Source organism: Lissotriton vulgaris, unplaced genomic scaffold (assembly GCF_964263255.1).
Source record: "Lissotriton vulgaris unplaced genomic scaffold, aLisVul1.2 SCAFFOLD_2710, whole genome shotgun sequence".
NCBI lineage: Eukaryota > Metazoa > Chordata > Amphibia > Caudata > Salamandridae > Lissotriton > Lissotriton vulgaris.
The window spans coordinates 86511-158599 of NW_028250645.1; the positions used below are offsets into that span (position 1 = coordinate 86511).

Consider the following 72089-nt stretch of genomic DNA (forward strand, 5'->3'; position numbering starts at 1 on the left):
CAGGAGTCTGGGGTACAACTAATGTAGAGCAACTCCAAAAAATCGAAAACTCCTTCCTAAAGTTTTTATTGGCTGTTCCCAAAAGCACCACCACATTTGGTTGTCACCTTGAACTCGGAGTACACTATATATCGGACATCATTAAGATTCAGCCTATCATGCTATGGCGTAGAATTTGGGCCAGAGAAGAATGCCACCTTACAAGAACAATAATAGAGGACTGCATGAAACTAGACCATATGAATAAGATAAAATGGTTGGCATATGTAAAATCTTTTTTCACTGACATCGGCCGTCCGAGTTTCTTTGAAGACCCACCATCTGTAACAGACATTTCAAAAAAAGATCTAAAAACACTTTGTCTGTCACATTTATCTGAACTCCGAATGCTGTGTGAAATAGGTAAACCCTCAGTACAACAATGCTTAATGATACAGCTGGTCCCAACTATCCAACCTTATCTACAGTACCATTTGTCGCAATATGAAAAGTTACTCCTCACTCGTTTCAGGCTTAACATATATCATTTTTTGGTTCTATTTCCCATTCAGAATGTATGGACTCATAACACTGCAGTGTGTCCGTGTGACTCTATGTCCCCACAGTCTACAATACATGTCACATTTTTTTGTAAATTTTATATGGAACTACGCAGGAGGTGGATATTACCACTACTAAAAGTTATGAACATCCGTAGATGTCGCCCTGCCTATTTAGCCCTGCAACTTCTGGAAAATTCTTTGATGACAAAATCTGTGGCACAATATCTAAAATTATGCATTAGGCACCGTACGAACCTGTAATGATGTGTAATAGTTTTAATAATTTTTCTACAATGAATGAATAATGATTTTTAATATTTATTGTGTTTTTATGTACTTTTATGGTTTTCATATATGGAACCCGAATAAAGATATTTTGATTTGATTTGAAATCAGTCTGACCCTGTGCCTCATGGGAACAGTCCAGCCCGAACTGCCAAGCCATGTCTGAACTTGGGTGGCAGAGATGGCTAAAGAACGGTGATGGATTCAACCCAGATCTGTTGACTGGGTGTGAGTGTTTGATTGATTCAGATACTCCGTCCATCACCACCCCCTTTTGTACTGCTTTGTTCGCCATAAGTTGGCAGGGTATGATCAGACGTGAGTCCCTTGCTCACTTTGCCACTGGATTAGAGCAAGCCGGGCTGAAGATGACTGAAATGCCCGAAACCGGTCCTCAGAAGCTTGTTTCCGGTCCAGGGCAGGCATGTCTTGACAGTTCGGGCTGGACTGTTCCCATGAGGGACAGGGTCAGACTGATTTGCATATGGCCATGGCTGATCTGTGGTGGCAGAGTGGGCTAAAGAACGGTGATGGATTCAACCTAGATCTGTTGACAGGGTGTGAGTGTTTGATTGGTTCTGATTCTCCGTCCATCACCACCCCTTTTTGTACCACTTTGTTCGCCATAAGTTGGCAAGGAAGGCTCAGATGTGAGTCCCTTGCTCACTTTGCCACTGGATTCAAGCAAGCCGGGCTAAAGATGGCTGAAATGCCAGAAACCGGTCCTAGGAAGCTTGTTTCCGGTCCAGGGAAGGAATGTCTTGGCAGTTCGGGCTGGACTGTTCCCATGAGGCACAGGGTCAGACTGATTTACATATGGTTATGTCTGAACTGGGGTGGCAGAGAGGGCTAAAGAACTGTGATGGATTCAACCAAGAACTTTTGACCGGGTGTGAGTCTTTGATTGGTTCAGATGCTCCGTCCATCACCACCCCCTTTTGTACTGCTTTGTTCGCCATAAATTGGCAGGGTATTCTCAGACGTGAGTCCCTTGCTCACTTTGCCACTGGATTCAAGCAAGCCGGGCTGAAGACGGCTGAAATGCCAGAAACCGGTCCTCGGAAGCTTGTTTCCGGTCCAGGGAAGGCATGTCTTGGCAGTTCGTGTCCGGAGTGTTCCCATGAGGCACATGGTCAGACTGATTTGCATATGGCCATGTCTGAACTGGGGTGGCAGAGTGGGCTAAAGAACGGTGATGGATTTAACCCAGATCTGTTGACTGGGTGTGAGTGATTGGTTCAGATGCTCCATCCATCACCACCCCCTTTTGTACCGCTTTGTTCGCCATAAGTTGACAGGGTATGATTAGACGTGAGTCCCTTGCTCACTTTGCCACTGGATTCAAGCAAGCCGGGTTGAAGATGGGTGAACTGCCAGAAACCAGTCCTCAGAAGCTTGTTTACGGTCCAGGGAAGGCATGTCTTAGCAGTTCGGGCTGGACTGTTCCCATGAGGCACAGGGTCAGACTGATTTGCATATGGTCATGTCTGAACTGGGGTGGCAGAGAGGGCTAAAGAATGGTGATGGATTCAACCCAGATCTATTGACCGGGTGTGAGTCTTTGATTGGTTCAGATGCTCCGTCCATCACCACCCCCTTTTGTACCGCTTTGTTCGCGATAAATTGGCAGGGTATTCTCAGACATGAGTCCCTTGCTCACTTTACCACTGGATTCAAGCAAGCCGGGCTGAAGATGGCTGAAATGCCAGAAACCGGTCCTCGGAAGCTTGTTTCCGGTCCAGGGAAGGCATGTCTTGGCAGTTCGTGTCCGGAGTGTTCCCATGAGGCACATGGTCAGACTGATTTGCATATGGCCATGTCTGAACTGGGGTGGCAGAGTGGGCTAAAGAACGATGATGGATTTAACCCAGATATGTTGACTGGGTGTGAGTGATTGGTTCAGATGCTCCATCCATCACCACCCCCTTTTGTACCGCTTTGTTCGCCATAAGTTGACAGGGTATGATCAGACATGAGTCCCTTGCTCACTTTGCCACTGGATTCAAGCAAGCCGGGTTGAAGACGGCTGAACTGCCAGAAACCAGTCCTCAGAAGCTTGTTTACAGTCCAGGGAAGGCATGTCTTAGCAGTTCGGGCTGGACTGTTCCCATGAGGCACAGGGTCAGACTGATTTGCATATGGTCATGTCTGAACTGGGGTGGCAGAGTGGGCTAAAGAACGGTGATGGAGTCAACCCAGATCTGTTGACCAGGTGTGAGTCTTTGATTGGTTCAATTGCTCCGTCCATCACCACCCCCTTTTGTACCGCTTTGTTCGCCATAAATTGGCAGGGTATTCTCAGACGTGAGTCCCTTGCTCACTTTGCCACTGGATTCAAGCAAGCCGGGCTGAAGACGGCTGAAATGCCAGAAACCGGTCCTCGAAAGCTTGTTTCCGGTCCAGGGAAGGCATGTCTTGGCAGTTTGTATCCGGACTGTTCCCATGAGGCACAGGGTCAGACTGATTTGCATGTGGCCATGTCTGAATTGGGGTGGCAGAGTGGGCTAAAGAACGGTGATGGATTTAACCCAGATCTGTTGACTGGGTGAGAGTGTTTGATTGGTTCAGATGCTCCATCCATCACCACCCCCTTTTGTACCGCTTTGTTCGCCATTAGTTGACAGGGTATGATCAGACGTGAGTCCCTTGCTCACTTTGCCACTGGATTCAAGCAAGCCGGCTTGAAGACGGCTGAACTGCCAGAAACCAGTCCTCAGAAGCGTGTTTCCGGTCCAGGGAAGGCATGTCTTAGCAGTTCGGGCTGGACTGTTCTCATGAGGCACAGGGTCGAACTGATTTGCATATGGCCATGTCTGAACTGGAGTGGCAGAGTGGGCTAAAGAACGGTGATGGATTCAACCCAGATCTGTTGACTGGGTGTGAGTGTTTGATTGGTTCAGATGCTCCGTCCATCACCACCCCCCTTTTGTACAGCCATTTTAGTTAGCCATGTGCTCGCCATGTGCTTCTCCTGTCTTCACTTTTGCCTGCCCTTGTATCAGTTATAGTTAACTCTTTCAGGACTGAGACAGAGCCGTGTGCATGCTCAGAAAGGCCTGTTGCTGCCAGAATGCATCTGTCTTAGTGTATAACTGTCAGACTATTTCAACTGATGTAAGGGTTTTTGTTACTCCTCCCACTCTGTTGACAAAGTAGTTTCCAGGTGTCCATATATGTGAACTGCTATTCTTGTGTATACTTGTACTGCCTCTTTTGGAATCTTCATGCTCACTAAGCTATAAACTGGCCATAAAAGGCCCATGGTTTCTGTACTCCTTGGACTACCTCTTACAGTGGCCGGAGAGTACTGTATTGATGTAGTCTCCCTCATGAGAGGTTAATAAATCGATTTTCTTTGTTGTTACAGCTTCCGTGGCAATCTCTATTTTGTTGGTCTATGGACTTAAGGACAAAGAAGTGCCAACCGCTACACGAGTGGGCACCTGAAAAGGCTCACCCCCACAAATTGATGCCCGTCACGTGGGGCTCATCGGAGTTTGGAATCTTGCTGTGGATGTACACTGCATGATGATACCAATGTCTTTGCAGACCAAAGTGCTTTTCTGATTTTCCCGATTTGACCCTCCAGGTGGTGACCAGTGCCCGACTGAGATCTCTTTGGCGTTCGTCTCACAGTGACCATTAGGTCAATTCAGAACTTGGCAGGTGGAAACTGAAGACTTTTGTTTCATAAGGTCGCTAAAGCGCCACTTTTTGGATTTTCTTGGACAACATTTTGGTTTGGTTTGGTTCTTTTTATTTCAATAAAAAGGGGCAGATAATGAGGAGATTTTTCTCTATTGTTGGTATAGTTGGGTCGGTACTATATTTGGGGATAGTACTATTTAACTGATAGTAATATAATATTTTTAGCATGCCTGCTAGTAGCGCATTTTGTGGGATTTGTCGCTGTCTTGGTGGTACCACAAAGGATTTAAAAACAAAATCAGCCGGCTCCCCGGGGGGAATTCCGAACAGACATATGTATGTTATATACAGTATTTTTTCCATAATGTATAGTACACTGTGGAACACATATATAAAAAAGGATGCTTATCTATGCACTTAGAAAAATTCATAAGTGGTGGTACAGAGTGCTTTTGAGTGTTCCGCCAGCTCCATTGGAAATTTAGTGTATTTTGGAAAAGGTCTGGGGCTAGAGCCTGTCAGTGTCTCTGCTATTTTTGAGAGCTCTTTTTGTAAATGTGATTTACAATTGGTATTTGCAAATGGTTTGGTTTCAGTACAGTCTGTGGGACGCCTCTTGCTTTTGTCCTAAATGTTGATTAGTGGGTTGATTATGTGTTTGAGTGTCTATGTGGTTTGTGGACTAACACCGGTGGTGATGTGTGTGAAGTACTTGTTTGAGTGAGAAGAGACTGTGTTTTTTGTGTAAGAATGGCTTGCCTTAGCAAGCAGTGTTATGTGTTCTGAGTTTGTGGCCCCCTTCTTCAAAATATCTGGAATGAGCTCAATTTGGTTTGTTGTCGTCATTGTTTTCAGCAGATGTTATTGGAAGAATTACACTTTAAAATTCAAAGGATAAATTATGTAACATATGCTAAATTGCTGTACGCTACTATTAAAAGTAAAGCAGTAACAAAGTATTAATATCTGAAACTTTAATTATTATATCGCCCTAGTGGTAAAACATAACATTTGAATTAACATTTAATAGGGAAAAATAGGCCTCACAGAAAGAGAACAAAAACATATTTGTGTGCTTTACACAAATAGGAATTAATACAAAATGTTACAGCATTTTCATTAAATACATTATATTAAATATTAAAAGGCATTCACATTATTTGAGTAATTAGTGGCTGCTAAAATAAAAGCACCCCTTTTACCACATTGCACGACAATAGATTTTGATTGGCTTTGAATTCCTGGGTTTTAAATAGACTGAACTGTGCTCAATTCCAGGCACCAGAAAGAGACCTTTTAGCAGCTTTTCAAAGTTGTCTGTCAGAAGGAATCTGTCTGTCAGAACAGACGGAGGTAATGAATGGTTTATCAAACTTTTTGGAGTTTCTGTGAAGACTTTAGAACACAGCAAGTGTTTTTTTTCTCCTGAAAGAGTGTGGAAGCTAATGCCTACTGGTTGTATAGCACAGCAGAGTAAACAACACATGGCTATGCCTGGCCACAAGCTACAGAACAAACCCTTGGTCAGCTAGGTTTTAAATTAGTACACCATGGTATTAAGGCATGTGCATTAAAGACTACTGATTTTAAAAGTTAGAAATACAGCTTCATTATTTTGGATTGAAGAGAAAGAATTAAAAGTAAGGACTTTCGTTCTTATTGCTTTCCTAATAAAGAACATCTGTGGGTCTGATGTTAAATAATTACTGCCCGCTAAAAAGTGACACACGTTTTTATGTTTCAGTAAAGCTTCTGTGCTTAGTGTTATAAATAAATGCATTTAAAGGCAAAAGGAAAGGAATAAGTCTTGCTTTTCATATGTGGAAACATCAAAAGGGTTAGTGATCATTGGTAAAAAAATGACTACATGAAAAAAATTGGTAAAAGTCATTGTATTAAAATCATTTTTGCACTATTAGGATTTTCATAATATCTAATACCTCTATTTTGAAAATGCAATAATATTTAGCACAACAGAAAATTACCCTGTGCAAAGTATGTGTCAAGATTTCAATGTCTAAATGGTTAAAATATGCTGTGCATCAAAATTAAAAAGGTAATTATTAGTTTCTCTAGCAATGACAATATTACTGAATCTTAAGGACAAACTCAATATATGAATTCTAGTATGTCTGAAATGCACTTACAAAGTTATGCAAAGAGTAGCTGTACAGACATGAGAATTACATTTTGCGCCTTAATGCACAATAGTTCTGAGCAAATTATGGCATTATGAAAACAGAAATTTTGAGCCAAGTTTCTCATGAATAAAAACAGAAATAAGAAAGCAAAAGTGCATCTTACCTATAAATTATCAATGCACAGGCAGAAGCAGGAATGCCCTTCAACTGTGCTTCTTGAGAGTTACTTTGAATTGTGAAGACCGCATGGAAATAGCCTTTCTCATCTTAAACGGTTAACATGAGGGAAGGTCCTAGTGAATGTTTAGAGACCAAGACATAGACTTTATCCCCTTTCCAACACTCTTTTCAACAAATAAGTCTGGTGGTCTACAAGGGAAAGATAAAACTGAATTACCAAATCACACAAAGGATACTACATTGACCCTAGATGCAAAAAGCAAAGACCTTTGCGAACAATAGGATTTCCATCAATTACCAGTGTGATCAGTGTCATCATTTGGATATCCTACCTACCCACAACTACACCTCTAGATCACAGAGGAGAGTCATGTGGATCGGGTTTTGACCAGGACGCCAAGATCACAAAGGGAGGAAGTCAAGAAAAGACCACTTTCTCAGAAAGTCACCACCACCATTAACACCACCACCAGTACCCCCAACACCAACACCACCTATACCACCTTTCCCACCTTTACCACCACCAAGACTTCGTCAGTTACGGTCGCTCCGTCCTGCCCCTGCTCTCTCCTGCCTCAAGCTGGGGATCGTTTGCGCAGATCCGCTGCTAACCACAGAAATTGTCATTCGCTGCATTATTTGTGTATTTTTCACCTGTATTGTCCTGCCTTGAGATCGTGTGCCCGTGTGTGTTGTTAATTGCTGCATTATTTATCTGTTTGTTTATACCCCTGCATTAGCTGCCTTGAGATCTTGTGCCCGTTTTTGTTGTTAATTGATGCATTATTTATCTGTTTGTTTATACCCCTGCATTAGCTGCCTTGAGATCGTGTGCCCGTGTTTATTGTTAATTGCTTCATTGTCTGTTTATTTTTGCTCCCTGCATTGGCATTTGTGTGGCTGCCCCGCGTAGTTATTTGGTCGGTTTCACCCGACCCGGTCGGCGCTTCCGCCCCAGCCGCCATTGCTGTTGTTGTTGTTGTTGCCCAGAGCCCGCCCCCTCCACCATGCACCCGCCTCCCAGCTGCTCCTCCCTTGCCCCTCCCCCCTCCCACTTATGACAGATGCTCTTGCGCGCAGCATTCACGCGCAGCGGTCGAGCCCCATGCGCGCCGAAGGTGCGCCAAAGGTAAGCCCGTCTACGCCCGTCCGCGCCTGGACCACGCCCAGCGCCAGACCCCCTGGTCCTTGTACCACCTACCCCACCTGGATTACATACAACGCCACCACCCTCTTAGCCCTAAACCCCTGCCGTCTCCCCAACTGCGTCCAAGCCGCTCCTAGACACACCCATGGACCCTTCTCCTGCAACTCCTGCAAGTATGACGGCACCAAGACCAACCCCTCACCCACTAACACCAAACAGAGATCTGACACCAACCACCTAAAATGCATCCTGCTCAACACCCGCTCGGTCCACAGACACGCCATCAACCTTTGGAATCTACTAGACACCATCGCTCCGGACGTCGCCTTCCTAACAGAAACATGGATGAACGCCTCTTCTGCCCCAGACATCACCATTGCCATCCCGGAAGGCTACAAGATCATCCGTAAGGACCGCACCGACCAAACAGGAGGAGGCATCGCTATCGTCCATAAGAACTCCATCCGCATCTCAACCAGCTCAGACGTCAACCTTACCAGCGCCGAACATCTTCACTTCCAGATCCACACCGATCCCAAGACCACACTCAGAGGCACCCTCCTCTACCGACCACCAGGATCCCGTGCACAATTCACTGAAGACATCACTGATTTTATCACCCCACACGCCCTCCCCTCCGAGGAATACATTCTACTGGGAGATCACAACTTTCACCTGGAAAAGAGCAATGACAGCAACGCCACCACCCTTCTGGATAATCTCGCCAACCTCGGACTCAAACAACTTGTCACTACCCCCACCCACATCGCAGGTCACATACTCGACCCTATCCTCACCTCCAGCAAACATGTCTCCTTCAGTCACACCACAACTCTACATTGGACGGACCACAGCTGCGTTCACTTTAGCTACAATAAGACCACAACTCACAACCATCCTCAACTTACTCTGCGAAGAAACTGGAACAAAATCACCATCGACCAGATCTCCTCATCGCTTCTTCAAAACCCCCCTGTCCACTCCTCAAACCCCGACCAAGCAGCCATTAACCTCACCCAATGGCTATCCAACAGCGCTGACATCCTTGCACCGTTGAAAAAACGCCAAATCAAGCTAGGCAGCAAGAACGCCTCCTGGTTCAACGACGATCTTAAGAAATCTAAGAAACTCTGTCGCTCCCTCGAAAAGGCCTGGAAAAAAGACCCAAACACCAGCACCAGGGACGCCTTCAAAAACGCCACCCGCACACACCACCCACTATTTCGGTCTGACAAGAAAGCCGCACTCAAAGACCGACTAGATAACTACGCCCACAACAGCAAGGAATTATTCAACATCGTCAAAGAGTTTACCAACCTCTCAGCCAACTCCAACGACATCACCCCCTCTCAAGCCCTCTGCAACTCCCTAGCTTCATTTTTCCACAACAAAATGCAGACATCCACAACAGCTTCAACAACCAACCCGGAGACCAACCCACCCAACCCTCTGCAGGACCTTCACCCCCCTTGAATATCCTTAATGACTGGAACCCAATCTCCACTGAGGACACCATTCGCCTGATGAACTCCATCCACTCAGGATCCCCCTCAGACCCATGCCCTCACCACATCTTCAACAAAGCAGACTCCATCATAGCACCACAGCTCCGAGACGTCATCAACTGCTCCTTCAACTCCGCCACCTTCCCGGAAAGCTGGAAACATGCCGAACTCAGCGCCCTTCTGAAAAAACTCACAGCTGACCCCACCGAACTCAAAAACTACTGCCCCATCTCGCTCCTTCCATTCCCGGCCAAAGTCATCGAGAAAGCTGTCAACAACCAGCTCGCCGCATTCCTCGAAACCAACAAATCCCTCGACTCCTCACAGTCCGGCTTCCGAGCCAAACACAGCACTGAGACCGCCCTCATCGCAGCCACAGACGACATTCGAACTCTACTGGACAATGGAGACACAGTCGCCCTCATCCTCCTCGACCTCTCCGCAGCCTTCGACACAGTCTGTCATAGCACCCTATTACAGCGCCTTAGAAACATCGGAATCCAAGGATCACCTCGTTCCTCACCGGAAGAACCCAAAGAGTCCGCCTCCCACCATTCAAGTCTGAAGCCACTGAAGTCATCTGCGGCGTGCCACAAGGATCTTCACTCAGCCCCACCCTCTTCAACGTATACATGAGCCCCCTCGCTGTCATCGCACGCCAACACAACCTCAACATCATCTCATACCCTGATGACACTCAACTGATCCTATCACTCACCAAAGACCCGAACACAGCCAAAACCAACCTACATGAAGGAATGAAATAAGTAGCCGAGTGGATGAAGCACAGCCGACTAAAACTGAACTCAGACAAAACAGAAGTCCTTATCCTAGGTACCTCCCCCTCCGCCTGGGATGACTCTTGGTGGCCAGAGGCCCTTGGAAAAGCACCCATCCCGACGGACCACGCACGGAACCTGGGCGTCATCCTGGATTCTTCACTCTCCATGTACAGACAAGTCAAGGCCGTTTCATCATCCTGCTTCAATATTCTTCGCATGCTCAAAAAAACATTTAGCTGGATCCCCACCGAAACTAGAAAAACTGTCACCCACGCTCTGGTCACGAGCCGCCTGGACTACGGAAACACCCGATACGCCGGTACCACCGCAAAACTCCAGAAAAAACTCCAACGCATTCAGAACGCTTCAGCCAGACTCATACTCGACATCCCGTGTAAAGACCACATCTCTGGTCACCTGAAAAACCTCCACTGGCTCCTCGTCAATAAAAGGATTACTTTCCGCCTCCTAACTCACGCTCACAAAGCACTCTACGAACTTGGACCCGATTGCCTTAACATACGACTCTCCTTCTACACCCCCTCCCGCCAGCTACGATCCTCCAACCAAGCCCTTGCTACTGTACCTCGCATCAACAAAACCACCATGGGAGGTAGATCCTTCTCCTACCTCGCAGCTAAAACCTGGAACTCACTTCCCACTCACATTCGCCTCACTCAGAACCACCTAGCATTCAGAAAGCAACTTAAAACTTGGATATTCGACAAGTAATTCCCCCACCCTTCTTCAAGAGCCTTGAGACCCTCTGGGTATGTAGTGCGCTATATAAATCATTTGACTTGACTTGACTTGACCCCCAATACCACCACTCCAAAACAACAAATATCATCACCAACAAAACCACCACCACAAATGCCACCAATACCACCACCGCCAATACCAATAACACCATTACAATACCGCCAATACCTATACCACCAACAACAATACCAATTCCACTACCAAGACCACCACCATCACCAATACATACAAGAGCAATACCATCATCAATACCTCTACCACCACCACAAGTACCACCTCCGATAAACCACTAATACCACTACCACCAATACCACATGCACCAATATCATCACTACCACCAATACAACCACCACCAATATCACCACCACGAATACCACCACCACGAATACCTCCACCACCAATATCACCACCACCAATACCACCACTAATACCACCACCACCAACAATAACACCACCACCACCACCAATAACACCACCACCAATACCATCACACCCACTAATATCACCACTACCACCACCACCAATACCACTACCTTCAATCCCACAATACCACCACTTCCAAAACCACCACCACCAATACCATCACCAATACCACCATCTCCAATAATACCACCACCACTGCCATCAATATCACCACCACCTATCCCACCAATACCACAACCAATACCACTATTACCACCAATACCGCCACCACCAATACCACCACCGGCAATACCAATACCACCACTACCATTAATACCACCACCAATACCAATTTACCACCAATATCACCACCACCAATAAAACCAAAATACCAACACTGATACCACCAATACCTACACTGACTGAATGAATACCCCAATACCACCACCACCAATATCATCACCACCAATACCACCACAACCAATACCACCACTGCCACCACCAATACCCCGATCACAAATACCACCATCAACAATACCACCACCAATACCATCACAATACCATCACCACCAATACCACCACCATTACCACTACCAATACCACTACCTCCATCACCACCAACACCACCCCAATAACACTACCAATTGCACAACCACCATTACCCCGACCACTGCCACCACCACAACCACAATCACAACCACCTATATGACCACCACCACCCCCAATACCCCCACTTCCAATAGAACCAGTACCACCACCAGCAATACCACCACCACCAATATAAATAACACCAATACCACCAAAACCCATACCACCACCAACAATACCAATACCAATTCCACTACCAATATGCCCACCATCACCAATATCATCACCACCAATACCACTAACAACACCACCACTGCCCATATCACCACCAATACCACCACTAATATCCCCACCAACACCACTACCACCAATACCATCACCATCACCACCACAACCACCACCAATACCACCGCCATCAATACCACCACAAAAACCAATACCACCACCAATGCCAGCACAAAACCAGTACCACCGCCAGTACCACCACTTTCACCAATACTACCAATTAAAATACCACCACCACCAATACCACTCCCACCACTACAAATACTACCACCACCAAAACAACCACCAAACACACCACCACCAATACCACCACAAACATCACCACTACTACTAATAACATAACTGCAACCAATACCACCACTACCAATAGTAATACCACCATCAATACCACTGCCACCACCATCAATATCACCTCCACCAATATCAACCCCACCACCAATACCACCACCACCACTAATATCACCACCACCAATACCATCACCAATGCCACCACCAATACCACCACCACCAATATCACCACCACCACCACCAATAACACCATCACCAATACAATTCCACCACCAATAAAACAACTACCACCACCACCAATACAACTACATCCAATTCCCCAATACCACCACTTCCAAAACCACCACCACCAATACCACCACCACCACCAAAAGCACCACCAATACCACCACCTCAAATAATACCACCAATACCACCACTACCATGACCAATATCACAACCACCCGAACCACCACCACCTCAAATACCACCACCTTCAATAAACCAATACTACTACCAGCAATACCACCACCACAACCACCACTAATAGCAATAGCACCACCACAAATACCACCATCCCCATACCATCATCAAACAAACTAATTCCACTACCAATACTAAAACCATCATTAAAACAACCACCACCATACCACCACCAATATGAGCAGCAATATCACCACTAATACCACCACCACCAATACACACCAATACCACCACCTCCAATATTAACGCCACTACCACCAATACCACAACCATCACCAATGCCACCACCACCACCAATATAACCACCACCAATCCTAACACCTTAATACCAACAGCACCACCAGTACCAACACCACCACTAATACCAACACCACAACCAATACCACCACCAGCATTAATGCCACCACCAATACCAGCACCACTACTAATACCAATCCCACCACTACCAATAGTATCACCAATAACTATACCACCACCCCCAATGCCACCAATACCATCCCCCCATACCAATACCATCACCAGAAATACAACCAAAACAACCACCAATAGCACCACCACCAATCCCACCACCAACAACACCAACACCACTAATAACATAACTGCCACCAATGCCATCACTACCAGCATTAATACCACCACCAATACCACTGCCACTACCACCAATACCACTTCCACCAATATCACCACCACCACTAATATCACCGCCACCAAAACCAACACCACCACCATCAACAAAAAAACATCAATACCACCACCTCCAATATCACCACCACCTATATCACCACTACCACCACCACCATCAATATCACTACCTCCAATTCCCCAATACCACCACTTCCAAAACCACCACTAAAATCACCACCAAATACCACCACCATTACCACCAATACCAGCAACACCACAACCAGTACCACCACCACCACAAATACCACCACCACCAATAACAATAACACCATCAATACCAACACCACCAATACCAAGTCCACCACCAATACCTCCACCACAATACACCACTAATAACAGCACTAACATCACTACCACCCCAACACCACCTATACAACCACCACCAATACCACTACCACCAATACCACCACCGCCAACACCAATACCACCACCTCTATCACCACCAATACCACTAAAAGTAGCACCACCAATACACCCACCACCAACACCACCACAACCAACACCACCTATACCACAACCACCAATACCACCACCCCAATACCATACCTCAAATACAACCACTACCACCACCAGCAATAACACCACCATCACCAATACCAACAACAACACCACCGATACCACCAATACCCATACCACTACCAACAATAACAATTCCACTTCAAAGACCACCACCATCACCCATACCAACCATACCAACACCAGCAATACCACCAAAACCACCCCCACCAACCACACCACTACCAATACCACCAAAGATATCACCACCACCAATACCACTACCATCAATACCACCACCACCACCAATACCACAACCAATACAACCACCACCAATGCCAACACCACAATACCAACACTATAACCAATACCACAATCACAACCACTAATACCACCTCAACCAAAACAACCACCACCACCAATGCAAACCCACAAATACCAATACCTCCACCAATACCAATACCACAGTTACCACAAATACCACCAATACCACCCCACCAATGTAAATACCACCACCACCAAGACACCCACCAATACCACCAACATCACCACCACCACCAATAACATAACTGCCACCAATGCCACCAATACTAATACCACCACAAATACCACCACTGCTACCACAATTACCACTACCAATACCACCACTAATACCACCATCACCAATACTACTACCACCCATATCACCACCACCACCCATATCACCACCACCACCAATATCACCACCACTAATACCACCATCCACACCACCAATACCACTACTGCTGCCACCAATACCACCACCACCACCACTGATACCACCACCAATACGACCACCAATACAACCACCACTAATACCAACACCACAATACCAACAACACCATAAATACCACCACCACCACTAATACCAAACCACAACCAATACCACCACAAATGCCAGCACAAATACCAGTACCACTGCCAATACCACCAGTATCACAAATACTACCAATAACAGTACCATCACCACCGATACCTCTCCCACCAATACAAATACCACCCCCAATACAACCACCAAACACACCACCACCAATTACACCACAAACATTACCACCACTACTAATAGCATAACTGCCACCAATACCACCACCACCAACAGTAATACCACCATCAATACCACCACCACCACCAATACCACCTCCACCAATATCAACACCACCTCCAATACCACCATCACCAATATCAAACCACTACTGATATCACCACCACCAATACCATCACCAATACCACCAATACCACCACCAATACCACCACCACCAATATCACCACCACCACCAATAACATGACCACCAATACCACCACCACCAATAAAACAACTACCAGCACCAATATAACTACACCCAATTCCCCAATACCACCACTTTCAAAATCACCACCACCAATACCACCACCACCAACAGCAACTCCAATACCACCAATACACTACCTCCAATAATACCACCAATACCGCCACTACCACAACCAATATCACCACCACCACCCCCAATACCACCACCTCCTATACAACCAATACTACTACCAGCAATACCACCACCATCACCACTATAACCACCACCAATATCTATAGCACCATCACCAAAAACACCATCCCCATACCACTAGCAAATATACCAATTCCACTACCAATACCACCACCATCATTAATACAACCACCACCATACCACCACCAATATGACCAGCAATATCACCACTAATACCACCACCACCAATACACACCAATACCACCACCTCCAATATTAACACCAATACCACCACTACCACCACCAATACCACTAACACCGCCACCACCGCCCATACCAACATCAATACCACTAAAAATATCACCACCACCAATACCATTACCACCAATACCACCACCAATGCCACCACCACCACCATCATCACCACTAATACCACCATCAATATAACCACCATCAATCCTAACACCACAATACCAACAGCACTACCACCAATACCACCACCACCAATAATACCAACACCAGAACCAATACCACTACCAGCACTAATGCCACCACCAATACCAGCACCACGCCCAATACCAATAGTACCAGCACCAATAACAATACCCCCACCATCAATGCCACCAAGACTACCCCCACCAATACCACCACCTGCAATACAACCAAGACAACCACCAATAGCACCACCACCAATCCCACCACCAACATCACTAATAACATAACTGCCACCAATACTGAAAATGACAGTTTTAGAAAGTTTGCCTTTTCCTAATATAACCATTTGGTGCTTTCTGTCTGTCTCTGGAATACACATATAAGGTGGATGACAGCTATTTTCCTGCAATACCTCTACACCTCCACACACAAACGAAGGGTAGGTGTGACTGCCTAGTCACCTGCATGTTGATGGAGCATCCTGAGCAGGAGGAGAGGGAGGAACTGACACTCTGCACATGTAGGACAGTGCCCTGTTCCTGCTCACAGGATTGCATGCCCTACTGGTTTCTGGAGCTAGGACAGGGGTTTGTGCATAACAAAGACCTTCCTTTGAAGTCTCCCTACTTCAAAGGCTAAAATGGCTTTCAGTACTGGGCCTCTGACCCCAACAATACCACCACCTGCAATACAACCAATACAACCACCAATAGCACCACCACCAATCCCACCACCAACATCACTAATAACATATCTGCCACCAATACTGAAAATGACAGTTTTAGAGAGTTTGCCTTTTCCTAATATAACCATTTGGTGCTTTTTGTCTGTCTCTGGAATACACATATAAGGTGGATGACAACTATTTTCCTGACTTACCTCTATACCTCCACACACAAAGGAAGGGTAGGTGTGACTGCCTAGTCACCTGCATGTTGATGGAGCAACCTGAGCAGGAGGAGAGGGAGGAACTGACACTCTGCACATGTAGGACAGTGCCCTGTTCCTGCTCACAGGATTGCATACCCTACTGGTGTCTGGAGCCAGGACAGGGGTTTTTGCATAACAAAGACCTTCTCCCTAGTTCAACGGCTAAAATGGCTTTCAGTACTGGGCCTCTGACCCCACCAATTCAGAACACTATTGGAACTAAGGACATTCTGCCAGGAATAAGAGCTGTTGTGCTGCAGGAGTGAATGTTACTTTGCTAACTGTTTTGCTGTGTCGGTCTGCTGCCTGCTGATTGCTGTGCTGTAGGAGGGACTGAGACCTTGCTACCCTCTTTGCTGTGTTGATCTGTCGCTTGCTGCTTCTTTCCTGAAAGTAAGAAGGAATGGACCCGCTCTCTACATGCTAAGCACTAAAGTTTCTCCAAGAGCTTGTTGGCTTGCCTCCTGTTGCTGAAGTGTCAGCGAGATCAAATACTTTAACTTTCAACTTCATCCCAGCACCTGAACTTTACTTGCTGTTAGTCTTGCTCTGCAAAGTGGCGCCAATATAGTCCATGGCCTTTGGAGGTGAGTTTGAAGTGCTGCATCTGCCATAAACTGCACTTTGACATTGCTGCACCGATCAGGAACTGATGCATCACCTATCGCAACATTGAAATCGACTCATGACCGCCATTGCGAGGACTTCTCCCTGAATACCCGTTTCAGGGATGAACACTTTGCCCCAGCGCACGGAGAAGAACAATGCCTCATCTCAAGTGTGTATTAAACCCGGTCCATCGCCCTTGGATTCCAGACTCATCACTTTGTTAATGGAACTGAAGCATCATCACTACTGCTTGAAGAAATCCAGCTGAACCTCAACATGCGTGGGGACCATAGATGAATTTTACCCTGCATCTTGTTCTGCGGCAAAGATCAAAGTACTTTGCTCAGCAAGGTCTGAGAAGGTAATGTAGCCAGCCTGTGCTCCATCATGGTCAGCTTGATATTTTGACTTTTTTCCTGTTCAGCGTGGCCTACAGTAACCTCAAAGCGCTATTTGCTTGTAAGCACTATTCTTCATTTATTCTTTTAAAAATGAATATCTCAACATGCTGTGTATCTGACTAGGATCGAGGTCCTTCTTGTTTTTAGGGTGCATACTATGACAACCATAAACCTACTTTCTAACTCTCTCCAAACTCCAGATGCTCACAATACCATCTGAATGCTTTATATGGAGTACATTCACTCTCCACATCAACTCCCCTACTGCACCTTTGTTCACTTCCCTCCACATCCACTTTCCACATTTACATGTCCTCTCCATGGTATACCTGTGCTCTCTAACTCCTCTGTCTAACATGTACATCCACTCTACACCTTTTGCATGTGCTGTCCACACTGTGCCTCTACTCTGCTCAACTGCACCACAACCTGTATATGCACTTTTCAAATACTGGTTGTGTTTCCCAGTCCTGGGCATTCTCTTTCCACAGTCCACCTCCATTCTCATATGTATTTTCAACACCACTTCACCACAGTACATTTTCTGGCAATCCAGCACATCCACTTTGTCTGCTTTATATCTGCTGATGTTCCCTCTACTGTTCACTCTACACATGAACTCTGTACCATTCTATAAATGCCTCTCATCTTCTGCCTAACTCTGTATGTCCCATCAATATCCACTTGCGTTGTACATTTGTTCTTCCACCTATACATGTGATGTTCATATCCATTCTCTGCATGAAATAACCACGCTCCAGGGTCTTAGTGTGCTCTCCAAACACTCTCCAAAGGCTCACCAATCTCTACATATGATCTCCACACACAATGTGTAATTTCCACCCTCTATATCTGCCTTCCACCTGCCTTTTCCAACTTTTAGATTTATTTCCCACGCTGGACATCCACTGTGTACAACAACACTGCTCTTGTGTGCTCCACCTTCAATATGTGATAGCCACTTTATACTGACACCCTCCACGTTCTCTCTCAAAGCTGTATATGTACATGCCAACCCCCACTTGCACTCCCCACCCACTATATCTGCTTGCTGTCCTGTAGATGGGGTCACCTCCAGATTTGTTATTTCCACACAGTTATGCTCTCCTTTCACTAGATACACATTATATTATACACATGCCCTCTTCACTGTAGAGATGCTCTGTTTTCTGCAGCTATTCTATGTATCTGTTCTCCACCTCTCATTATCTGTAGTGCATGCTCTCCCTTTACCCAGTACATCGACTCCCCATGGTCTACATCCTCTCTTCAATCCCCCTGAACACATTGTGTATCTGTTCTCCACTATACCTCCACTCTCCATCCTCCAAATCTACCCTCTATTATAGCAATTAATAATGCATCAACAGGTAACACTTTAATAGGCAGATTTACAAAGTAAAATATATAAATTACAGTTGAAGTGAAAAAGGGAGACAACCAAGAATGCTTGCGGCGTTTTGGATTTAGAAGATTAAATATATATCAATAGTTATATCAGCACTATTTTCAATGTATGTGGGTGTAACCTCAAAACACGTTTGCACATACATGCTCATGCAATAAGTGATCTGCACAGGTAACATATGAAATAATGTGAAGAAACAACAAAAAAAGCGGCACATGAGGATTTGAAGAAATGGTTACAAAACAGTATATTTGAGGTACAATTACTTCAGGTCATCATCAGGACCGGCTTACAGATGATTTGATGAGTGCTGGGTAAAGGATGAAAAGGGATAAGATAAGAAATAGGAACACCGGGGTGAGGCCATATGTAATTAGGAAGTGACCAAAAAACACATTGCACAGATTCCTGTGGTTAGGAGGGAATCCACAAGGGTATGGATGGGTTTCTATGATCAGGCAAAGTCTGTCAAGATCTCAAGGCGTGCAAGCATGATGTCCAAGAGAGAAGATAAGGAGTCTGTGAAGGAAGGACATTTTCCATGAAGGAGAGAATAACGTTAACACCTTGGCTGCTGTGACTTTTCCCCTCCTGTGCAGACATTCTATGAATACCATTGTTCATGATGAGCTCAGCTCATCATAAGCACAGCTCCACTGTGCCTCATGACGAGCTGAGCTCGTCATGAGCATCGAAGGGGTTAATGTAATGAACCACGTATGGCTCTGGTTAGTTGACATCCATTGTGGACCGCCAAGTTGTGCAAGTCAATGAACATGGCATGGTCATAGGATAGTTTGGCCGCCAAGTAAATGTAAGAATTGCTTACTGCATAAATCTAAGGTAAACAGCTGTGTCGCAAGGAGGTGTGGGCAGGATGCGGTCAAGCAAAGTGTCCGAAGCCAATGGATGAGTCCGGCATTAGGTGGAAGAACTTCTGACCAGTGGAAGTATGAATCTTGGTGGAATGGCAAACACTCTGCTTAACAAACGGCCTCCAAATCATTTGTGTAAATTAGGAACAGGAAAGGGGCTCAGATTCACCCTTGCCGGATGCCCTCTGTTGAAGCAATCAGGTTTGTTTTTTCCCCTTGGGTGCCATATCTTATTGGGGCTGTGGTATTAGAGTGTGACCTGTGGAGGAGGGATATCAGTGGTTCTTCAACCCCCATGATTTCCATCATGGCCCACAATTTGTCCCGATTTATATTGTTGAAGGCACTGCACATGTCCATGAAGGTGAGGTGGGTAGAGCCCTTCCTGGCCTCCACATACTTGTTTATAATTAGTGACAAATTGAGACATTGCTCAGCTGTGCCTAACCCCCTCCTGAAGCCCTATTGTGTTTTAGATATGACCCCTGTGGTGGGTGCCCAGTTCTCTAATCAGGCAAGGAGGACCTTGCCCAGCACCTTAGATGTGGCATCAATAAGTGAGATTGGCCTATAATACAGTGACCACTATTACCTCTATCCAAATTGCGGCCACAGGGCCAATGATAGTTCCTTAAAACTTTTTTTAACAGTGGTGACAATGGTTTAAGGTTACTTTAAAATAAGTCAAGGTATACCCCACCAGGTCCTGGGGCTTTCAGGCAGGACCCTTGTGCTAAAGCCTCCTCGTCTTCAGATACTGTAAAAGATATACTGAGTTTGGTAACGATGATTGAATCTACAGGCAGATCCCTTGGGTGCTCCTCTATCCTCTTATACTGTGGGTTAAAAATTCCAGTTAAATGGGTTTCCCACACCTCCCCCAGGATCAGTATGTCCATCTGTCTCACTTCTTCAGTGAATAGGGGAGGTTTGATAATTTCCCCAAAATCTTTGTTGTTTTGTAGAGATCCTGCTCTCTCCAGAATTTCTCCTCATTTCTGCTTTTCTACTTCCTATCACGTTTTTATAGACATACCTAGAGTCTTTAGTTAGCTCTGTTACAGAGAGTGGCACAAAGGACCCTTTTTAGTTCCTTATGGGCCCTGGACCATTCTAATTTGACCCACTGGGCCTCTTGGGGTTTACTATGATGGACACACCTAATCATCCTCTTGGCTACATTAGAACTAAGTGACCCGAACTCTTCGACAAGGTCAGCTGGGGAAGAATCTAACTGCAAATGCACCATTATTGAGTGGTAGTTTTATTTAATAATAACTTCCTCAAATTTGGAAGGATTTATTTGACCTAAATTTAATCTAACTCCTATATTCGGGTGATAATGGATCAGGCGTTCTTCGCCCTCTCCCACCTGGATATTCACATTTACGGAAACAATGATGAGTTGTGATAACTGGCACAATTAGGTTCCAGGATGAAATCATAAAAAAACATTGGTGAAGTTCCTTGATATTAGTACAAAATCAATGAAAATAGCTCTACCACAACCAACAAAGGTAGGGCACTGGGGTGGAGAATTACAGACCTTCATATTATTTCTACTATTGTAGCCTCTTCTTAAAAATAAACAAGCTATAGTGAGCCATAGACCTTATAACATCCAACCTACTGGGCAAAACCCACCACTTTATACATAAAACCATGATTAGGTTAATATTATAATGTGTTTATTTGATACCACTAATAAGCATAGGATGTTATTCCTTTAACCCTACATTAGAAATGGCCCTGAGTAAGCTGTTGTTACTTATTTCGGTGCAGGTGTCGGTTTTGTTGCAGGTATTGATGTTGCTGCTGATGTGGCTGGTGTTGGTGTTAGTTTTTGTGCGGGTGTTGGTTTTGTTTCAGGTATTGATGTTGAGCTGTGTTGCTGGTGTTGGTTGTGTAGCAGTTATTGATGGATTTAGAGAGGGACTGGCCCCTACTATGTGTAGAGGTCCAACATAACTGGCAGGTTCCTTTGTCATGGTCCTAGTTATGACAGCAGTGACTGTTTCACCAGTCTTTCAAGTGTGGTGATGTTGTGGCTCCTGGTCTTGCACCTTCCAGAGGTGCCTCGTGTTTTTGTGGGCAGGGTGGTGCACTGGTGGCTCAAGAACAGATTCTTTACAGAATATATCATATGGAAAGGGGAATGATGAGGTGATCAGTTGCCGCATACAGCGGGTAGAAGCCCCCACATTTAGCTTATCAGAACCTAGGATGAAGCAGAAAGAGCAAGGGAAGCTGCAACACTTCTCTTAATATGATGGACTTCTTACAACGCAACAACAAGTGCTTCCTACACACAGTTTGTTTCTATATATTCTTGTTTGTCTGCTCATGTTTAAAGCAGTAACAAAGCTGTACTTTTCTCATGTGTTTCCTGTTCTTTAGGGGTTCATTTCAGCATATTCTGCAGGGCCTGGCCTTCATCTATGCTGTGGAAGAGATTAACAGAAACTCTGAACTTTTACCAAACCTCACACTGGGGTACCATTTATTTGACTCCTGTGCTAGTGAGATGAAAGCTCTTCAGAGCACCCTGAGCATCATGTCCCAGCAAAGTGAACCAGTGCCAAACTACAGATGCCAGAGCAAGAGCACCCTGGTGGGTTTCATTGGTGACCTGTCCTCATCCACGACCTACTCCATGGCCCAACTACTGGCGCTGTACAAGTATCCACAGGTAGGAGGATGCTTTACTTCAACTCTATTATAACCTGGTGGGTTTCATTGGTGACCTGTCCTCCTCAATGACCAACTCCATTGCCCAACTCCTGGTACTGTACAAGTAACCGCAGGTATACTGTGAAAAACAAGCAAACAAGCACACACAGGTCCTGGTATTATGAGAGTCCAACTCGTATTGAGTAAAGAGTTTGCTGGCAATAAATCAATCCCATCCACTGAATGTTGTTATCTTCTTTTACTTCACAAATAAAGTCAACAGTAAAGAGATCCAAAACACTGCAGCCGACACGTGTTTTGTCCCCCCGAACTTTTTCAAGGCTGCAAAAGCATATTACATTGGCATTACACATGTTGTACAACAGTGGGAGGATACCCAAGTGGATCGCTACATTAAGCCCAACCAAGTGAAAAAGGCAAGAGAATTTAAAGATTTATTGCAGTACATGCCTATTGGGTAAAACTCCTATGCAGACCAAATAGAAGGTTGAGTGCAAAAGAAATCCATGGCACACATGAGAATGATGGCAAGATGTTTAGTTTTTTTGAAAAGAAAAAGTAATCTGTATTTACCCACAGACCACTATCCTTTACCAGAACAGATCAAAAAGAAGAATAGAAGAATAAAATCCACAAGAGAAGAATTTACCATCATACTAACAGGACACTTGTGCCCTGTGAGGCAAACCAGCAGATGTTGAATGGGTAACAGGACACCTACTTGTCATACTTGATGTGTGCACATTCTACACTCGCATTCTGACTAATTTGGGCATGAAGGCAGTACAACACTTCCTAGACTCCTGTCATACGGAATTATTCAAACACACCAACATGTTATTAGAGATGATCTTATTAGCTCTTGAGATCAACCGCTTCACACACGAGGGTAACTGGTTCAGTCAAACTCAGGGTGTGGCTATGTGGGCAAAATTGTCGACCTCATATTCCAATCTCTACAGGGGTTAGTTTGAACTTCAACGTAAAAAGAGAACGCTGCAGAATGGTTGGAAAACATTCCATTTTGGGGGCGAGATAATGACGATTTTATTTTGCTGTGGTCTGGCACTACAGAAGCTTTAGAAACTTTTTTCTAGTACCTCAAAAATAACATATACAACACTAATTTTACCAAGGAACAGAGTGCATCCAAAATCAATTACCTCGATGTGAGCATAGAGGTGCATAACAACAAGCTTGTGGTATTGCCCTAAAGGAAATACCCTGTGCTGTCAACTCTGCTCCACTCACGGAGTTTGCAGAGTTTTCCGCACTGTTCGTAATGCGGAGCTTGAGGAGTTTCCAAAACCGTTTACCTTGCTTGCAAGGTGGTGACCGCGAGCAAGGAAAATCAACCTCCCCACAAGGTTTTTCCTCATTTGCGATAGCCAGCATCAAGTTGGCGAGTGTGAGTGTGGAAAATCAACCTCCTGGCGAGATATCTTACACCGAGGGTGAGGTGGTCAGGTTTTTCATTACGAGTGGTGTCCTATGCTATTGACCGTTCGCATTGAGAAAGATCCCGTTCGCTTTGAATAAGCTATTGCTGGAGTAAAAATCTACTTGAGTGGCAGAAAAGAAAAGCATGGACTGCTGACGCTGTGCATGGTGCTGTTTGTTATCATTGCACAGTGCGGACAAGCATTCGGCACTGTGCAATCAGGGCGAACTGATTTTTCTATCGTACTCCGCATCTTGCGGAGCTCCGCGTAGTGCAGCTGACTTTTTTTTACACTTCACCGAGTTCCGCATAGTGCAACTCCATGAACTCCGCCCAGTGTTAATAGGAAACCTACAGTCTGTAATTTACTCCTGCACGCCAGTAGTGCTGATCCATTGTCACAGATCTAGGCAATACCATATGGGGAGATGCTCAGAATAAAAAAATGATAATTAAGAAAGGGTCTTGGATCAGGAACTAGATATGGTTGGGAACAGATTTTTGGATAGAAAATACAACAGGGAACTACTGATGCAAGCACAACACAGGGTTAACAAAGTGAAACGGGTGTCCCTACTAAAGAGTAAGAACACGACAAAGAACAGGAGAAAGATTGCACTGTTCACTCCCTATTATGTTTAAGTACATAAGTATATAAGATTTGCAGTTAACATTGGCATCTACTTACTCAGGATGACACACTAAAAGAGGTTATTGGGAGCAAGCCTCTGTTGATACACAGCAGATTGCAATTTTAAAACAAAAAAAAGTCTTGGTGAAATGTTCTGCCCTGGTCCTAAGCACCATGTGGTCATTTCAGGGAGACCATTACAATGGCTTCAATGAACCCACAAACACCAGTTATGTTGAACAACAAAGACAGTTCTTATCGCACTATCCAGTTCACCCCGAGTGGGCACTATGTTAGGCTAGTCTTATATAAAATATCACTGATTTAATAATGTCATGGGTGGTACAAGAACATACATCCACAATTATTGATTGCAGCTCGCACATTGCACAAACTGTGAGCCGTATATATAAAAAGAAGCTCGGTGCCCGACGTTAGCACTGCCTGAGGCTAACCAATCTCAGATATTCTCATGTACACAGTATGATTAATATCCAATATACCAAGTGCAGACAAAGTCCCAAAAAAGAGGCAGCGTTCCCCGTCATGGTCACGATTTTAAGCACTACGACGTGAGCATAGCAAGGCTGATGAAAAACGCATGTCATTATTATCAGAAAAACAGAGAGCGTGACGTCATCGATATAGCAGGTGTGATAAAGTTAGTAATCCCTGATAGAGGTAAGTCACAAAATATGAAAATAGGGGATCACAATATGTATCATATGTATTTTCATACATGAAACATTCTCAGATTTAAAACCACATAATGGTTTAAACTTATCACTGACACATATTGCAAATGTTTTAATCCATGGCCTAAAGAAATACATGTAGTTCTTTGTCCACATTAGGCTCCTTTTCCACTGCACGTAGCTTAATAATCCAATGGGTTTCACATTGCCTTCATCTGAGTGTTCTATCCCCGCCTCTGGGGAGAGGTTTTACTTGGTCTAAGCCATCGAAGCTGATGTTTAACATTTCATTGAACTGATCCTCCTCGTGAAAGTCTAAAGCAATTGGACGATTCAGAGTATTGTTACATATTGATCAGACATGTTCCAGAATTCTTTCTTTCAAGGGCCTGACTGCAATTCCCATATATATCAAATTGCAGATGCATTTAATACAATAGATGACATACTTAGCATTGCAATTGATGATAGAAAAGATCCTAAATTCTTGATGTGTTATACTTGAAACTTATAATGTTGTCAATTGCAAAACAACACAAACAGCATGATCCACATTTGTAGAAAGTAAACCCACTGGAGGTGCGGGTAACCAAGAGTCCCTCTTGGGGGCTGGAGAAAAGCTGGGACACAGATGCTGTCTTAGGTTTGAGCTGATCAGAGGGGAGTGTTGAGCATTTGTTGAACACATAGAGCCAATAAGTGAAACATACGCTCAAAAAGAAATTCAAGACCAATTTAGAAACCTAACAGTATTTTATACTTTTTATGGTACCAAGATTTTTTAGGTCACTTTAGAAGTTATTGGTTTTCAAAGTAAAATAGTAGAAAATCACAGCTGTTAGATTTGAGGCATGAACCTCGAATGCAGTAATATTATTGGGAAAAAGACATGTACTGCATAGGTACACTTGTAAAGGGTTGCAAGAGGTATCATTTAACCCCTTAAGTGCTGCTGACGGCCAATGGTCGTCAGCAGCGCTACCTCCCCAGTGCTGCGCACGACCATTGAACGTCCATTCAGCACTAGTTCTAATGGACAGCGCAGCACTGGGGAGAAATGTTTACACGCAGCTAAGGTGTTAAGGGGCTTAGGGCCAAAGATCAAAGAAACCACAAGCAGTTTGGGTCACAGTGCCCTGGTGTGTCTGCAAGGCCGAACTGGCTTTAATGAGCATAGTGCATTTTCCAAGGAGGCTGGAAGGGCAGGGGCCTGTTTTGCGGTGGTGGGGATGGTTTTGTTACTAGGGGCCAGTTTTTAAGCGATGCTGCAATATTGGCCTCTAGTAACACAAGCAGAAAGCAAGTGTTTCCAAATTCCCGGGGACAGGCAGTGATTCCCCATGCAATTGTGTGAAAAAATTGCCAGGGCAGATTTGGGTTCCGAGTCCGGCCCTGGGTATCCAAGTGCAGAGGTGCTGTCTCATTGGTATCCTTGAGTGCTACGTGATGGAGTTTAGGATCTGTCAAAAGCATCAGTATCTTCAAGAAGGGACCAGTCCAGCAGAACCCAGACTTAGGGACCACCTCCTGCTGCTCTGCTCCTTCGGTGGGCCCAATGGCCAACAACACTGGGCACCGGATTGATGCTATTGGTGCCTCCAGATGCAGGGAAATGGCTTTCCCAGCCCAAAAGAGATGCTGTTTGGTTGTTGGAGGTGCTGAATAGAGCTCCATTTGTTTGAGAGGATGCACAGCTTCTGAATGAGTTTGACTGGTGCAATTGTTGAGGTTCCAGCAGCAAGACAGTATATGGAACCAAGTAGAGGTAAAATCCTTAGTTCTCGCATGACTGCTCTTCTTTGTCCTTCCTTCAGTTCTCAGTAGACAATTCTGAAGTCCTGAAGAACCCGAAATACTGAATGTAAAGGTGTTAAGGGGAGTATAGTGTAGCATCCAAAGGACTACTCACGCCTCCGATGACTACCCCCAATATATTATCACTTACTGGGGAGAGTGGGCCTAAAACTGACCCAAAGTTCTTAGTTTCAACAATTAAAAAATCAGGAAACCCTTTATCCACTGTTCACTTCAGGTGGCGCACCTTACCTGTAAATGTGACACACCGTCTGACTATCTAATTTTCCCACCTGTTCTGGTTCCAAATGGGCCTTGATGCAAGGGGTGGCATCTCCTAGGCCAGGGGGAAGCCGGGGTTCCAAATAAAAGGCAGCAGGGGTTTTGAAGCGTCTGGCCTTGATATGCTAAAAGCTAGCCATCCTGCTGGAGGAGTTGCAAGCACCTCCTCCTTAGGAGGGGGGTCATAAACTAGTCTGTGGTGACAGGCTGGAAGATGCCGGTCCACCAGCACACATGATAGTGTTAGGTTTTGAAGGGGCACCTCTAAGGTGACCTATGGGGGGCAGTCAGAATAAATCGAATACTGGAATCAACATGGATTTATAAAGACAAGGTAACTGATACCAAACGACAGTAGTTTCAGTGAAGCCATCCAGTAGCTGTCTAACTAATAATGACCAGTGCCCAGTACATATGGTTAAGAAGGCTTCCCTGTTCACTTGCCATGCCCAGTAATTTAATGAAATATCACAGGGGACAAAGAGCACATGCAGATATGTCATCACAAGTAATATAATGCTCCCTGGCTCAGAGCTATAAGTCCTGCTGTAGGGGTGACTTACATATATTGCATGCATTTTCTGTAGGTATAGCACACAAACTGTGTGCCATATCGCATGTTCAAAATGGTTCTCACCATTTAACCCAGCCTGCTGAAGGAAGTGGCCCGATTCAGGTCACTCACAATCCCCTCTCTGCCTTCTACGAAGCAAAGACTTGGTCAGACAGTAGAGAATAACAGTTTATTCAAAGTTCGCTCAGAGCGAACCCTGTCTGCCCAGTCGTTAAGAGTGCTGTAGAGAGTCTGACTTCAGCAAGCTTAACGATACATTATGTACATTTCAGAATCAATGAAATCACGCCCACCATGGAATTGTCCAGAAAAAACCGCAGCTGGATAGTAAATTACAAAGGAGTAAGTTTTGGTTCTGAAGCCGGCATACATTATCTATCAGTCAAGGCCATCCTGACTGTGCCCGCCACTAGACAAGTGGGAGAGGGCTTACATCTAAAGGAAAGGTATGCGCTAATAAGAACAGTGCATTCATTAGTGTGGCAGAACTCAGCTAAAAAAAAAATAAACTAGAGAAGGTTGTTTCTTGGAAATACCACAGAATAAGTTTCGATCACGATACAAAATAGAGCTGGTTCACAAAATGGCGCTGCAACTGCCAACTTATGTAAAAACAATACAAAGGCATACTTTGTATACTAACAGACCCTCCTTTTTGCATGAGCTAAGCAATTACATATGATAACAAAATACATATCATGCAATAAAATAAAATAAATTGATTTAGGAGCATTCCATTTCTTCAGCTTCAGGGAGAGAAATAGTAAGGAGGGAAGAAGACTCAAAAATACCTTCATCGATTTGCATGAGATCATTCACTTCCTTTTGAATCGTAATTGTAGCATTGGTATCATGGCTTGATATTCTCTTAGGGGCGAGAAAGCTGGTGCAGTAGGATCAACATAAGGAGAGAGTCTTTACCAGAACACAGCAAGCAATCAGAATCACAACAAAATATATCACCATATCTATGATTCAACCCCATCCACCAAAGAGGGACCAACTCCAATTCTGGCTCTCCATTCCTTTAACATTTTCCAATATATCTAAAATATGTAGGGTAATATTATTTTCCATATTAGTGATCCTGACTATACACTGGTCTCCTACTACCGCACACACCCCCGCTCTTAGCTAAGATGGAATCAACTATATATTTAGTTTGCTCGGAATATATTCGCATACTTTCCATCCGGGCGGTGATGTCATGCAAAGCCACTACTGTGGAGTTAGACAGTATCTGCAGCGAACAAAATACTCCATAGCCCTTTCACCCCTGGCCATAGCGGTACCACCAAAGGTAATAATGGAGGAAAGAATATACCCAAAGGTGATACTATTATGCTAAATATTGACCTCAAGGTCTATCACTCCATCACAGAATTCCTTCATCAGTGTTCTTTCAACCCATCTTATATTTGGCTTACTATACTTACAGGGCACACCAAGAGGAAGCACCACCCCTAGAGCAACATCCTCCGTACCATTATAAACATTTCAATAAGTACCATTGGGCAGAAAGTAAAATCCTGGGTGTTCATTCCCACTGTACTCTGAATCTTTTTTTTCACTAAAGACATTGTATTTTTGAACAATATTACTCCAGAACAATTTATGTATAGAAATGCGTCAATATTGTTTACTAACGGACAACATGCAGGATAATATTCTGCCTTTCGAGTAATAGTCAGATCTTGATAATGCCAGCCAACTAAGGTGACGTTCTGTTCCTCCATATACATATTGTTACAGTACATATTAGTGTCGCAACCTGGATATCCCTTCCTTTGTGGCTTCCTATAATACAAAAAAGGACTGGGATATTCTATCACAAACACACCTTCTACCTCTATGAATTGGGGTAGGCGAACCTACATATAATTTGTCAATGACAATGGGTAAGCAGTCCATAAACTTGTAACAGATTAAGTAGGGTAACAAACTGTACCTGCACCAAAGAATTTCTTATGTGCATCTAGAAATACATTGCTCAGGATTTTGCTTTTTGTACAAACTTGAGAAACAATCTTGTGTGTTGTAGCGACAGGATAATTTGTTCTATTTTAGACTGGTGGTGACTACTTGGCATTAATTTGTTTCGTGCTGCTGGCGCTTAGAACACAGACGCTCTATTTCCTGTGTCAGGGGTATTGTAGATAGAACTTACTCGCACGATAATAGTTTGGCACCCACACTTGCTGGGACAGAGGGATAGCTTGGGGGCTCATTAGGAACGCCCGCTTTTGGCCACCATATTGGGTTGGGCTTTTAGGAGGTCTACACTATCTGTAGGTGCCATCTTGTGTGAGGGGCCAGTGGCTTGCCCTCACAGGACTCCCGCGATACTCTGGTATTTAAGATGGCCACCTCCCAAGCGCGCAGTGTCGGCGCACAGCGGGCGCAATGTAGGTGCGCCGGAGGTGTGGCAGAGGTAAGCCCGTTTGCGCCTGTTCGCGCAACGGGCGCGCCTATGGCCGGCTACTCTGCCCTTTCAACCTCTTCAGGCATAGTCTATTCTAGGACAGAACTTTTGCAGTTTAGACCGACCCAGACACCTTGTACTCAGCAGGATATTCCAACTGATATGCCGGAGCCACTTTTATGTGGCTTACTTAACGTCCGATCACTTTGCAAGCACCATACGGAGATTGTTCTTCTTATTGAGTCCAGTGGACTGGATGTGCTTTTCCTTACGGAAACTTGGACACGGGTGGACAGTGAGGTAGAACTGGGCTTGGCCTGCCCCTCGGGTTATAAAATTAGACATACTCCTCACTTGAAGAACAGAGGTGGCGGAATAGGATTTATCTTTAGGGAAACCTTAGCCCTCTTGCAGCTAGAGATCAAGGAGGTACCGGGGCTTGGAGCTCATGGGCTTCTCCTTTAAAGGGCATGAGAGAACGCTACATTCAGGAGTTCTCTGTTATAGACCGCCGGGTAATGTACCATCAACTCTGCTGGAATTTATTGATCTCATCTATGACCTATCCAACTCCCATTCTAGATTGCTAGTTCTGGGAGATTTCAATCTGTGGCCGAACGGGCCTTTGGATACTGACTACAATGAGCTCTCCCAGGCTTATGGCAATATTCAGTTGCAACAGCTGGTCCTTTCCGCCACCCGTCTGAAGGGTCACATCCTGGATATGGTTTTTGCTGACGCTCAGCAGGTAGCTGTGAAGGACAACATGCCCCAATGCTGGACGGATCATGCACTTGTTCCTTTCTATCTCCACCTACCGGCTATTTCGTCGAGTGATACAGGGCTGAGACATGCCAAAATGGGCCGACCTTGGTCTAGACTTTTAAAATCTCCAGGTCTGTCTACTTTACTTCCTGAGGGATTAATACTGGAAGGTAGCATTGATGAAAGTTACGCCAGCCTGTGTCGGCAAATATCCAACTCTTTGGATAAAGTGGCCCCATTGCGCAGGCAGACAAAACCGAGCTATGCCTTGGTATACTAACGATCTTTTGCAATTGAAGTTGAGATGCAAGCGGGCAGAGAGGGCCTGGAGGATGCACTATTTAGATGCAGCAAAAGTTAACTTTAGGCTGGCACTACAGGAATATAAAGCACAGATCAAGTGTGCAAAAGCGGTCTACTTGGAAGACACGCTGAATCAGGCGACCAACAAATCACAGACCATGTTTAAGATTGTGAATGATCTTTCCCACCCGACTGGTGCCACAAATAACATCCCAGTCTCTCAGGCTTTATGCAACTCTCTGGCAGCTGCCTTTTAGGACAAGATTCCCACTATTCTGAGCGGACTTGCTGGATCGACTCCACCCATCTAGTCATCACTGGATAATCCAGTTAGTCGGGGCACTCCAGAAGATTTTCTATGTTGTTCCCAGATGGGAGCTCTGGATGAACCCTCCAGTCGACCCCAGCGGAGTAGTCTTCCTCTCAGTCTGGGTGCTCCGGAAGCTTCTTCCAGTCGACCCCAGCTGAGTTGTCCCCCTCCCAGTCTGGGAGCTCCGGAAGTACTTTCCAGTCAACCCCAGCGGACTTGCTCCCCTCTCAGTCTGGGTGCTCCAGATGAATCTCCCAGTCGACCCCAGCTGAGTTGTTCCCCTCTCAGTCTGGGAACTCAGGAAGAACCCTCCAGTTGACCCCAGCTGAGCTGTCCCCCTCTCAGTCTGGGTGCTCTGGATGAATCTCCCAGTCGACCCCATCTGAGTTGTTCCCCTCTCAGTCTGGGAGCTTCAGATGAATCTTCCAGTCGACCCCAGCTGAGTTGTTTTTCTCTCCCTCCTTTTGATGAGTTCTGCAAACTGGCGCAGACTGTTTCATCAGGCTCCCCGCTGGATCCGCTCCCACACAAATTCTGGAAATTGTTCCAGAAATAACTTTTGAATCCACTGTATTCCATCTGCCATCAGTCGTTTGCCACCGCAACTGTCCCGGAGAGCTGGAAGTTGGCAGTGGTTTCACCCCTCCTGAAGAAACCCACACTCGACCCCACCTGCTTGTCAAATTACAGACCCATTTCCTTGCTCCCTTTCCCGGTTAAGATCATGGAGAAGCTGGTTACCCGAACTCTATCTAGATTCTTAGAGGATAACACCTGGTTGGATGTGGCCCAGTTTGGTTTCCGGCCAGCTCACGGGACGGAGTCTGCGCTGGTGGCTGTGCTGGACAATCTTCATTCGCGGGTTGACACGGGTTGGGCAGCCTTTCTAGTGCTGCACGACATGTCAGCCGCGTTCGACACAGTCAGCCACTCCACCCTTATCGGGAGGCTGGAGGAGATCGGAGTCACGGGGTTGGCAAGGGACTGGTTAGTCTTGTATCTTAACAACAGGCAGCATGTGGAGCATTGCCACCTTTTAGGTCGGATGTGCAGAGAGTTGGGGAGGGGGTGCCCCAGGGCTCGGCCATCAGTCATATATTATTCAATCTGTACCTCCGTCCCCTGATCCAATTGATAAGTTCCTTTGGTATTTCGGTGTTTACCTACGCCGACGATACTCAATTGGTATTTTCTATGGAGGGTAAAGACGCCATCTCCTTAGAGACTTTTCACCGCTGTATGTCAGCTACAGCGGATTGGCTACGTTCCAACTCCCTCCAGTTTAATGGGTCAAAAACTGAGGTGCTGCATTGTTCTAATGATCGGGTTCCGCGTCCATTGCCAGATGATTTCTGGCATCCCTCCTTTCCTGGGGCAGTGACTGCAGCAGAATCTGCTCGCAATCTGGGGGTCATGTTTGGCCCCAACTTAGAATTGGACATCTTCGTTAATAAAACCGTAGCAACTTGCATGATGCTGCTTCGGATATTACGTAAAGTTCTACCATTGCTCCCAGCGCAGGCTAGGCCTGAGGTAGTGTGGGGTATCATTCTAAGCAGATTGGATTATTGCAACGCACTGCTTCTGGAGGCGCCTAGCATGCTGGTGGGCAAGCTGCAGCTGGTACAAAACATGGCGGCCAAGCTGGTACTTTCTCGCTCGCGCACTGCCTTCTCCATGGCACTCATGGATTTACATTGTCTGCCTGTCCCTCAACGGATCCTACTACCTAGACGAGTCTAGACGATGCATAGCGGTGCAGACGTGCATTCGTGGGTGCAGAGCAGAGTCCTGAACAGATTGAAGACAAAGCGAGAGAGAGAGGGACCGACTCAACTGCCAGGATGGAAAGACGCACGCCTAAGGTGAGGTGTTCTAAGCTAGTGTAGTACATACATATATATATTCACTGAAAAAACCATAGGTTTCACATCTGTTATAATTAGGAATTAGCATTTAAAAAACCTATTAAATTTACTGAAAAAACCATAGGTTTTACACCAGTTATAGTTAGCTGGAAATTTACTGACATAAAACCATTGAAATTCCACGTTATAGTTAGTTGGACTCACTATAACTTGAGAGTGTAATGCACTGCTGATGACTTCACATATTACATCACTCATGACATGGTCAGTGACATCACTCATGACATCACTGATGACACCATCCAGTGAATGTGGGCCTTTCTGAAAAATAAATATGTTTTATATATGTATATGTAAAGGTCAATGGAAGAATAAATGTTTAAATAAGTGTCTTAATGGATGTTTTTAAAAAAAATGATTGGTTAACTGGCTTATTAAGTGTATTTTAGTGAATACATATATTAGCGAATATTGTTTAAATATTTAAATGTTTGTATCAGTGTTTCACTTTGTGTATAAGTGGCTGCATCGGTTGGTGAGTAGCTACATGTGTGTGTATATGGGTTATTAGATGTTTTTTTTAGTATCAGTATGAGTGTCTGTATGGTTTGGTGGGGGTATTATTTAGCACATAGATGCATCAATGACTGACTCACTGTTTGTATGTGTTTGGAAGACGGCATATGTGCAGGAATGTATGGATGGATGAGTGTGTATATGTGTGTTAGTGAGTGAATGACTGTCTCACTAGTGTCTTTATCAGTAACTACATATGTTTTAATCTAGTGTATGTGAGTATTGATGTATATAAGTGAGTATATGTGAGAGTGAGAGATTGTAAGAGTTCCTGTTTAAATAAGTATGTGTTTCTATAAGTGATTGTTTAAGAGAGTAAGTATGTGTAATTTTCCTTAGAAGTAAGGTGGTAGTGTGTGTATAGCTGTATATGCAAATAAATGGATGTTCAATAGTTTATTTGCATGTGTGAGTATGTGTGTGAGCAACATTTGGAAGACTGCCGATGTGTTAGGATGTATAGGTGTATCACTACATATGATGAGTGAGTATATGTATGAGTGACTATATAGAACTGTTGGTGAATTAGTGGATGTGTCTATAAATGGTGGAATTACTGAATTGGTTGTTGTAACTGGGTGGGTATCTCCGTTTTTTTGAAAATTTTTGTTTCTATTTTTGAATATGCGTTTCAAGGGTTACAGTGAAAGGAGGTCTGTCACAAGGATGATGTCATCAGTGATGTCATGAGTGATGTCACTGACCATGTCATGAGTGATGTAATATGTGACGTCATCAGCAGTGCATTACACGCGCAAGTTATAGTGAGTCCAACTAACTTTAACGTGGAATTTCAATGGTTTTATGTCAGTAAAATTTCCAGCTAACTATAACTGGTGTGAAACCTATGGTTTTTTCAGTGAATTTAATAGGTTTTTTAAATGCTAATTCCTAACTATAACGGATGTGAAATCTATGATTTTTTAAGTGAATTTCATAGTTTTTTTAAATGCTATTTCCTAGCTATAACTGGTGTGAAACCTATGGTTTTTTGAGTGAATTTCATAGGTTTTTTAAATGCTAATTCCTAACTATATATAAGGCCCCAAACCTATATTTTTTTCTTTGAATTTCAAAATGTTGTTAATAGCAAATGTCTATAGCTATAAAATGTAATATTTTTGAAAAAGAATGAATCCTATATTTTATTTGCATTTAAAACAATTTTTTTAATGTATATATATATATATATATATTTTTTTTTTTTTTAAACCCTGGAGCGCTCCCGGGGCGCGCCCCGGTGAGCGCCCCGGAAGGCGTAGTCTTTTGAAGCGCCTCAGGGCGTGCTCTGGAGAGCGTCCCGTTAGCGCTATTGCCGTGAATGAAAACATCATCGTGACGTATTGCGTAGCCGCGTCCACGTGATACGCACGGCGTAAGCGCACCCGGAAGCACTCGAGCGAATACGATCGCGCAACAGGGGCGCACCGCGTCGGTCATGTGACCTGAAAATAACACTTTTTATTGGTGCAGAACAGTTTTGGTTCCATAATGATGAAATCCCTGGTCTTGTGACCTGAAAATAACACTTCTCATTGGCTCAGGCCTTTTTTTTTCCAAATGATGAAAGACCCCACCTTTTTTCTTTATTCTGACTTTGTCCTTTGACTTAGGAAGACCTGTTTGCAATCTTTGAGGTATATTTTGTACTTTGAAATGGTTTCAATAGCAGCAGCAGCTGGAGCATCTGCACCACCACCACCACCACGACCACCAAGAGGACCACCACAAGATTACATTGGTGGTCAACAAGAGGAGGAGGAGGAGGAGGAGGAGAAGGAGGAGGAGGGGAGGCCAAGATGGCTGCAAGAACACAATACCCCATACCAGCCAAAACCACACATTGTATGGGAGTTTTTTTCGATCCCAGAGGGCAAGAAAAAAGTCAATGCGGCCAAGGTGACTTGCCTAATCTGTGGCATGGAACTTTCCAGCGGGAACCCTAATAAAAAATACTCTTTTGGAAACAACACCATGATTCGCCACATGCAGCACAGGCATCCGATGAACTATTCTGCTGTAGAGATGAGGGAACTGGCCAGTAACCCTCCCCAATCTTCAAGCACCACCTCCAAAAGAAAGCAACCCACTCCATCGGGACCAGAGGCAAGGGAGACGATCCCTTGCATTCAGCCACGGTTTGCGGATTTCCGTATAACATGTATCCATTGTGGTAAGACCATCTCCTATTGTGAACTGAGCATAAAGCTTATCGTCCTTGCTGGGGACAATCAAAAATGCCCCAAAAACCCTAATTTTTTCCTTCTTTTTTTTTGCTCCAGTTGAGCCATTTTCAATTCCCTGTTTTTTAGTTTCTCCCCATAAAAATAACAATATATAATAGTTCATAAAAGCCAAAAAAAGTAGAAAATGTTCCAAAACACAAAAAAAATATAAAACAACAAAAAGAAGAAAAAAAACAGTTCTTTTTAGAACTACCTCCAAATTATAAAAAAAGGCTACATTTTTTAATAACTCCGTCATTCTTCTTTCCCCATGGGCCGCTCCCCGGTCCGCTCCCCGGTGCGAGTACCGGGCGCTCCCCCAACGCAAATCAAAATTTTTTTTACAAAAATTTGCACCGCGGGGCCCTTTTATAGCCCCCACATCAAACCTAAGGGGTCAGGGAGGTCTACCCTGCCCCTTATGGTCATTTCCCCCTTTTTTTTCCCACCTCTTGTGTCTCTATCCTACCGAGACACAAGATGGCGGCCAGTCCAGTCTGTTTTGAATGTTTACAGACACCCGAGAGCCAATCTGCTTTCCGTGCGCACCTCGCGTGTCGCGCCCGCTGCGCTCCCCAGTGCGCGTACCGGGGCGCGGCCATAGATATATATATTTTTTTGAACCTAAATTACTCAAAATCCACTGGAGCACATATCTTGAGACATAGCAAAGGCACATCGAGCTACCAGTCCCTACAATTTTGCCAAGTTTTGTGGAAATCCATTCAGCCGTTCGGGCTAAAAGTGGGTTCGCCCACCCTATGGAAATTAACATGGGGAAAACACGTTTTGGGACCCCCTTTTATCTCGGCCCCCACTTGACGAATGCCCCCCAAACTTTAAAGGAAGGACCGGAGCTCCGCGAGGCAAATTTGAGGAAATTTTCAGGCAGATTCGTCAACCGGCGCCAAAGTTATTCCAAATAGAATTTTGAGATTTTGCATTGAAAAAAATCCTAACTATAACTACCTACTGGCGACCGCCAGTAGGTAATATATATAATCATCTATTTGCTCCCCTTTTAGGTCATAGGTAGTGACTAAGCTAAATTATGTTTCTTTTGTTCATTCTGCTATGCTGCCGTACAGAAGGATGGGATATTCCCTTCAGAGAAGGTAACTGATAATGGGGGGAGAGTGTGAGCTTCATTTGAGCTTCATTTGAGGAATAACTTTTAAAGGTGAATCCTTATTAGTGTAGATGCAGTAGTTAGGAGGCTAAGTACAGATCGTCGGGTGACGTTAAAGAATCGTCGGGTGACATTAAAGAATCGTCGGGTGACGTTAAAGAATCGTCGGTGACGTTAAAGAGTCAGTTATTCAGTGAGGTGACTATAGGATGCAATATGGAATTCCTTAGATGTTAGTGGTATCTTGGATTATACAGGCTTGTAAATAGTTCTTTTCCCATTCTCAGGTGGGTATTCTAGATATTATGTGTTATATGGCCTGAGAAGGGTGGGGTTGCGGGACGACTGGGTTAGGTATGATTGGTAGGCTGCTTAGTTAGAGAATCCGGTTGTTACATGTGTAGTACATGATGGTGCATTCTGATCACATTCCAAGACCCAAGACGTCCACCTAAAACCAACAACAGCAGCAACACAAGAACAGCACAGACCACTTTTTGTTTCGTCGACCAAACTTTTTGTATGTGAACAGGGGGAATTATGGATGCTCTTCATCAGCAACCATTCTGCCAAAGGGGTGCATAGCAAATGATAAAGCAAGGGGGGAAAATTGCTAGTAAGAGATGTATACAAGTTCCCAGTGTCCGTCTGAGCCTCACTGATTCAGGCTCCTATAGTTAATCAAAATTTTGGTGCTCTAGGAGCAACAGCGGTGGAGCATGCTCTGTCCTATGCTCTTGATGTATCCCACGACGATCAGGATAATGTACCCCCCAAATGAGTACATTTGATCTATCCTGTCCAATGTTCAAACAGTGCATAAATCTCACATCACACTAAACTTGCTCCTTTGTTACTACAGCAAAGTACACCCTAACTTGCACAGTTCATCCCTGTCTGATCTGACTTCTCTTTTTCTGCACTATGCCACATCTGTGGTGGCAGATTGTTCTTGGTGATTCAAAGGACAGAGGGATCAGCAAAAAAAGGAGTTCCTGATTACCTCTTATTCTGGTGGCAAAGCCTCATTCCGGATGTCATCATTATCCTTGTCACTTTGCGTCCATATGTGTACTGTGTTGCTGAATGGAACAGAACAAGGAATCTGCTCACATTCCTGGTCAGTTCCCCCCTCCTTGACCCACCGATCATAGGGTAACAGCAGGGGCACCCTCCTACAATGGCAGGCATTAATCCATTTCTTCCGGACAGAAACGTTAACGGCGGTGCAGGTTGCTAACAAGACCTGGAGTGGTCCCTTCCTTCACAGCTCCAAACTATTCTTTTACTGAAAGTTTCAAACCAATATGTAATCACCAAGCTGAATATCATGTCTGGGCCCCTCTGGCATAGATGGTAGGGTCTACCAGACCTGTTAGTAAATAGAACGCACATTTTCAGTTAACTGGCACAGGTAATCAATCAACAAGGGGATATTCAACATCAGTGAACCGTCGAGGGACGCCCCAAACATTTGCCGGGAGTCCAAACATGACCTCTTACTGTGACAATCCAACCTTAGAATGTTCTGTAGTTTTGTTGACAAAAGTGCTAATGGTAAAGCATCTGGCCCCTGTAACCCTGTTGTCTCCTGAGTCTTTGACATTTTCAATTTGAGAGTACCATTATACTTCTCAAACAGGCCTGCTGACTGTGGCTGGTTTTCAGCAGGATCTTTCTCTTTTATGTGCAAGCCATCACAAATTAGTTGAATGACCTTGGCATTGAAATGACTTTCCTCATCACTCCCAATCAAGCGGGGCAAGCATGAAACGAGGAAAGAACTCCTTCAGGAGTATCTTTGCTGTCCTAACAGCTGTATTGTCTTTAGTAGGATAAGCTTCAACCCGTATACTAAAAGCTCAAACAACCACTAAAACAGAATTCAAATGATTGCACTGCTCCAGTTCTATAAAGACCATCTGCAGGAATTCAAAAGTAGTTGGTGTGAAATTGCCTGGTGGGGTAGGAGTACCTTTTCCTGCATTGTGCATCATGGATACAGTAAAATGAATATAGCATGTCACACTAATAGATTGCGTTCTTTTTCAACATTGTTGTTACAATGACTGCATTGTTAGTAGGCAATACCTTCACATCGCAAGTCATTAGATTGACTTGCTGTAGGGGGCGTGCTGGACTTAGGAATAATATTATTTACTATTCCTACTCCAGTTTGTGCAACAGTAGGGAAGGTGTTGAAATTAATTTCCAATACCTTAGCGCCCCGTACAGCAAGTCGCTCTAATGACTTGCGATGTAATGGTATTGGGTACCAAAAATGCAGTTGTTGTAACAACTGCTTTGTAATAGCACTACGATATAATGACTGTGTTGTAAACACTGTTTCCCCTATAGAATTCTTCACTAAATGTGCAGGAGTCTTCGAAATGTTCTCATACTGCCTTACAGGATCTAACAACTTGCACATACCCTTATCGCTAATGTGGGATGGGCCGTGGGCCATTGTAACTACAGGGAGAACATATGCATCTGGCAACATCCATCTCTGCTTCCCTTACTTGTCAATTTGCTAACTCTTCTCCTGTGGCTTCACTTTGAGTTTCCTTCACATTCTCAAGTCTGTCTTCAAACATAGTATTTTAAGGCACCCACCTCCCTGAGGGGCACAACACTTCACTATAGGCAACTTCTTTGGGAGTGTCAAATGCAGATAGAAACCGCATTATAAGGTGCCCATGGTGAATCCAGTATAAAGTGAAGTAAGAAATCCTTTACTCATGCCACTGCGCTGCTGCCACAGCTATCGCCAAGCCCAGCCACGGTCCGAGGGGACTACAATGTTGATTTGGACGCTCCTTGCCTGGCAATGTGTTCCTTCCTGACGCGAGTGCTGGGAACTACATCCCCCAGCGTCCCTTTGCAGCGCCGGACACAGAGACACACCTAAGTACCAGGAGGAGCTTTAAAACTCCACAAGGGCTCCTGCAGCGCGTCTCCCTTTATTCACGCCACTGCCGCTGCTGTCACAGCTATCGCCAAGCCTAGCCACAGTACCAGGGGACTGCAACGTCGATTTGGACGCTCCTTGCCTCGCATTGTGTTCCTTCTTGATGCAGATGCCGGAGACTACATCCCTCAGCGTCCCCTTGCGGCGCCGGACACAGCATCAAGCCTAAGCACCAGGAGGAACTTTAAAACTCCACATAGGGCTCCCGCAGCGTGGGTCCCTTTACTCACGCCACTACCGCTGCTGCCATAGCAATCGCCAAACCAAGCCACGGTCCGGGGGGACTGCAATGTTGATTTGGACGCTCCTTGCCTCGCATTGTGTTCCTTCCTCACACGGGTGCCAGGGACTACATCCCACAGCGTCCCCATGCGGTTCTAGACACAGCACCATGCCTAAGCACCAGGAGGCACTTTAAAAACTCCACAAGGGCTCCCGCAGCGCGGGACATCCGCGGGCGTGCCCAGGAGCTGCCCGGCAAAGCCTGGGCCAAGGGCAGGCCCGTCCGCACCCATTAGCGACTCGCTGAGACTGGACTGGGCCACCCCCCAAACGTTCGAACATTGACATCTGTCGGGTAAGCCCAATTATTTGTGTTAAACCCAGTTTAGAGGGCGTGGGCCCCCAGTAGCTGCTATATAGACTGTTTTCTTGCATATACTTAATCCTGGTCCCTAATTACTGGGTTTCCTTGTTCTTGCAAGTTGAGAGTTACGGTTATGAGTAATCGCAAGGGCCCTGCTGCCACATTAGATGCCTTTATCATAAGAGCAGAATCATTATTGAACCACGAAATCCAACTAGCAGAAAGGCGGTTATCTCTTGACCCTACTAATGCCTCTACAAATAGGTTACCGTTTTCCCCTAAACCTATAGACAATCTGCAAACAACCCCTCTGAGCCTTACAATAATGGTCAAAAATGACTCGCGGCCATCAAATATCGCAAGTATCGTTAGAGGCGAAGAGTAGCTCATCTAGTCCTGGTATAACATCCAGGCTACGGAAGCAAAGTTTGCTTGTGGGGAAAAAGGGGCAAGAACAGCGTGTACACAAGAAAGACAATCCTGCTGCGAGGAACTCAAAGGTGAAGAGAGGAGTGGGCCAACTAAAGCGAAAAAATTAGATTGTTATGCAGAAGAACAAATGTTATCTAAAAATTCAGTCAGCACACAGACAGAACCAGATTATGCTCCATATACCTTCCAGACAGAGGAAATAGTGGGAAGGTTAGAGCACACAATAAAAATGTCCCTAGAATCTGAGCTTAAGGCAAGGGTAAGCCAGTTGGAGGATCGCACGAGTGCGAATTTAAGCTTGTTAGATAATAAAATGGAGCAGCTGAATACTATATTAGGGCACTCGAGGTTGAGTGATGGCTTTACTTGCACAAATATTCAGGAGGGACGACCCCGAGCACAGACACAATTGCAAATGCAATCACAAATTGAGGGTTGGGTCACCAATTGTAAAGATGGAACGTGCAGGAGGGGTAATGTGCCCAGAGATGCACCTCTACTTATATCTAACAACTTGGAACACCTTAAAGAGGGGCATATTGGGGGCAGGCTGCAGGCTATAGCTGTAACAGAAATGAGCCTGACAAATAGACCGCAAGTTCAAATAGCCCCTGATAGAACAGGCAGTCACAGTAATATACAGTCCAAAAGGTACAGATTTAATTCCAAATGAGGAGGTTTTACAGTTACCCCCAGCATCATGTCCATATGTATTAGTGTTAGCTGGAGTCCCTGCCTTAAGAAGAGAGCAGAAGGAAACTTGAGCTAACCTACAGGATAAAGTAGTGGACTGGCTATTGAAATTTAAACCTTTCCGCCCACTAAACATTGAAGATATTCTTATGGTTCGCAGAGTAGGGTGGCTGGGGGAATCGCCTAAGAACATAAGAGGAGATTGCCTGGTGATTAACTTTAGATGCCCCCAACTGGTTAGGAATATATTAAATGTCCAAGAAGAGAGCTCGCTTTAAAATGCTTGTATCTGTACTCTCCCATTAGGTTATTTATATAGACCACCGATTGGGAGCAGTACTAATAATGTGGGCACACTTCTACTTGCAAAAAGATTTGAAGGACTATTGTCCTTAGATGATCAAGACTGACTACATATAGCAAATGCCTATGCAGTGCCCCGGTTAAAAATTATCTGGGGTACCTGGACAGTGCACAGATGTACAGAGTGTTCCAATGGTTAGGACAAATGAGCCATTAAAGCAGAGTTAAACGGAGCCTGAATTGATGTTACAGGTTTCCTGTTTAAAGCCATACCTGGATTATCCTTTAAATAACAAAAAAGTAATACAATCAAATGAAAATTCAGGAGTTAGGCGACATTCAACCATATAACTGAGTAAGAATTTGGAAGTGCAGCTCACCTCATGGAACATAGCAGGGCTAAATAGGAATCTAGCAGATATGATTTGGAACGAATACATAGAACAGAGTGATAATATTCTCCTTCAGGAGACTTGGTTACTGGAAACCTCCCACAGAGTAGGCTTTAAGACATTCAGTGTGGACGCTAGCCCATCATCAAGGGGTAGACCATCAGGGGGTCTGGTAATATGGATAAGAATCACACTCAAAATTGATATTGTTCCATTGTATATACCATCATGTGATATGACCGGTCTAAACATGGTTACTAGGGATGGTGAAGACTTATTTTTAATCAACATCTTTAATAGGTCAAGTTGTAGCAACAAAGAATGACTAGTTATAGAGCAGTTGGACTCCTTTTTAGATGGCTTAGGGCCTAAATCGAGGTTGATCGTAGGTGGTGACTTTAATTGAAATTTGGAACCTGTAATAGGTTTTAACAAGCTTTTTAACAAACAAGATATGGCAATTAATATCCCAGCTCTAGAAAGTAATAGGTAGGTAGAGTGTACGGTGGCAGTGGCCCAAATATTGAAGTTTACCATGGGTCATGAGCTGAGAGCATGTAATGGGCGCTTACCTTCGGATAGGCCAAATGTACATACATTCTGTAGAGGCAGCTCACGGAGCAATATTGACTATATATTGGTTTCTGTAGAGTTGTGGTCATATGTTGTAGATTTTAATATTGACCCCAGATCCGAGAGTGATCATCGACCCCTAAAGTTTACGATAACATCACAACTTTTCATATCTATCCCAGTGGGTGAAAGAGAGAATAGTATCACTGAGGACAATAGGCGAGATGTTAAGAGGCCATAAATTTTATATTCGATCTATGACCAACATTTACAGCACCTTTACTGAGATAATGACACCCTTCCTAGAGTTCCCAGTTGAAAAAATCCCAGTGCTGGCTTTACACAATAATTTGATAAATGCCCTAGCTCCGATATTAAGTAACATACCCAAAGAAAGGAACAGAGACGGTAATGGGCACAACGGGATGGGAGTTCCTTGAAATAACAAAGACTGTCGGGCAGCTAAGACAGAACTAAGTCAAGCAATCAAAAGTAACAACATATTAATAGTAAGGGAAAAGAGATATAATTACAAAAGATCACTCGCAAAAGCAAAAAAAGAATGAGACAAAGATAATTGCACAGATTTAATAAATGCAGCCAAGTCCAAAGATCAAGCCGTCTTTTGGAGAATAATAAAGAAAGGGAATAAAATGGGTAGGTCTAATAAAGACCTGTTCCTAGATGAGAAAACATGGGTTGAACATTTTTCTAGGCTGTACTTGGATACAAACTGTGATCTGTTTGCCGTAACTAAAGACTTAGAGCTAGCCGCAAAGGCTGCCAATATGCAGTTTAGCCTGGATGATAAAGTACCAGGAGATTTATTGAAACAGGATTCCGAGGTTTTGGGACCACATATACATTTTCTATGTAATTCAATAGTTACAGGCACACCAATACCTGAAACGGTGAAACGGGCAGAGATTGTGATGATTTTCAAAAAGGGGAACCGGCATGATCCTGCAAATTATCGCCCTATCAGTTTAATCGATATTTTACTCCTGAGGCCAATCGGTTTCTACTATAAGATGATTGAACGTGGTTATGTACGTCAGCAGGTCTTGAAACCCTTGACTGAGAGTTATAAGCTCCTGATCCAAGGACATCATATGGGATTTTCTGTCAAACAATTTTCTCATTTCTAAGAAAAAGTCTGTAAACCTTGCTTGCTCACCCTAAGGGTGACAGGTATGCGCAGATGTGGGCCCTGCGCTCACTGTGCTACTGGAATCAAGCTATCCTAGCTGAAGAGTGGTGAAACCCCGAAACAGGTCCTAGGATGCTTGTTTCTGGTCCAGGGAGGACCTGGCTTGGCAGTTCGGGCTGACTGTTCCCATGAGGCACAGGGTCAAGACTGATTTGCATATGGCAAGGTCTAAACTTGGGTGGCATGGTGAGCAAAAGAATGATGGATTTAACCCAGATCTCTTGACTGATTTTTTCTGCATTCCGTCCATCAATTGTGTGTCTTTTGCATATCAAAGCAACAATCTCTGCAGCTTGAGCCAATTGGTAGGGACCTGTGATTTTTCTACTACCATACACAGTGTGCTGATAGTGTAAGCCTCAGTTGTAGTGCCAACTGGTATTTAAAACTAGAGCCATCTGCATTTCCAAAGATCTGGGCCCAAATCCTTCGTTTTTTTGCACTCCACACCACCCTGGGTTAGACAATGGCGATATGCAAACCAGACGTGGGTCCCAGGCACTCCACACCACTGGAGTCAAGCTAGCCGGGCTGATGAGAGGTGTTACCTCGAAACCGGTGCGGTCCTCGGATGCTTGATTCCGTTCTGGGAAGGACATGGCTTTTGTAGTTCGGACTGGACTGTTCCCATGGGGCACAGGGTCAAAGCTGATTTGCATATCGCCATTGTCTAACCCAGGGTGGTGTGGAGTGGAAAAAAAACGATGGATTTGGGCCCAGATCTTTGGACTGGGGTGAATGTGTGACATTGATCCACATTCTGTCCATCACCTGTTTTGTTTGCAATTGACGCCCTAAGTGCGCTGGGGATGCCCAGACGTGGGTCCCAGGCACTCCACACCACTGGAGTCAAGCTAGCCGGGCGGATGAGAGGTGTTACCTCGAAACCGGTCCGGTCCTCGGATGCTTGATTCCGTTCTGGGAAGGACATGGCTTTTGTAGTTCGGACTGGACTGTTCCCATGGGGCACAGGGTCAGAGCTGATTTGCATATCGCCATTGTCTAACCCAGGGTGGTGTGGAGTGCAAAAAAACGATGGATTTGGGCCCAGATCTTTGGACTGGGGTGAATGTGTGACATTGATCCACATTCTGTCCATCACCTGTTTTGTGTGCCCAATTAGAATACAGCAAAGAGTGATAATCAATCAAACAGCATTTGTAGAGTGTAACACTGTCACTCTTAGGGGAATCTGGGCGCTGCATCTCTGTTGAAGAGCTAGGCCTTGAGTCTCTTTCTGAAGTCTGTAACTGGAGGGGAAGGTTATTCTACGTCTTGGCAGGGATGTGGGAGAAGGAGCGGCCATGGCTATGACTGCGACGGATGCAGGCAGTGAGTGCGAGTCCAAGTGAAAAGGAGCAAAGGAATCTACAGGGTTGGTGGAAAGTCAGTCTGTGATTGATGTAGGCAGGTCCTAGGTCATGTAGGACTTTGTAGGAATGCTTGAGGATCTTGAAATTATATCTCTTCTAGATGCAGAGCTAGTGGAGATCACTCAATTGGGGGGCGATGTAAGTACATTTAGGGAGGTCCCGGTTGAGTATGACTGTAGTGTTCTTTATGATCTGGAGTTTTCTGAGGAGCTAGGTGGAGAGGCTGGTGTAGAAGGCATTGCCATAGTCTAGGTGACTGGTGACACGGGCCTACATGATGGTCTTTCTAGTGTTGTTTGTGATCCACCTGAAGATTCTGCAGAACAAGCGGATTGTGTGGAAGCTGGAGGAGGCATCTGCATTTACTTGTTGTTTCATTATCAGTGTGCTGTTGAGGTAAATGCTGAGGTTGCGTGCATGGTTGGCCAATGTTGATGTAGGTCTGAGCTTTGCAGGATTGCAGCTGTGGTCCCAAGTGGACGTGCTTGTCCAGAAATCAGAACTTCAGTTTTGTCGGAGGTGGGCTGGAGGCAGTTGTCTCTCATCCCGTAGGCTATCTTAGTCATAGCATTGCAGACGTTGGGCTTTGGAGTTGGTGGGGTCCTCAGTGAGCGAGAGGATCAGCTGAGTGTCATCTACCTAGGAGATTATATTGAGTCTGCGGCATCTGACGATGTCTCTAAGTGGGATCATGTAGATGTTGTACAGGGTGGGCTGAGGGATGATCCTTGTGGTATGCCACAAATGATGTCTTTGGGTAAGGAAGTGAATGGAGGCAGTCAGGTGATCTGTGTGCATCCTGTAAGGAAGGAGGAAATCTACTTGAGGGTGTATTGCTACATGCCTAAGTTGTAGAGTCTGTTGGTGAGGGGATTGTGGGAGATGGTGCTGAACACCATGAAGAGTTTGAGTCAGATCAGTGTTCCAGATTCTTCACAGTCAAGAAGTGTCCTGCTGTCATCTGTGGCAGGAATCAGCACTGTGTCAGTGTAGTGGTTGGCACAGAAACCAGATTGTGACTCATCCAGTAGGTGATTTTGTTCCAGGAATTCGGTAAGCTTCTGGTTGATGGCTTTCTTGAGTAGTTTGGCTGGGTAGGGGAACAGGGAGGTCAGCCTGTAGTTTTTTAGCACGCTGGGGTTGGTGGAGGCTTTCTTTAGGAGGGGTTTGATGTCTGAGTGTTTCCTTTTGTCTGGGAAGGTTGCTGTGGAATTTGAAATGTTGAGGATGCTGGTGGCTAGCACACTGATTGGATTCATTGTGAGGTTGTATAGGAGATGGAGCAAGGGACCGTAGGCACCCTAGAATGGATGGAAGTCATTATGGCTGAGGTGGTCAGGGCAGTGAGCCGAGACCAGGTGGTAATGTTTCACCTAATGATTGCTTGTTGGTAGGGATACTTGAGGGTTAAGGGTTAGAGGTTGAAGTTGTAGATGTTGGTGATCTTGCTATTCAAGTAGTTGGAGCCAGTGTTGGAAAGTTCTTGGGAGGGGTGGATAGTGTTCTCTATGGTTGTTGAGTTGGGGAATTCTTTGAATATTGTGAAGAGTTCCTTTTGAGTGGTTGGCCACAGAATCAATTCAGTGGTGATGGGCTGATGGCTGCCTTCTTGGGTTCTTTAATGTGCCAGTGATAGGTGCTGCTGTTCTGTCTTCTGGGTTCTTGTTGGTGTGCCAATGTTTCTCAAGTTGGTGGTAGTTGCTCTTGGTGGTCCTGAATTCTGGGGTGTACCAGCTGGCCTGTTTGGAGGACTTGTTGGATATAGGGGCGGCTTTGTCAGTGCTGCTGATGATCCAGACAGGCAAGTTCTAAACAGCCTGGCACAGGTCTGTTAAGGCCTCAGGTTGGGAAGTGGTGGGGGCCCATGACCACTGAGTTTTGGTGCCCTTGATCCAGCTGCAGTGGGGGATATCTAGGGCCTCGTGATGGTAAGCAGTAAGCTGGTGATGGTGTCGCCAGTCCAGGTGAGTTCTGAAATGAAATTAAATAACATTTATCAAACGCATGGTTACCTGGAGGCATCCCAGGCTGGTCCCTTAATGTGGCCGGTTGGTTAAGAATGCAAAGGAGGACCTCCTTAACTGGACAATGCTGCCTCTAAACCCCCTGGGGAGGGTGACCCTGTTTAAAATGATGATCCTCCTCAGATTCCTTTACATCCTACAGAATCCCCCCTTCTATTTTTCCAGGGCATGGTTCAGGGAGCTGGAGAGGAGGACGGTCCCTCATGGCTCTGTCGACCTGCCAGATTCCTTTTTACGATGGCGGTATGGGGATGACACAGTTGTATCTGTATTTCTTGGTGGTGCGCCTACTGGTTATCCATGAGTGGTTCAATGAGGGCTGGTTGGATCCAGCCCATAGGCTTGAACTGAGTGAACTGTGGCTCACGGACATCTTGACCATGATATATGGGGGGCCATTCCGACCCGAACGCTGGATGTGAAACACTCTATGTTGTTGGTCTGGCGGGCATTATTCCTGCACACCGGATGGACGGGGAATTTGACCCAATATACTCCCCTCTGGCAGAGGTTTTGCTCCGGGAGGTTAGTGGATTGCGAGGGTTCAGAACCCGGGACCTTATTGGCATCTCCCAGCTAGGGGACATATGGACAAGGGGATATATGCTGTTCTTCCAGGAGCTCCAAACTCGCTACTCCCTACATTTATCCCAGTTTTATAAATATTTGCAACTGAGACATGCCCTCCACATGCATATTATGGACGACATGAGGCTCCCTGAATACAGTCCCACTGAGGTCCAAACGATGTTGGGAGATTTAGGAAGGGGGGTTTCTCGTATGTACCCCACTCTCATTAACAACACTCCCACATCCTTAGAGAAGTTGAGGGATCAATGGGTGGATTGGAAGGGCCTCCTTGATGAGGTGGACTGTTGTGATGCCCTTATGGCCCCCAGAATAGTCACTGTTTCGGCCAAACTCAAGCTGGTTCAGCTCTACTATTTAAATGCTGCGTATCTCACTCCCCTGCACCTGAATAGAGCGGTTTTGCACCATGTGCAAGATGTAAGCATGCCCCAGCCGACTTCCTCCATATGGTTTGGTTGTGGCTCCACCTGGATCAGTTTTAGGGATCCATTGGAGTGGAGATAACAGAGGTATTTGGCTGGGAGGTTCCTCACGACCCACGTCACTCTTTGCTGGGGATCACTAATGGGCTGGATGGGCCCAGGAATGAAAAGTTGTTTTTCAACACAGCTATGATGGTGGCCCAGCTGGACATTGCATCGACCTGGTTAAGCCCTGACCCACCCACCCTGGAGAGGTGGTGAAGAGGGGAGGACTGGTGTGCGACCCAAGAGAATGCCCTTTATAAAGCTAAGAGATGTGTTAAGAAATACCGTAGAGTGTGGGGGAAGTGGTTGGGGAATGTGGAGGGTCTGGCTTGACCTGGTTCAAATTCCATCTATGTACTTTATGGGGAACGTGATTGGGGTATACAGTGCTTGTGCGAATGAACTGATACTTGTGATTTCCGTGTATTGGCTGAATTGCTCATGTGTTTTGAAAATCAATAAATATATATATATATTTCCATAGTTTACTGAAATATGAAATTGAATTAAAATTATTTGCTGACATTTAAAAAATAAAAACACCTTACAAAACATTTTTTGCATGTGTATTTATCATTTTTAAGAGGGTTGTAAAGTGAATTAAAATAATTTTAATTATTGTTAATAAAATGCATTGTTACATTATTAAAGAGACTATCAACATATTTTATAAGAAACATGCACTATATTTGTATATATGTATTACATTAATGAGTGTTTATTTATATTTATAACAATTTTTATTAATTTATTTTCATTGAAAAGCATTTCCTTTGAGGTTTCCTTTTAAGTCCCCCTTTTATTATTTGCTGGTGGCGGATGTTGGAGTACCAATGGTTGGCCATGTACTATGGTGGATTTACTACAGCTTTTTTTGTGTTTTAGTAGTTACTTGCACTTGAGGCCCATATTACATAGCAAATGTTGTTATGCTACATGGATTCAGCCCAGTTTATCCTGATGTTCTTTGTTGACAACTACAATCAGCTCTAACTAAAGATACGTTTTTTGGGATTTAAAGTCAGAGATGTGTAGCCTCCACATTTCATTCTCAGGGTTGTGCCAAAGTTCATCTCACATTGCTCACCTCGTATCTTTCTTCTTTGCAGATCAGTTATGGAGCTCAGAACCCTGTACTCAGTGACAGAGTGAGGTTTCCATCCTTGTACCGGACTGTCCCAACCGAGCTCTCCTTCTACATTGGAACTGCTCAGTTGTTAAAACATTTCGGATGGACCTGGGTGGGGGTCCTGACCACGGATGATGACAGCGGAGAGCTAGCGCTGCGACAACTGAGGAACGTGATTGGTCAGGTTGGAGGCTGCATTGAGTTCTCTTATATGTTTCCTGCTTATCTTTCTAGCTCTGACCCACTAAACCTGTGGACAGTCATGGAGGCTGTTAGGACCTCCACCGCACAGGTGATCATTCTCTACTGCAGTACAGTGAACGCTGCCCATTATTTCTCCTACAATGATTGGAGGACATTGCCTCCTAAAACTTGGATTTTGTCAGAGGCTATCTCTAATTTTGTCAACGTTGGATTCCCATTACATTTATTCAATGGAAGTCTGGCATTTTCGATCCAAAAAAAAGAAATTATGGGATTTAGAGATTTTCTCCATGGCGTCACTCCATGGAAGTTTCCAGGTGACACAGCCCTGGCTAATTTATGGGAGATGGGGTTCAGGTGTCTATTAATGGAAATAAATGTGACTGCCGATTCATCTAATGACTACTGCTCAGGAAACGAGACATTTAAAATGTTGAAGGAATATCACAAAACTAACTACAGTCTGATCCATTCTGTTCATACTGCTGTCTACGTATTGGCACATGCCTTACATAACATGTATTCATCAGACTCCAGACCAGGAACAGGAAGTGAAGCTTGGAGCTCAATGAAGAAACTGAAACGGTGGGAGGTAAAATCTAGCTCTTCCATCCTTTTCCCACCATCTTTCACTACTTTGAATCTCTTCCCAACACAATTTGTAGGTGTTGGACACGTTATCATCTTCAGAGAGTATATTTAAATATCTTAGGGCCCAGGTAACGGTCATCAGGTCCCAGGAAACCAACTTAGAGTCTCTTCTTATGCCTTGTTCCATGCTGCCTTGGGGAGAGATAAAAGCCTTCTAAGCACGGCCCCTTCTAATCTGTCCCATGTTGGATCAAGGGAAAATACCTCTTCCCAATACAGGCCCAACAAGGGATCTTCCCTTCGTAAGTCTTTAGTAGTGAAATATGGGTAAGCTCCTTCAAATCTACTATTAAATATTGATTTATTTCTGTATGTGAACTTGCTGAGCCATTCATCCGCCTTTAACCTGTTCTCACATCAGCCAATTGATGAGTCTGCAGAACCTCACACACAGAATCACAACCAGTGAAGCATCTCTTTCAATCAAGGATGGCCAGATGGCCTGTATTTGCAAATGCTTGTGGGTACTTGATGCCGAGTTGTGGCCTTTGTGGTTCAGCACAGATGGCTCACTGTAGGTTTCACAGCTCCAACAGGTCTCGGTCATTCAAGGTTGGCCAGATGCCCTGACTACACCAATGCTTGTTTGCATTTGATGCCAAATTGTGTGCCGCTGTGCTTCAGCACACATGGCTCACTGTAGGCTTTCCAACTCTCACATATCTCTTTCATTAAAGGATGTGCTGATGCACTGTCTTTGCCAATGATTCTTTATACTTGATGCCGGGCTGTGGCCTCTGTGGTTCAGCACAGAGGACTCACCCTAGACTTTACAGCTCTTACACATTTATTTCATTCAGGGATGGCAGATGTCCTGGCTTTGCCAATGTTTATTTGTGCTGGATGTGAGTTGCGGCCTTGGTGGTTCAGCACAAATGAATCACTGTAGGCTTTACAGCCCTCACACATCTCTTTCATTCAACGATGGCAGGTTTCCTGACTCACAAATGCTTGTTTGTAGTTAATGTTGAGTTCTAGAGGATCTGCCAGGTTCTGGTGGATTATCACAGAGGGCTCACCATAGGACTTTCCAGCTCTCACTCATCTCTATAATTTAATGATGACCAGATGTCATGGCTTTGCCATGGCTTGTCTGTACTTAAAGCAGAGTTGTGGCCTTGGGGTTCAGCACATCAGGTTCACAATAGACTTCACAGCTTTCTCATGTGTTTGCCATTCCAGTTTGGCCAGATGTCCTGGATTCACCAATGCTTGTTTGTTCTGGATACAGAGTTGTGGCCTGTGTGGCTCAGCACAGAGGGCTCACCATTGGGCTTTACAGCTCTCACATGTCTCTTTAATTCAGGGCTGGCCAGATGTTCTGGCTTAGCCAATGCTTGATTGTACGTGATGCTGAGTTGTGGCCTCTACGGCTCAGCCCAGAGGGCTCACTGTAGGCTCCACAGCTCTCACAAATCTCTTTCATTCAAGGATGGCAGATTTCCTGGCTTTGCCAATGCTTGATTGTACTTGATGCTGAGTTGTGTACTCTGTGGTTCAGCACAGAGCGCTCACTCTAGGCTTCACAGCTCTCACACGACACCGAGGCACAGCTTTTACTCCTGGTGTATTCCAAGATTCTCTTCAGGAGCTGCAGGGAGCTCTGCCTCTGACAGTCATTGTCTTGAGAGGGCTCAAGAGTCACTTCCTGGTATTGGGTGTCATGAGTGACACCTTCTGCTGGTGAATATTAAGGAAGAGGCAAGTGGAAATGTTTTACCTGTGATGCCTTGTGATGTTGTAAATGCCACTCTCTGACTTTAGATGTTAAGGATGTTTCCAGTGGGCAGCACTGGTGTCTTTCGATCAGCAGCTCCTTTCCCTGAGAGCTTGGATCAGCAGTTCCTCTCTCCTTAGAAGTGGTATCAGCTCCTCTCTCCCGGGGAGTTTGGATCAGCATCTCTTCTCTCCCTGGGAGTTTGGATCAGCAGCTCCTTTCCCTGAGAGCTTGGATCAGCAGTTCCTCTCTCCTTAGAAGTGGTATCATCAGCTCCTCTCTCCCGGGGAGTTTGGATCAGCATCTCTTCTCTCCCTGGGAGTTTGGATCAGCCGCTCCTCTCTCCCTGGGAGTTTGGATCAGCCGCTCCTCTCCTGAGGGGTTTGGATCAGCCGCTCCTCTCCTGAGGGGTTTGGATCAGCAGCTCTTCTCTCCCTGGGAGTTTGGATCAGCAGCTCCTTACTACTCACGAGCTTGGATCAGTAGCTCCTCTCTCCCTGGGAGTTTGGATCATCAGCTCCTCTTCTGAGGGGTTTGGATCAGCAGCTCCTCTCTCCCTAGGAGTTTGGATCAGCCGCTCCTCTCCTGAGGGGTTTGGATCAACAGCTCCTCTCCGGAGAGGTTTGAATCAACAGCTCCTCTTTCCCTAGGAGTTTGGATCAGCCGCTCCTCTTCTGAGGGGTTTGGATCAGCAGCTCCTCTCTCCCTAGGAGTTTGGATCAGCCGCTCCTCTCCGGAGGGGTTTGAATCAACAGCTCCTCTTCTGAGGGGTTTGGATCAGCAGCCCCTCTTTCTCTGGGAGTTTGGATCAACAGATCCTATCTGCCTAGGAGTTTGGATCAGCCGCTCCTCTCCAGAGGGGTTTGGATCAGCAGCCCCTCTTTCTCTGGGAGTTTGGATCAACAGATCCTATCTGCCTAGGAGTTTGGATCAGCCGCTCCTCTCCAGAGGGGTTTGGATCAGCAGCTCTTCTCTCCCTGGGAGTTTGGATCAGCAGCTCCTTACTACTCACGAGCTTGGATCAGTAGCTCCTCTCTCCCTGGGAGTTTGGATCATCAGCTCCTCTTCTGAGGGGTTTGGATCAGCAGCTCCTCTCTCCCTAGGAGTTTGGATCAGCCGCTCCTCTCCTGAGGGGTTTGGATCAGCAGCTCCTCTCCGGAGAGGTTTGAATCAACAGCTCCTCTTTCCCTAGGAGTTTGGATCAGCCGCTCCTCTTCTGAGGGGTTTGGATCAGCAGCTCCTCTCTCCCTAGGAGTTTGGATCAGCCGCTCCTCTCCGGAGGGGTTTGAATCAACAGCTCCTCTTCTGAGGGGTTTGGATCAGCAGCCCCTCTTTCTCTGGGAGTTTGGATCAACAGATCCTATCTGCCTAGGAGTTTGGATCAGCCGCTCCTCTCCAGAGGGGTTTGGATCAGCAGCTCCTCTCTCCCTAGGAGTTTGGATCAACAGATCCTATCTGCCTAGGAGTTTGGATCAGCCGCTCCTCTCCTGAGGGGGTTGAATCAACAGCTCCTCTCTCCCTGGGAGTTTGGATCAGCAGCTCCTCTCTCCCTGGGAGTTTGAATCAACAGCTCCTCTCTCCCTGGGAGTTTGAATCAACAGCTCCTCTCTCCCTGGGAGTTTGGATCAGCCGCTCCTCTCCTGAGGGGTTTGGATCAGCAGCTCCTCTCTCCCTGGGAGTTTTGATCAGCAGCTCCTCTCCTGAGGAGTTCAGAGCAGCAGCTCCTCTCTCCCTGGGATGTTGGATCAGCAGCTCCTCTCCTGAGGGGTTTGGATCAGCCGCTCCTCTCCTGAGGGGTTTGGATCAGCCGCTCCTCTCCTGAGGGGTATGGATCAGCAGCTCCTCTCCTGAGGGGTTTGAATCAACAGCTCCTATCTGCCTAGGAGTTTGGATCAGCCACTCCTCTCCTGAGGGGTTTGAATCAACAGCTCCTATCTGCCTAGGAGTTTGGATCAGCCGCTCCTCTCCTGAGGGGTTTGGATCAGCAGCTCCTCTCTCCCTGGGAGTTTGGATCAGCCGCTCCTCTCCTGAGGGGTTTGGATCAGCAGCTCCTCTCTCCCTGGGAGTTTTGATCAGCAGCTCCTCTCCTGAGGAGTTCAGAGCAGCAGCTCCTCTCTCCCTGGGATGTTGGATCAGCAGCTCCTCTCCTGAGGGGTTTGGATCAGCCGCTCCTCTCCTGAGGGGTTTGGATCAGCCGCTCCTCTCCTGAGGGGTATGGATCAGCAGCTCCTCTCCTGAGGGGTTTGAATCAACAGCTCCTATCTGCCTAGGAGTTTGGATCAGCCGCTCCTCTCCTGAGGGGTTTGAATCAACAGCTCCTATCTGCCTAGGAGTTTGGATCAGCCGCTCCTCTCCTGAGGGGTTTGGATCAGCAGCTCCTCTCTCCCTGGGAGTTTGAATCAACAGCTCCTCTCTATCTAGGAGTTTGGATCAGCCGCTCCTCTCCTGAGGGGTTTGGATCAGCAGCTCCTCTCTCCCTAGGAGTTTGGATCAGCCGCTCCTCTTCTGAGGGGTTTGGATCAGCAGCCCCTCTTTCTCTGGGAGTTTGAATCAGCAGCTCCTATCTCCCTAGGAGTTTGGATCAGCCGCTCCTCAGGTATTTGGATCAATAGCTCCTATCTGCCTAGGAGTTTGGATCAGCCGCTCCTCTCCTGAGGGGGTTGGATCAGCAGCTTCTCTCACCCTAGTAGTTATTATCTGGCAATCGTAATATCATTTCACTTATCTGACGGTTGGGTTTATTTGCTTTTTGCAAGTGCAGCCTTTTAGCTTTGGATGTTGTGATGTTACTAATATTGATTTCTTTCAGTGGCCACTTCAGATATTGGCTGTGGTAGGAGAGAGGCCTAGATTTATCACACTTGTATGTAGTGCAACACAGCAAGCCAACTGCTGTGCTGCTGAAAGGGCAGGCTGGTGCCATAGTTCACATTAGGCACATGCCTGGCCAACAAAGCCACCTTTGCCTCACTGTGCAAGGGTCCAGGCATGGCAGGCTGGATTATTTTTAAGCAGTAAGGATCTCCTTCCAGCACAAAAATATTCATCAGAGACATTTCTTCTTTCAATGTGCGCTGCAGAGTGACAGTAGGAGAAAACAAGGAAAAATAAGGATATTTCTCCTAGTTACATGCACTTGGATAGCCGTAACATTTTGACCAAAATGCATGAGTGGATGCATGGTAACACCCACGCTCCACCCATGGAACACCTCGCTGGGGAAGAGTAACACAAGGCTCACTCCAGATTTGTCAAGTCATGCCGGGCCAAGTAAGGTGGCCTTGCACGGCTTGATAACTCCGGCTTTAGGGTTGGGTTACCCTTGCCCCCACCAACATGATGATACATCTAACCCAGTGTCTTGGGACATTACTAGGACCAGATTCTGGTAGTAGATGTCAAATGAGTTCAAACTACTGATGAGTGGGGATATTATAATTGCTACTTTCGGACTATAAATGCGTTGGGACACTAAAGTACCACTTATTGGCAATATCTGGCTGGGGATACTACACATGCCAGTTTCTGGCAGGATGTGGCTTGGAACCAGTGCTGCTTTCTGACAGTGACGGTCCTGGATACTGTTGTTGTCACTTTCGGACACTGGGTGTCTGATGACAATAAAAGCGGCACTTACTGAAAGGGGAACTTCATATTATTAGTATGACTCTCCATATTTGTAAAGCTTTAATTGTCTCTTTCTGTCACTGGGGTCCTGGAATATTCCAAATGTCACTTTCTATCACTGGGGGTCTTGGAATGTTCCAAATCTCACTGTCTGTCATTGAGTGTCTTGGAATGTTCTAAATGTCACTTTCTATTACTGGGTGTCTTTGAATGTTCCAAATTTTACTTTCTGTCAATGGGTCTTTTGGAATATTTCAAATGTCAGTTTCTGTCATTCAGTGTCTAGAATGTTCCAAACATCACTTTGTAATACTGGGTGTCTTAGAATCTTCCAACTGTCCCTGGGTGTCTTGGAACTTTCCAAATCGCACCTTGTATCCATGTGTGTTTTATAACATTCCAAATGTGGCTCACTGGTTAGAGGAGGCATACCCTGAAGCAGAGGTCAGACCCCGGACCAGGGTTCAATTCCCGACGCGGCAGGGTCTTGAGGCCAATTGTCCACGGACACGATAATTCTCGCTTCGGTGCCCACTCTAATCACGGGTTCACACTCTGCAACTCTGGGCATTAGCTTGCTTAATCTCCACAATGGCCCCCCGCGGCGGGATGCCTGGCTTTCACCTTGGGTATGCCCAGTATGGGTTATCTTACAGGGAAAAGCCAGGACGGGTTCCCAAGGCAAGCGCCGAGATGCCCTAGGGTAAGTCGAGAGCTATATAAGAACATACATACATACATACTTTCTGTCACTGGGTGTGTTGGAATGTTTTAAATGTCACTTTCTGTCACTGAGTTTCTTGGAATGTTCCAACTGTCACCTTTGGTCCCTGGGTGTCTTGGAATGTTCCGAATATCACTATGTGTCACTGAGTGTCTTGGAATTTTCTAAATGCCACTTTCTGTCTCTGGTTGTCTTGTAATGCTGACAGTGAGACTTTGGGATAGTTTCATTGCAATTGATGGTTTATTTGAATGATAGTTATTCTTTCTGACAGTGGATTATTGGATAATACAGTCTCCAATTTCTGTCACCGGGTGTCTTGAAATGTTCCAAACGTCACTTTTTTCCATGGGTGTCTTGGAATGTCCAAAATGTCACTTTCTGTCACTGGGTGTCTTGGAATGTTTGAAATGGGGAAACATCTTTTACCACGCAACTTTTACCATGCAGTGCTTTTACAACGCATGTTTTACAACGAAAACCATTACAACGCATTGCACTGGGGGCACTCTAGGATAAGTAATAGTTTAATTTACTATCCAACACCTTCCCTACTATCCACGGCGACTGGAGTTGGGATAGTAAATTAAACTATTCACTTTCCAGCACCCCCCAAAGCAATGCGTTGTAATGGCTTGCATTGTAAAACTTGCATTGTAACAGCATGCGAGGTAAAAGCATGCGTTGTAACAACATACATCCTTTTAAATGTCACTTTCTGTCACTGGGTGGCTTGGAATGTTCCAAATGTCACTTTCTGTAACTGGGTGTCTTTGAATGTTCCAAATGTCACTTTCAGTCACTGGGTATCTTGGAATGTTCCAAATGTCACTTTCTGTCACTGGGTGTCTTCTAATGTTCCAAATGTCACGTTCTGTAACTGGGTGTCTTCGAATGTTCCAAATGTCACTTTCTTTCACACGGTGTCTTGGAATGTTCCAAATGTCACTTTCTGTCACTCGGTGTCTTCGAATGTTCCAAATGTCACTTTCTGTCACTGGGTGTCTTAGAATGTTCCAAATGTCACGTTCTGTAACTGGGTGTCTTGGAATTTTCCAAATGTCACTTTCTGTCACTGGGTGTCTTGGAATGTTCCAAATGTCACTTTCTGTCACTCTGTGTCTTGGAATGTTCCAAATGTCACTTTCTGTCACTCTGTGTCTTCGAATGTTCCAAATGTCATTTTCTGTCACTGGGTATCTTGAAATGTTCCAAATGTCACTTTCTGTCACTGGGTGTCTTAGAATGTTCCAAATGTCACGTTCTGTAACTGGGTGTCTTGGAATGTTCCAAATGTCACTTTCTGTCACTGGGTGTCTTGGAATGTTCCAAATGTCACTTTCTAATGCTGGGTCTCTTGGAATGCTGACACTGAGGCTTTGGGATAGTATCATTGTCATTGACGGTGGACAAGGGGATACTATAGTTGCCACTTTCTGTTACTGGGTTTCCAAAAATAAGGTCTTAAGATGCTATCATTAGCACTGGTTGACTGTGAATGATAAAGTGCACTTTATGACAGTTCATGACGGATGCTACAAGTGAAGCTGTGGCTGCGAGCAGTGATGTTTAGCAAAGGAACTATGTGTAAAGCATTTAACAGCACAAAAAATGAAATAAGAAAGCAACACACCAAATAAAGAAGACATCAATTTATAAAAAAATCATTTTTTTTAATGAATTTGCTAGAGACCTTGATGAACAAAATTCACGGGAGGGTCAATGAGATAAAGCTTTTAGAAGATGCAATCACTTTTAAACGCAATCAGAAACAAGCATTGGTTAACAAAAACGTTTGAAACTTTTGAAAAGATTTAAACAGTTAATTTGTCTACTCCAGCGTGGGTTGGGCGCCCATTTCTAGCAAGAAAGAGGTCTAGGTGGCAAAAGGGTACACTTTGTGTAGATACCTAGCCACTGGATAGTTTTTGAAGATAAATGCTTTATAGGACAACTGCCAAAGATTTTAATGGAGTGGTCCTGATGCTGTGGGATGCAGGCAAAAGATGCTTAAAGGATGCTTTAGTTTAAATGCTCTAGATGGGGGTGTCTTTGTGGGTGCTCCCTCATCAAAGGGGAACGTAGGACAAACTTGGCAAAGATATCGGGGTCCCTCAAAGTCCTTGATGCTGCAGTAGCAGGCCAGCCGATGGTGTGCTACTAGTCAGTCTGCAATGTAGTTGGGTCAAAATCCTTAGGTTGAGTCTAGTCTCCCTTGGGTGTGATGAATCTGGCTTGGATAGCACTGCCAAGTCCTGTAAATTGGGCCTAAATTTTTGCCATCTCAGATTTTTCTTCTAGGTGCTAGGTGACTAGTAGCGGCAAAACATCAGAGTTGGCTACCAACTTGTTGGTTTGGGCAACTTCAGCTCTTCGGTCCCTGGAGCTGACTCTAGAAGATCAGCCAACTGATGCATGGAGTTACTACTGTTGGATGGGGTCTGGAATCAGCTTTTCCCCAAGCCAGGACCCGCAGGCACAGTCCAAACTTTGGTGTTCCAAAGTGCAGCAGGTACAGTCTTTCCAAATTTGTAGCCTTTGTTTGTGCGAGATCCATGGCAGCTGAGTTATCCTTCTTTGTACCCCTCTGATTGCAGTGTGATCTGAGGCTCAGGCTGCCAGGGGTGCCATATTTATCCCAGGAAAGTGCCCTGAAGGGACAACACATTCACTAACACGTGGACTACTGTTTTCTTTTCTACCTAGTAATGAAGTTACTGTGATGTATGGCAGCTGGCATCTCCAGAGTGCCACAATTTTGCTCCTTTGAAGATGGTATAAGCCTTCCTTAGTTGTTAGGAGCTTGGTAGCCCACCCTAGAGGTCTGGCTACTAGAGGGCAATACACCCATGGTAGACACAGTTTGGGGGTGGGTTTTTCTCCTTGATCCAATCTCCACTTTTCCTGCAGAAAGAAAAGGCATCCTGCTTAGGGGTTCCCTCAATAAAGGCAGCTTCACCTTTAATGCTTGCCTTTGGGCTAACAACTTGAGTGACCATATTGTGGAAGAGCTGAGACCTCTCTCCACAGCACCTGCCTTTGTTCCTGTGCTGGGGAGTCATTCAGGCATCTCCACAGGTGGCCAGAAAGCTGTCTGGGTGCCAGGGCCCTAGTGAGGCTACTGGACTGCCAAGAGCACAGAGTGGCATCTTTCTAAAAGTTGCTAAATGTTAATAGTGGTATTAAAATTGACCTCAGCACCAGGTCAGACATAATGCCATGATTAATTTGACCATTTGCATGACCCAGTTTAGTAGTCCCATTCAGGATTTAGCCAGTTTGGAGTGCCAACTGGTAATCCTGAGTTAGCCAATCTGCAATTAATAAATTACTCCATAGCAAAACAACAATTTGGAAGTTTTGCTGTTAAGTCATAAAATATATGTCTTACTTAAGCAAATACAGCCCCCTGCCATAGGGCTCTACAGACCTTCCTGAGCTGAGACTTATATATAATATTAAGGGATAGGGTAGCTTTGCCATTAGAGTCAATGGCGAAGTCGAACTGGCAGAGAAAACATTGTCCTTCTAGTTTGCAGTCTCAGGCTGGGGGCAATTTTGAACTATCTCACACCCAGGATGGCACAAACAGTTCTGCAGCCCTGAGTGGACACTCTGCCTTACATGCCCTCGGTACCCTGGCTGCGATGTACGTTAAATAATATGAAACAAAAATGCACAGGTGCCCCACATAAACAATGATTTAAAGTAGGACCCGTTTTAGTATTCACAAAACAATAGATAGCAAAAGTCAGAGGTCTTCAATTTCAAGTTCCTTATTCCATTTTCTTGTTGTGTACGGGAAACAATACAGCCGACGAGTTTTGTCCTGCTATAGGACTTCTTCAGGGCGAGGATTCCAATATATATGCGGTCTCTGTCGGGTGGTACCATCAGTAAAAAAGGAGCTATATCTCCTCTGACGTGAATTATATTTCCATAGACTATCCACATGTTGGCCACAATAAATCAGAGATGATTATACGCTCTGAGTTGGGGGTCTGTCAATACCCTCTTCTACTGTTGATTGAATTCCGAAAGTTAAACTTGAAGATGATTAGTGGCGGTAGTCAGTCTTTGAGTAATCATAAGTCTGGTGGAGTGATCATCTGTGAGCTGGATATGAATGCTATATCCTTATTAGTGGACACATATAGTTAAATTGCAGATAAATATGCCACAGGTAGCCCAATTGAGTATGAGCGACAGGGTCGCAACATGATAAGAGGGATCCCATGGGGTCCCCACGGGCATCGTCTCGACCAGCTTCCTTCAACGTTAAGTAATACTTATAAGGAAGTCAGTCCTTGGTAATTGGGTGTATGCACCTCGACATGTAGTTTGTATCAGATCAAAACACTGGCACTGCATTCTGGTTAACAAGCCTTAGTGAACTCTCAGAGTCAAAACATCAGCAGCATTGAGGAAAATGAAATTTTACATTGCCAATATGTCCCCTGCATGTACTCCAACGTTTAGTGTACTTGCATATCACTCATGCATTTTCCCTCTATGGCCTGCAATAATAATGCCTCTGCATTTCCGTCCCACATTTGAATGTCAGTTACCACGCCTTTCATAAAAGAAACATTAATATGGCACTGAGGCCCATGTTGCCATGTATTTGCATGGTGCACGTTTAAAATTGAGATGAACCCATTTTGTGGCTCAGCTGAGCCAGGACCCGAATTCAGGCTCCATGTCTCCAGACACTCTGAAAGCTGCAGCTCAGCTACGTATCCCTGACCTCTCACATACTTCCTGCTTAGCCGAGAGGTGCCCAGCCCGGCCTGCCAAGACAGTATTTTGCTTATAGTTATCTGCTCTGCTCCACAGAAACACATTCCTGCTTAAATGAAAATGGTAAACATAACCCGCCTGCAGAAGATAGGGCCTAGCCTTTCTGTCTCCATTTCAGTGATTTACAGAGCTCACATCCATAGAAAGCCCAAGGCCCCCACGCAATGCACGAAGAAATATATGCCCACACTGGCTCTTGGTGATGAGCGACCTTTGCTTCAGATAATACATCCCCGGACATAAGATATCAGATAATACCAGACGTACAGGTCGCCCTGACGCTGAAGGCCTCTCTGCTAGGCCGAAAGTCAGCTCCCCCCAGTCTCCCAGTTACACGTCAATTGCACGTCATGACCAAGTTGCGCACACAAGTAGGGTAAAGGTTCCAGCTTGCCATGCAGACCCCTTCCATGCATCCACCCACCTATGACTCACCTATGACTCCTCAAGTGAACGCCCACATGTACGCCCATATGCACACCCACATGCTCTTATCTCTCTTTCTCTTGCTCTGCCTGGAGCGCTCCTCCTCTATGTACGAGATGAATGTATAAATATTATACTCTGTGAATAAAGTTTAGAAGACCCTTCCTGAACCTTAGTGGTGATGGAACCGATTCTCCCCTAACTCGAGTTATTGAAATAAAGCCCTTTTGAATCGGACACCACGGACTCTGCCTCTCATTTAATGCATGACCCTTTAGTTATTTATAGAAATTATGACAGGGTAATATTTTATTTACCACATTAATCTGGCGCCCGAATAGGACGAATCCCTTTCCCCACGCGCCGGTGATGTAGGTCCAGCCCTTGCCCCCTGCTACAGCCGTGACGGACTTCAAAGTGTACACGCCAGCGGGACTTCCTGCTTACTCCCTCAGGCCCACGGAGGAAACGGACTGCGACCAGGCATCCACACGAGGCGGTGAGGAACGCGGATCATCCCAACCAGAGCCCAAGCCATGAGAGAGCAAGGTCCGAGGTTTCCAGAGGCCCACCTATTCCGAAGTGCATGCGCAGTATCAAGTTCTCGCAGTATCAAGTTTCCGAGCCCTTCAAGTTCTGCTTCCCGGTGAGTACCACTATGGGGAACGCATAAAGTTCAAGACGGGTCCACTTTTGTGGTCACGGTAAAGACATGTCTGTTCCCACGGACACGGTAAAGACGGGTCCACTTTTGTGGTCACGGTAAAGACGTGTCTGTTCACATGGACACGGTAAAGACGGGTTCACAGTAAACGTGAGCACGGTAAAGACGTGTCTCTTTATGAGACCGGTATGGTTGTACTGCAGTGGTTCCCAAACTTTTTTGACCCGTGGCTCCCTTGACCTAATTGGCAGTTGGCCGTGGCTCCCCACCGTTTTTTTACCGGAGGGGGCGGGGGGGGGCTGTAAGCACGAACTCAGGAGTACTTACTGTCAGCTTCCTAAAGTAATTGGGATGCAATAATGAAGGTATTATAATCATATGTGTAACAAAATAAAAAGATAACAGTTGTGTACTAAGAACTGGTTAAGTGAGAAACGATACTACAGATTAATAGCCATATGTTTGCATGCACCTTTTTTTAACCACACAACAATTGTTACATTAAACTTCAGTTTAATAAAATATCTCCGTGATACCATGTCAAGTAAAAACTGGTCAACTCCCCAATTCTCACAGACTATCCTCACCCTTCATGTCTAACCTCATGATTGAGGAGGAAGAGATGTGGCCTAATAGCTTAAGATGCCAACTCTCAACACCCTGTGATTCCGAGCTGGGCAAATCAATCTTTGCCCCCTACCCCCATGCCTAAAAAAGCAGCCTGTAGTCTGGCACTCTTATAAAATGTCTGGTTTTCATGTGAAGCATGAGTAAAAAGGCGGGCTCCACGGAGCTCATTACATCGTTGGACTGCATTTTATAAATGTTGGCAACCGCATGCCAATGATGAGCAAGAGAGCCCTGCATGTGTTGATCCCATGCAACAGCATGCCATGCCAAACCACATATATAGTATTTTAATTTTCCAGCTTGTGTGCACGAGTTTCCCCAGAAAGCTGGAAAATTAAAACTCCCTACTTTTTGCTACACTGCATTTCCTTGACTCTCGATAATAGTCCAGCATTTCTCTGACTTTCCCAACACTCCAGCATTTCTGGGACTTGCCAGTATTTCCAAAACTCTCCCTACTCTCCAGAACTTCCCTGACACGCTACATTCCAGCATTTCCATGATTCTGTGCCACTTTTCCGGACTCCTTCACACTCCAGCATTTCCAGGTCCCCATGCCCACTGTAGCATTTCCCTGTCTCTGCCCACTCAAACATTTCCATAACTCTCCCTGCACTTTAGCATTTTCCATAATAACCTTACTAACTGTACACTTTCATGTGATGCTACCTGCCCTGTTAGTGTTCACATTATTTTGGACTCTGCTTTTAATTGGTGGAAGCACGTTGATACATCTTTTCTTCAGAGCAGTAAATCACCTGACTGAATAAACTAGGAGTTATAATTTAAATCTAATTGTTTTTTCATAATATAGTGAGCTTTGTATATTATTACTATTCTTGTTTTATAACTCTTTGAATAAAGGCAGTACACATCAACTAACATTACTTTTTTTAGATCTATCCGGACTTTTGCTGTAAAATATTGCTCCTCTACAATATGAGATTTACTTAATTGTGAGGAATTCGCACACAGTGAGCTTTTTGTTGCAACATTCAATGCAATTGAGGTGAACGCCTTTGATGATCAAATCTGGTTTGTGCTTTATGAGCAGGCATCCTTGTTAGGGGCAACTGAAGATCTTGATATTGGATTCAAGTTGGATGTATATCCCACATCGGAGGGAACTAATACCCATTTGGAAGTCTGGATAATGCCTTGTGCAAGTTCTTATTAACTCTAAGCCTCTGCATGCTCAGAAGGGTTGCCACATAACTCATATACCAGCTTCTCCTGTTGGGTGCACTAGTCAGTCCACCCCATGTCTCCACTTCGACAACTTCGGAGGCGTGGAGGCCTTCCATGAGCAGCAATGTCTTGTTTAGCAGCCAAAAAAGCCAGTCCCAATAAATCTCTTTTGGCTCGTGATCAACCCACTCCATCATCCACTCACAGTAGGATCAGCAAGGAAGAGTGCTCTAAAGTCAGACAGAATACATCCCGAAGTTCAGTAATCACAGATTCATTCCCAAAGCGCTCCAATACCTTTGGGTCGAGGTTGCGCACTATACTAGGGTTCCTTTAAAGAACATGATAAACACAGGCCCCTGCAGCACCTGTGGTGCAGGGAGGACTCCAGCTCTCAAAGGCAATGACTAGCTTTGAGATATGAGAAGCTCGGGGGCCACTCTTCACTTTATGGGTGTGTGGAGGGGGCATCATTTTGCTAACGCTAATGCTTCACGCATGACTGCGTGAATTAATCTGATAGACACCGCACAAACTTAAGGTGCAATTCATACTTAAACACGATGATTCCAATTAATTTATTTATTTATTCATTCAGTAGTAGATGATTCAGAAACATCAAGTTTCTTTTTTAAACTAAATGTGCCCATATGACCAGGGAGCACGAGTTAATCTTTAACACGCACTCTGTGCAGCCCGCCTTGTTTCAGTAAAATTATTAATCAAATGCCATGCTGATGTTTGGCACAACCTCCGTTTTACACCCGTTATCACCAGCATTATTTTTACATAAAAAATAATGCTGGTGATATGAGTGTGAAACGGAGGTTGGGCCGAACATCGGCATGGCGTTAGATTAATAATTTTACTCATGGGGAGAACAATTAATCCATGACCATGAACCGTGTCCTTTTGCTCGGTTTTTTAAACATGAATGTTACAGTACAAAAGCGGGCGCCACGGAGCGACTTGAAGTTCAAGTCAAACACAAAAGAAAACCTAATACTGAGTGCAACAACTAATAACCTTAGATGTGACTGAGAGGCTCCCACGAGGCACGGCGGACAGCAACAACGCACGCACCTGAAATGGTCAGCGCTGCACGTAGGTCCAACGCGCGTATAAGTTCGCACGTTTTGCCCCAGTACCCTCGGGCTAAACCATGTTCACCGAATATGCAGGGGGCACGTAATTTACATCTGACACCACAAAACTTCACTTTCCCACAACGTGCGCGCGGCGCCCCTGGCACTTCATGGCGGCGCACCGGGGTGCCGCGGCGCACAGTTTGGGAACCACAGTTGTACTGTATTCCAGTGCATAAAGTTAACTGTTTTCAAGTACAGGTTTTTCTCCATGTATCAGTTAGAATGTATCTGTTTTAGTGTTATAACGTTGTAGTGTGAATGGTTGTTTCAGTCAGTCTATTTTGGTGTATATTGTGTTTTCGTTAGTCAGTTTTAACATGCCACTGTTTTCAAAGTTACGTCAGATAGGGACCAGAAAAGGCATACTAGAAGTGTCAGTTAACATCCCACCTAGAGACACACCTGGTCATTACATGTACAATAAACATGGGCTAGATGCCATATTGTTTTTAGACTTATAGGTAGATTACACAAAGGATTTAGAGGAGAAATATAGATGGCCTGCCTCAGGAACATGGGATTCTGAATGCATTATGAAAGTGGAGGAAGCGCTATGGAAAAGGAAAGTAAGACCGTCACAGAAAGATGCCATTGAGGTATGGCGTAAAGAAGCGCATAGGAGAGCAGAGAAAGAATTCCACCAAGCAGAGAGAAGTAAACAAGCAGCGGAAAAAGCCAGAGAAAAAGAACTACGGGAGGAGGGGGAACGGGTCAAGGCAGAACAGGCAGATAGAGAAAGAAATGCCCTCGTTGCTGGTATTTATCCCGTCCTCTCAGAAGAACTAGCTAAAGGGACCCCCTCAGAAATACACCGTAGGTCGCGTACGCCACCACCAGTACCCTTTAGAGTACGTAGAACAAAGCCGACAGCATCTGAGGCTTTTATTTCCTCCTATCTAGAAGAGCCCGCACCGGACTATGTAAACGCAGAATTGCCTCCGCCCCCATCAGCGGCTCAGCTCCTACAGCTCCAGCATATTGTGAAAGACGACGTAGGGCCCGGGGCAGTGGGAGGGGGGCCACCGCCAACGCCACAAAAGCCGCTAGGGCCACCACGAACGCCACAAATGCCATCAACTCCATTTACGCTTTCTGTAGATGTAGCAATTCCACGTTGTATATACGATCCAGTACCAGGAAAGGGTTCAATGCTTCTGATTTCACTAAGATTAAGAAAAGCCGTCGGCTATTTGGTCACATTACCAGACATGAAGGAACACCTAGATAAAATATACCATTTCATTAGAACGGGTGAGGGACCCGAGAGTATAGAAAAGGCCATGGAGCACAGAAAGGTGGAGGTTAAGAACTATATCCTACGTTTTATGATTAACTGCCTGATCAGTGAACAAGACAAAGGAGATGAGGGTGTAAAGCATGGTTTGATAGAATGGAGTGATCACATAGATGCCGGTCGGCATGATAAACAGAAACAGACAGACAGTATGTACAAGAAAATACGAAAAGAGATAATAGAAATACACAGAGAAGAGTCTGACGAGAAGAGTGAGTCATCAACGGAAGAGTTTGAACAGGAAAATGAGGCAAAGGACAAAATGAATTATGTAGGCAAAGCACGACAGTTTTACAGGCCCAAGTGCCTCGATTACCGTAAACAGGGACATTCTATAAAAGAAAGATATTCCCTTGAAAATCTATTCCAAGCTACTGAAAAAGCACTGAAACGACGGGTAGAGAGCGAGAGACCCCACACCCCACACGAACAGGAATTAGTCCGGTCAGCCGTCCAATGGGTGTCTAATTCTAACATACATAGCAGTGATATAGTGGCTCAGACCTTTTTGAGCCTTCCGCCAAACGAACAGTGTTTGGCCGGTATTTACATGGTCCAACATTTGATAACGTTGTATGAGAGTCAATATTCTGATCCCGGTCTATTGTATAAATTACTGGACGACATACTTCTAGACAGATGGACAGGCCTGGGTACTGATTTCATTAATGTCATTCTGGACCAACGACATAAGTACTTGACTTCTCTGACCGCATGCATGCTTCCCGCCCCACACCACGACAGAAAGAACTTATATATAGACAGACAGAACCCCCTACGAGAGGTACATCCCGTCAAAAATGCAACGGGTGAGCTTCAACGAGTGTATGTTTACACACCCTTAACGAAATTAGAAATACTGGAAATGAAAAAGATGTTGCCCAGCCATGATAAAGACCCGGGGGGTTTCACCGTGAATTAAAAGACATTCTCCGCATAGGAGATTACACGTACGCTGACATTATAAAATTATTGAAAGTACTGTTGCCTGCTGGTATTTATGAAAAGCTGAAGGAAAAAGACTGGGAGGTGGGAGAGAAAAAGTTAAGTTGGGCAGGATTGGAAGCAGAGGATAAAGACCGGCACCCTGGTGTTGGTCTTGGGGACAAAGCTAAAGCACTACCTGAACTCCTGATACAGGTTTTGCCGAGACTATTGATTACTAAAAAGGAAGACTGGGATGCTATTTCAGCCTGTAAACAGAAACAAGACGAGTACACAAGTGATTTTTATTCTAGATTCGAGAAATGTTTTTCTATTAATAGTGGCCTTAAGCCCAGTAGTGAATCATATCCACATCTTTTTGTGAGCAAATTAGTGGAGAATTCCTTACCCCCGATCAAGAATAGAGTACTGAAGGTTGAGAGTACTTGGCAAGCAAATAGCCCTTCCCAAATGCTGCAAATGTTACAATACCACCAGAACAGAATTAGAGAGGAACAGGATCATGAAAAGAGACGCATGAAAGATACGAAAATGAAAGTGCTAGTTGCACAATCGGTACCGAATGGGAATAAAAAGGGCACGACACCTGTTAAAAGGAAATGTAATTATTGCAAGCAACCAGGTCACTATGTAAATGAATGTGCTGTCCTGAAACACAATATAGCTACAGGCAAGACAAAAGAAAGACCGCATCCTCCTAGGCAGAATAGCACCCCACAAAACACGCAACAGACAGTAGCGAATTTTCCACCCCCACCAGCAGCTGTCACACAACAAGCCACCCAGCAAATGTACCAGTACACACAGTCATATTATCCAGAATTCCAACAGTTCTCATGAAATAGCCTAGAGAGGGAGGTTGGCTTGCCCCTTATTGAGGTTCCTGTAGATCAAGAGGGTCCCTATGTACATAGTTGTGTATTGGGAAAAGACAGAAAATTTCTGATTGACACAAGGGCAAGCAGAACTACCATCAGTCAGGACGAGGTTCCAGGGGCACCCCTCTCAGGCTCACAGAATGTTTCCCTGGGATTTTCAGGAAAGGCTATTGTTAACGAGGTGTCAAAGCCAATTTCCCTAGGAGTTGGTCCATTGTCCCGTACCACAGACTTGTTACTTACTAAGTCATGTCCAGAAAATTTGCTTGGTATAAAGACATTGAAAGAACTGGGAGCAGTTATATGCTGTTCTCCGGAAGGAGTACGATTGTTCTTACGTGACTTTAAGGGACATTATGAGTTGAAAGATTTTGATCCCAGACTCCAGAATGTACCACAGCATTTATGGGCACAAGGTCCGACTGACGTAGGTTACATGGACATTACGCCACACCGTGTCACTCTCAAGCCAGGAGTAGTACTACCACGAATCCGACAATACAAGTTACCACCTGATGCCGTAGTAGCCTTACTGAAAATTGTTGACGAACTCATTGCACAGGGAGTGGTAGTAGAAACTGACTCGAATGTATGTAATTCACCTGTCATCCCTATTCTTAAACGAACAGACCCTAATGCACCACCAGTCTACAGACTAGTGATTGATCTTCGAGAACTGAACAAATGCATAATCCCTCAATACCCGGTGGTCCCAGACATTTCTTCATTACTGACTGCAATTGATTCCGAGGTGACGTTCTTTACTGTAATTGACCTAAAGAACGCCTTTTTCAGTGTCCCGATCCATCCAGAGAGCCAATATCTCTTCGGATTCTGTTTACATGGACGCAGTTTTAAATTTACGAGAGCTCCTCAAGGATTCACAGAAAGTCCTAGTATTTACAGTCAAGCATTGAAAAGACAACTAGACAGTATTCACATGCCTGCCAACACCTCACTGCTCCAATATGTGGATGATATCTTGATCACAGCACGAACAGAACCAGACTGCGAACGTGCATCACTGACAGTTTTACACTTTCTGGCAGACAAGGGGCACAAAGTGTCCCCTTCAAAGTTACAATTCTGTGCACAGCAAGTGGTGTACCTTGGACACTTGCTGTCCAAGAGGGGTAGACAGCTGACACAAGAACGTATTCAGTTAATTGCTAACCTTTCACAGCCCAAGACACAAAAGGAAGTACGGGCCTTCATTGGCCTCACTTCATACTGCAGACAATGGATTCCTCAGTATGCCTATCTAGCCAAACCACTCATACAATTGACAACACAGGAGGCAGCGTCTTCGTCTGTCCTCCCTTGGACACAAGAACATACACTTGCATTTGATGAATTGAAAAAAGCCTTATGTCAAGCGCCAGTTTTAGCGACTCCATGTTACAGCAAACCTTTTATGCTTTTTGTCACTGAACGAGATGGAACAGCATTATCTGTCCTTACACAAGATCAAGCAGGAAAACACAAGCCTTGTGCTTATTTTTCTAGTACATTGGATCTAGTGGCCCAAGCTCTGCCTGCGTGCCTGAAATCAGTTGCAGCAACAGCCCTAGCTATAAGACAGAGTGACTCCATAGTGTTAGGACACCCCCTGACAGTCCAGGTACCACACGCAGTGGAAGTTCCCTTGAACAGGACACAGACACAGCACTTGACTGTAGCAAGACTGACAGGATATGAACTGACGTTATTTCAGCCACACATAGAGATCAGACGATGCAATATTCGCAATCCTGCTACACTCTTGCCCTCAAGCACAGTAGACACTGCACCACATGACTGTGTGGAAGTAATAAATACAGTGACGAAACCAAGACAAGACCTGACAGACATTGCACTGCCAGACCCTGACCTGACACTTTATGTAGATGGTTCATGCATGAGAACAAGCACAGGAGAGTTAGTGGCCGCATATGCCGTGACCACTGATACTGAAGTCATAGAGACACATAGAATAGACACACTGTCAGCACAAGCAGCAGAGCTCATCGCTCTGACACAAGCCTGCATAAGAGCTAAGCACTTGAAAGTAAACATTTATACAGATTCACAATATGCATTTGGCGTTGTTCATGACTTCGGAGTGTTATGGAGGGAGAGAGGTTTCCTGACTTCTCATGGGGCTAAAATTCAGCATGGTCCACTTATTCAGGCTCTGTTAGAAGCAATACATTTACCTACAGCCATAGCCATCCTGAAATGCAAAGCACATACCAAAGTTACAGACACCATTTCCCAGGGTAACGACCTGGCAGACCGAACAGCTAAACTTACAGCCCAGATACCAACAGACACGACAAAGACAAAAGTACCATCACTGACAAACAGCATGACAGTCAGGGATCCTTCACAAGATGTACTCGACATACAGACACATGCCACTCCAGACGAAA

At 45.1% G+C, this 72089-nt stretch overlaps 1 protein-coding gene across 1 annotated transcript; it reads left to right on the top strand.

The window, feature by feature from the left end:
• The first annotated feature begins 20510 nt into the window (after nt 1-20510).
• Nucleotides 20511-51689, top strand: LOC147663167 (vomeronasal type-2 receptor 1-like). Its single transcript, XM_086950619.1, has 3 exons — nt 20511-20533; nt 22730-23021; nt 50763-51689. The coding sequence occupies exons 1-3, from the start codon at nt 20511-20513 to the stop codon at nt 51687-51689; spliced, it is 1242 nt and encodes a 413-aa protein (XP_086806745.1).
• The last annotated feature ends 20400 nt before the right edge of the window (nt 51690-72089 follow it).

Excerpts from the sequence above, each read along its gene's own strand:
- LOC147663167 (XM_086950619.1), top strand. The coding sequence starts at position 20,511 with ATGCCCTCTGTTGAAGCAATCAG. Across the intron at positions 20,534-22,729 it reads CCCTCTGTTGAAGCAATCAG|GGGTTCATTTCAGCATATTC; the intron begins GTTTGTTTTTTC and ends CCTGTTCTTTAG. Across the intron at positions 23,022-50,762 it reads CGCTGTACAAGTATCCACAG|ATCAGTTATGGAGCTCAGAA; the intron begins GTAGGAGGATGC and ends TCTTCTTTGCAG.